The sequence below is a fragment of the Salvelinus namaycush genome, chromosome 26 (genome assembly GCF_016432855.1).
Source record: "Salvelinus namaycush isolate Seneca chromosome 26, SaNama_1.0, whole genome shotgun sequence".
NCBI classification, from domain to species: domain Eukaryota; kingdom Metazoa; phylum Chordata; class Actinopteri; order Salmoniformes; family Salmonidae; genus Salvelinus; species Salvelinus namaycush.
The window spans coordinates 3,213,868-3,285,956 of NC_052332.1; the positions used below are offsets into that span (position 1 = coordinate 3,213,868).

Sequence of the window (72,089 nt, forward strand, 5' to 3'; positions counted from 1 at the left end):
AGCATATGGAACATTTCTTGGATCTTTTATTTCAGCTCATGAAACATGGGACCAACACTTTACATGTTGTGTTTATATTTTTGTTCAGTATATAAACCTGTTAACGGAGTCCATATTGCCAGGATTTTACAGCTCAATGGTCAGGACAGTCTACAACCCTTGTGTCAGTGGTGTAAAGTACTTAAGTAAAAATATTTGAAAGTACTACTTAGTCATTTTTTGGGGCTACTTGACTTTTTATATTTTTGCCAACTTTAACCTCACTACATTCCAAAATAAAATGATGTACTTTTTACTCCATACATTTTCCCTGACACCCAAAAGTACTAGTTACAATTTGAATGCTTAGCAGTACAGGAAAAAGGTCCAATTCACACACTTATCAAGAGACCGTCCCTGGTCATCCGTACTGCCTCTGATCTGGTGGACTCACTAAACATAAATGCTTCGTTTGAGTGTTGGTGTGCACTTGGCTGTCAAAAAAAGTTATAAAAAAGTAAATTGTGCCATTTTGTTTGCTAAATATAAGGAATTTGATGTATAGCATTTACTTTCTACTTTTAACTTAAGTATGAAAATTGAATACTTTTTACACCACTGTACTTAAGCACATTTAGTAGTATTTTACTGGGTTACTTGAGTCATTTTACATTAAGGTATCTTTACTTTTACTCAAGTATGACAATTTAGTACTTTTTCCACCTCTGCCTAGTGTACTCTTCCCAATGCTCAAACACCACGGTTTGTGTATAAATTCCAGTGGTTCCCAAGCTTTATTAAAACATTTTGCTACACAAACTTACTGTATGAGTGGACAATTTCGATTGAAAATATCCCTGAGTCAGCGATTGTGTCATTTACAATTTAAAGTACTTTATTAGTTCAAATGCATCAAAGAGGCAATCACTTCATGACAAATATATAGAGGAAAATAAACAGGTAGATTAGACCAAGGGGAAGAGTAGGGAGAAGTTTGGTGAAGAAGCGTGGGCTGGGGATGTAAGCTTGTGCATTTGTATAAAATACCGTTATTCACATGCCAGGCATTGCCAATGGAAACTGTATCATTTTCCAGTGATATTTTGGTGGGGAAAGTAAGCAAGTTATCACATTTTTTTGTGCAGAGTAATGTACAGTTGCAGAGAGAGGCCTCTAGTGGCCAAAAGGCCATTTTAGCATGGACAGCCAACTTCATTGGCTGATCCCCCCTCCCCCCCCCCATGACCCTGTTGGAAATCATGTCCAACCTGGTAATCAGGAGAGATCAGCCAATCGTGAAGAAAATTGACCACTTCAAAATAGAGATCGCCTCAATGGCAGTGCCTGTGCGCTCACACGCAATAATGGAAAATACCGTATATAGGGATGCTTTCTCTCTGTGTGTAGAGCCCATAAACAAAATAATATTACGATCAATATTATACAGCAGGCAACTACAGTAAAGGCTCAAACGGGACACTGTGTTGCAGTACTGAGACACAGGGCAATTTGTATTATGTACTAAATGCTTATATGGCACATTTTGGTCCATGTCAGTGCTTTCATGTTGCAACAGGTCATATGCACACAGGTTTTGGGAGTTTGTTGTTTGCTTGCTGTAGCGGTCTTGCAGTCTTCTTCCTCCACCACCACCAGGCCAGTGGGTGTTTATAGGAAGTAGTCAGGGGTACGGCGGGTGACATGGGGCTCCCCGCGTCGAGGTGCAGGGTCAAACTGAAGGCTGGAGGAGGACAGTAAATACAACATTAGGATGACTCCAATGAAGACCATTACAGAACTGGCACATTTGAACAATTACAATCGAGGTGATAATGGAACGTATAACTCAATTTATAATGCCAGCACTTTTACAGATCTACCAATAGGTGCCCTTCTTTTGCGAGGCATTGGAAAACCTCCCTGGTCTTTGTGGTAGAATACGTTTTTGAAATTCGCTGCTCGAAAAAGGGACCTTACAGATAATTGTATGTGTGGGGTACAGAGATGAGGTAGTCCTTCGAAAATGATGTTAAACACTATTATTGCACACAGTGAGTCCGTGCAACTTAAGCAACATTTTTTTTACTCTGGAACTTATTTAGGCTTGCCATAACAAAAGGGGTTGAATACTTATTGACTCAAGACATTTCAGCTTTTCATTTGTAATTAAATTTGTACAAATTTCAAATAACCTAATTCCACTTTGACATTACGGGGTATTGTGTGACAATACCAGTGACAAAAAAAACTCAAATAAATCCATTCTAAATTCAAGCTGTAACAACAATATCTGGAAAAAGTCAAGGGGTGTGAATAATTTCTGAAGGCACTGTATATATTTCTTATTTATAATATAATCATTGAGAACTAAAAATTCCCAAAATAAATGCTACACAGCTGGGAAAAAAACTAAGAATTCAGCAGCATTGATAGTTATGTTTGTGCATCGATTGTTATGTGCATTGATAGCAAAAGAACACAGCATTCATGGAAAAATGCAAAGAACTTTGGAAAATTTGCACAAATGTTTCTCAGCCCCATAGCAGAATATGTATAATTGCAGAAAACTAGCTTGAAAACAGCCTAAAAAAACAAATCTTCCCACCAGAGGTGCATTTCAATCAAACAGACTTATTGCAGATACAGGGCTATGCATGTAGACGTACTGCATGTTGTGTCACAAATACTGTTGCATTATACAACAAATGTGCCCACTCTGGTCTTGGCACATGCGCTATAGCCGACAGCTGGCAGATACAGTGCAGGTATCTACTACACAAGATTATTAAGGACAATATTTATTTGTCAAACGGCAGCCATGCATTGATGAAAAAACAACACCAGAATAAGAAAGGTGCATCAAGCTCATTACCATGCATTTTCACCACTCTGTGCAGTTCATTATAACTTATTTCATCTGTAGCCTAATAAACTGCATGCTTTCCCGAGTCGTAGTGGGAGGACCACACAACATATCAAGTTTACTTCAATATGATGGTTATTATACCAATAGTTGCGCATAAAAAGGCATTTCCACCGCCATTTCTCACTTTATACATTTTACAGACACAAAAATGCCGCTCTGACGTTGCTCATCCATAAATGTATATATGCTTATTCCATTCCTTATTTAGATGTGTGCATTAGGTATTTGTTGTGGAATTGTTAGATATTACTGCACTGTCGTTACTAGAAGCACAAGCATTGCACTACACTCGCAATAACATCTGCCATGTGAATGTGACCAATAAAATTTGATTTGAAAAGATCCCACCGTGTCGAACCAACAAATTGTCTGTCGGACAGTTATACAATTGTACCAGCATTTCCTGTTTCCGTCAGTCCGGTCGTGACTTTTTTTTAAATGCATCAGGTAATTCATCTGTATGAAACGGTTGGATGGAAACCTGGTTATAAACACTAATCTGAGTTCCCCTGTCCTTAGATCTTCAGATAACCTCAATGTCACTTACAAAGAGTATTTCAGAGTGTCGTCCAGTTCCATGATGGCAGCTTGGTTGCCACAGCGGTAGCAGTAGTTTGGTGCACTGAAGATGGTGACGACGTTTCGGTCATGACACCAGTTGTAGCCCTGGAAAACAAAAATCCGCATCACTATAAAAAGTAAAGTGAACCTTAAAATTGCTTATTCTAATCATTAGTTGGATCTTTCTGAGGACATATGCCACGTATGTATTTTAGGTACTTAATACAAGAAGTCGTTATATGCGTACAGTACACAGCTTCATTTTCAACTCTACATTCTGGCCCTGGAATTCTGAGCCAGGTGAATTCCCAGGATGCGTCCCAAATCTATTCCCCTCAGTGCAAATTTTAAAAAGAGAGCCCTGTTCAAAAGTAGTGCACTACGTGCGGGATAGGGTGCCATTTTGGACACAAGCTGCCAGCTCCTCCCTCAAAGCCGGAAGTTGATAATACTATAAATAAAAACGGCGTACACAAGACTCCTGTATTATTTATCCACGTTAAACAGCTAACATTCGCACAGCAGCTTCCAGCTGAAACATCTACAGAGACACGGAGGGAGGGCAAGCTAACTCAAGTGTGTGTAGGCTACATCTGCTCTTATATCTGTTCATTTTGACATCTCAAATTCAATTCCCTCGGGGCAGTCTTAACAGACCTTTAGGTTCCATGTACAGAATGGAAGTACAACAATATTTGACTTGAAACATTTGGAAAAATTGTCTTCTCTTCCATGGGGGAATTCAAATTCTAAACCATCTACAGAAGCATTTCACTCCCAGAATCACTGTAATTGCGACATGCTTTGATACTAAAACTACACCAACCAAGTATATAAAAGACACTGAGCATAAACATTAACTGCCTAAACTAAAAGCATAACTGGGGTTTACCTCCATGACAAGTTGGTGGGCACGGGACACAAGGGTAAGACCGTTGGCATGGTTGAAGGTTTCTGAGATGTCCTGCCCAAAGGTGTAGCCAGCACCTCGGGGGGAGATGCCCCAGCCCCCGCGGTCATCTGGGTCTGACCACAGCAGGTCACACATTGGCCCCTGAAACACACACACACACACACACACACACACACACACACACACACACACGAAAAGCAGCCCTCAATAAATTGCCGCATAGGGATTCTGACCTTATTTAGGACAGCTTGAACACAGAGATCATATTAAATATGTAATGGGCAGTAGGATTGCAAAGAAGGGAAACAGTCCTAATATTTGTCATAAGACTGCAGCCATCAATGACATTGATGCATTGGAACCTGAATAGCCTACCCCTCAAAAAGAGACCAGGGTCATGTTCATTATGGTATGACGTAGCAAAACACAGACGGAAAACAAAAAAGGAGCTTTTCTCAGTGGACAAGTCCAGTTAAGGTCTCCCTATTTCACTCCATTTGGTGCCTACTGAACACAACCTGGGGCTTGGCTCTAACGCAGTCGACCTCATACCATCTGACAGCCCCTCTCGGTGCTGACAGCTAGCTAGTATCCTACCCCCACTGTCTGTGTGGTTGACAGGGCTAATTAGGTCCTCTGTCAGGCAACACTGACCTCGTGTGGAACTTCCTGCAGGCGATCCAGGGCCCGGATGTGATCCAGTGTGTCTATGGAGGGGGAGAGGCCACCGTGCAGGCAGAAGATCTACAGCATAGGACGAAAGAATAAACGTGATTTACCTTTACGTCACTTTGGATAAGAGGATTGTTGCCTACATGTAAAATCACAAACATAATTAGGAACGCTTCCTTTGAACTTACGTATAACATTCAATGTATGTCCCAAATTGCACGCTATTATGTACAGTTGAAGTCGGAAGTTTACGTACACCTTAGCCAAATATATTTAAAAACTCAGTTTTTCACAATTGCTGACATTTAATCCTAGTAAAAATTCCCTGTCTTAGGTCAATTAGGATCACCACTTTATTTTAAGAATGTGAAATGTCAGAATAATAGCAGAGAGAACTGTTTATTTCTTTCATCACATTCCCAGTGGGTCAGAAGTTTACATACACTCAATTATTATCTTGGCCAGGACGCTCTTGAAAAAGAGATTTTAAATCTCAATGAGCCCTTCCTGGTTAAATAAAGGTTAAATAAATAAATAAAATTAAAAAAAAATGTATTTGGTAGCGTTGCATTTAAATTGTTTAACATGGGTCAAACATTTTAGGTAGCCTTCCACAAGCTTCCCACAATACGTTGGGTGAATTTTGGCCCATTCCTCCTGATGGAGCTGGTGTAACTGAGTCAGGTTTGTAGGCCTCCTTGCTCACACACGCTTTTACAGTTCTGCCAACAAATTTTCTATAGGATTGAGGTGATGGCCACTCCAATACCTTGAATTTGTTGTCATTTTGCCACAACTTTGGAAGTATGCTTGGGGTCATTGTCTATTTGGAAGACCCATTTGCGACCAAGTTTTAATTTCCTGACTGATGTCTTGAGATGTTGCTTCAATATATCCACATCATTTTCCATCCTCATGATGCCATCAATTTTGCTAAGTGCACCAGTACCTCCTGCAGCAAAGCACCCCCACAACATGATGCTGCCACCCCCATGCTTCACGGTTTGGATGGTGTTCTTTGGCTTGCAAGCTTCCCCCATTTTCCTCCAAACATAACGGTTATTATGGTCAAACATTTTTGTTTCATCAGACCAGAGGACATTTCTCCAAAAAGTACAACCTTTGTCCCCATGTGCAGTTGCAAACCGTAGTCTGGCTTTTTTAATGGCGGTTTTGGAGAAGTGGCTTCTTCCTTGCTGAGCGGCCTTTCAGGTTATATCGATATAGGACTCGTTTTACTGTGGATATAGAAACTTTTGGTGTTGTTCTGGGGTTGATTTGCACTTTTCGCACCAAAGTACATTCATCTCTACGAAGACAGAACACGTCTCCTTCCTGAGCGGTATGATGGCTCCGTGGTCCCATGGTGTTTCGACTTGCGTACTATTATTTGTACAGATTAACGTGGTACATTCAGGCGTTTGGAAATTGCTCCCAAGGATGAACCAGACTTGTGGAGGTCTATTTTTTTTCTGAGGTCTTGGCCGATTTCTTTTGATTTTCCCATGACATCAAGCAAAAAGGCACTGAGTTTGAAGGTAGGCCTTCAAATACATCCACTAGTACACCTCCAATTGACTCAAATGTCAGTTAGCCTATCAGAAGCTTCTAAAGCCATGACATAATTTTCTGGAATTTTCCAAGCTGTTTAAAAGGCACAGTGAACTTAGTGTATGTAAACTTCTGACCCACTGGAATTGTGATACAGTGAATTATAAGTGAAATAATCTGTCTGTAAACAATTGTTGGAAAAATTACTTGTGTCATGCACAAAGTAGATAGTCCTAACTGACTTGCCAAAACTTTAGTTTGTTAACAAGAAATTTGTGGAGTGGTTGAAAAACGAGTTTTAATGACTCCAACCGAAGTGTATGTAAACTTTCGACTACTTTTGACCACAGCCCTATGGACCCTGGTGAAAATCCGGCCCTGGTCAAAAGTATTGCACTATAAAGGAAAAAGGGTGCCATTTGGGATGCACACAATGACATAAAATAACACCACTTTATGCACTTGTGTTACCTGTTCGTCGACAAGGGCCGTCAGGGGGAGATAGTCGAAGAGGTCTGTGAAGTATTTCCACACATTGGCATTGCCGTACTTCCTCAAGCACTCGTCGTAGAAGCCGTACACCTGGGTGATCTGTCTGCTCTCGTGGTTCCCCCGCAGTATCGTGATGCGCTTTGGGTAACGGACCTGTGGAGCGAGAGAGAGTTTAGCTCCAAAAGCTCTAGGCCTAAAAAAACTTGATTAATAAAAAATGTCTTCACAAAGACTGTGACAGCAGCACGGTGCCACCATGTGAAAACTAAACTGCATCGTATTCAAAACCATTTACAAGCATGCACTTTACGCCGCATTTGGAAAAATACACTTTTTTTCAACCAGCAAAAAAAAAGTTCTGAACCAGTTCGAAACCCAAAAAGCAACGGATTATAATCGTTCCTTTTAAAACGTCTGACATGTTCACATTTTGCTCAACATCAACATTATTTCACCAATCAGTGCGGATAGAGTAGCTTGCTATGGAGCGGGCAAGCTATTTACATGCATTGAACAGACAAGTGTGTTGCGCGAGACGGTGGAGACGGAGGCTTGGCTTGAAGTGCCGGGCATCTTATGACAGGCCCACAGAATGATACCTACGGAGGAGCAGAACTTTGAACTATGAAGGAACTTTGAATGTTTGAACTTCAGAGTTGGCTTAATGTTGGACCAGAGCTAGCTAGCTAACATGCTTGTGTGTGCAGAGCGTCACCAGAATAAAAACACGTCTTACCTTTTTGTAGTTAATAAATCCAATGTGAAACATGATAACTATAGTATCCTTAACTGCCATTGAAAAGGTTAATCCATTCTTCTCCAATTAAAAACGTCTCTCCCTAATTTCTGAATCACTTTGTAACATCAGGGGAGGGGCAGGTAGCCTACACGCACTGGCAAAGATTTTTAACTGGCAGATAGCAATTTATTGAGTGACAGAGTGAGGGCTTTGTATAGGCGCTTAGTTGTTGTTTTTTGTGGGACTGAAAAAATGCCTGGAACGTAAAATAACGTTATTAAGTGGTTCCCATGCTTTTAAAATAACTCTTCTGTTCCGGAACAATCACACTTTCGCTCCCGGTTCGGTTTCGGTTCCTCTAAAAATTACGTTATTTTCCGGTTTTCGGTTCTGTTCCCTGAACTGGTTCCAACCCGATGGCAAGACAGACTTTATACCAGAAACTGAAATACTGTGGTTTCAGCCCACTCATCAGGTTCAGAGTTCACTTACCTTTAGTGCGACAAGCAGCGAGACTGTTTCCACCGAGTAGTAGCCTCGGTCTACGTAGTCCCCCATGAACAGGTAGTTGGTGTCGGGCGACTTGCCCCCGATTCTGAAAAGCTCCATGAGGTCATGGAACTGGCCGTGCACATCTCCGCACACTGTGACGGGACAGCGCACCTCCTGCACGTTGGACTCCTTGGTCAGGATCTCTTTAGCCTGGAGAGGGGAACAAAAAGTGGATTACAGAAAACATCAGTGACTGGTGTATACAAATGTAAACATTTATTCAAGAGGGTGAATGAAAGGCTGCAAGACAAGTAGGCCGACAGAGAGGGTTCCCTCGCTTCTTGCTCTTAAGAAACTTTGCAGTATTTAGTTTAATGTATTATTATTTCTTACATTGTTAGCCCATCATTTTTTGGGGTGTTATTACATACAGCCGGGAAGAACTACTGGATAGCAGAGCGGCGGAAACTCACCAGCACTACCAGCATCATGACCAGGAGTACGACTTTTCCGAAGCAGATCCTTTGTTCGCACCCCCCCAGAGCAATTGAACTGATTCCAGAAGCCGACCCAAAACAACACCGGCGAAGGAGAGGTACTCGGAGTGGTCTTCTAGTCCAATTTAGGAGGCGCGCACACCACTCAACGATTCCGAGTATATTACTCGCTAAGGTTCAATCTCTAGATAATAAAGCTGACTAGCTCAGAGAGCTTTCCAGAGAGAGAGATCAGGGATTGTAACATACTCTGCTCCACAGAAACATGGCTCTCTTGGGATATACAGACCGAATCGGTCCAGCCAGCTGGATTCTCAGTCCAACACGCAGACAGGAATAAATATCTCTCTGGGAATAAAAAAGGCAGGGGTGTATGTTTCATGATTAACAACTCATGGTGTAATTGTGATAACATGCAGGAACTCAAGTCCTTTTTTTCACCTGACCTAGAATACCTCAATCAAATGCCGACCGTATTATCTCCCAAAATAATTCTCATCAGTTATAGCCACGGCTGTGTATATCCCCCCTCAAGCTGTTACCAAGACAGCCCTCAAAAGAACTCCACTGGACTTTATGCAAACTAGAAACCACATATCGTGAGGCCACATTTATTGTACAGTAGCTGGGGAATTTAACAAAGCAAATTTGAGAAAAAAGATGCCGAATTTCTATCAACATATCGGCTGTAGTACGTGCTGCCAAAACAGCTCCAACTTCCAGGATGCCTATAAGGCCCTCACCTGCCCTCCTTTCGGCAAATCTGATCACCACTCCATTTTGCTACTCCCTTCCTATAGGCAGAAACTCAAACAGAAAGTACCCGTGCTAAGGACTATTCAACGCTGGTCTGACAAATCGGAATCCACGCATCAAGATTGTTTTGATCACGCGGCTGGGATATGTTCCGGGTAGCTTCCGAGAATAACATTGACAAATGTGATTGAGTTTATCATAAAGTGTATAGGAGATGTTGTACCGACAGTGACTATTATGTATATACTGTATCCTATATCTTATTCTATGCCACTCTGACATTGCTCGTCCATATATTTTTATATTCTTAATTCCACTCCTTTACGTGTGTGTATTGGGTATATGTTGTGTAATTGTTAGATATTAATCCACTGTCGGTGCTAGAAGCACAAGCATTTCTGCTAAACACGTGTATGTGACCAATAAAATTGGATTTGTATGTTGTTGTTTTTTTAACTTTGTACACTAGATAGAAAAGCTGCCCCGCATGCTGCAAGCATGAGTTCTATGGCACTGTGTGCTCTTTTCGAAGGATGGATCCCAGTATCTTCAGGGCTTTGGATCGGGGGGGGGGGGGGGGGGGGGGGGGGGAATGGTCTGCCGGGCATTGGGATGACAACCCAACTCGGGATGAGGAGTGCTTTTAGCGGGTGGAGTAGTGGGGACCAATTGGAGGTTTACTTAGTAGCAATGCAAATATCATGGTACAGCTATATAGAATCTCAATCATCATGTTACTTTTTAATGGTACGTTTACAAACATATATTATGAGAAAGAGAATTGAATAGAGTTGTGTCTCATTATGGTAAGTGGTGAAATAAGTATAGCCAGTTAAAATTGTTATGGCTTAGCAGATAAGAAAAGATGATCAGTATTTACCTGGCTAAAAGAGAAGGAATATAATATCTATTGTTTACAGGAAACTCATTCAACAATTTTAGATGAAGTTTTGTGGAAAAGGACTGGGGGGGAAATATATTTCTCCCATGGGCAAAGAAATTCAAAAGGGGTGATGGTATAAATTAACAGTAATTTTCATCCAAATGTGCAAATTGTCCAAACAGATCATCAAGGTAGATGGTTTATTTTAAATGTTATTGGACAATAAACAAATATGGCTTATTAACCTATACAGTCCAAATAATGATGATCCAAGCTTCTTTGAAAATATATATAAGAATTTATCAACTCTACAAACTAGACTCTATTATTATGGTGGGAGATTTTAATACGGTCTAAAATACCTCTATGGACCGCAAAGGAAATCACACTACAAACTATCACCCTCAGGCACTTAAGGAAATCATGAATGTCATGGATATATTGGAATTTGTGGATATATGGAGGCTTAAATACCCTGACCTAGTGAGATATACATGACGGAGGCTTAATCAAGCTAGTCGTCTTGATTACTTTCTTATGTCATTCTCTCTGGCACCAAAAGTTTAAAAAGTGTTGATAGGGGACAGAATGCGGTCGGATCATCACATAATTGGCATATATATTACTCTTACAGAATTTCCACGTGGGCGAGGATATTGGACATTTAATCAAAGCCTACTAGATAAATTGTTTAGAACTAGGACAGAATAATTTATAACTGAGTTTTTCAGACATAACATAGGTACAGCAGATCCCCTTATTGTATGGGACACTTAAATGTGCCTTTAGAGGCCATGCAATTCAGTACTCATCTATAAAACAAAAGCAATTTAGATCAAAAGAGTCCATATTAACAAAGGAAACTGAAGGACTAACAGTACAGTTAGATAGCAATTAAAACTGTACCATAGAGGCCAGAATAAGTTAGAGGAAAAACAAAAAGAAAATGGAGGAACTTATTCAAGAAAGATCCAGTGTAATATATTATAAAAATAAAGCGAACTGGATGGAATATGGGGGAAAAAAATGCACCAAATTATTTTTCAATCTTCAGTATAGAAATGCTACCAATTTTTTTTTTTTTGAAACTTGTTACAAAATGGAGTCATGCATTATTCACCGAATGATATTTTGAAAGAGGAAGTACAGTACTTTAACCTCTCTTGGGTATGTGAGACGGTAGCGTCCCACCTCTTCAACAGCCAGTGAAACTGTTGGGCGCCAAATTCAAATACAGAAATACTCATTATAAACAAAAGATGCAAAACATATTTTACATCGGTTTAAAGATTAACTTCTTGTGAATCCAACCATGGTGTCAGATTTTTAAAATGCTTTACGGCGAAAGCATACCTTACGATTATTTGAGAACATAGCCCACTAGACAAAACATTACAAACAGTAACCAGCCAAGTAGAACATTTACACAATTTAGAAATAGAGATAAAATTAATCCCTTACCTTTGATGATCTTCATATGGTTGCACTCAGCAGACATTCATTTACTCAATAAATGTTCCTTTTGTTTGATAAAGTCTCTTTATATCCAAAAACCTCCATTTTGTTCGCGCGTTTTCTTCAGTAATCCAGTCAAAACAGGAAGACAAAAAAATCCAAATTGTATCCGTAAAGTTCATAGAAACATGTCAAACGATGTTTATATTCAATCCTCAGGTTGTTTTTAGCCTAAATAATCTATAATATTTAAACCGGACAATAACGGCGTCAATTTAAAAGGTAAACAAGAAACGCACTCTCTCTGTCTCGCGCATGAAAAAACTCTGTGACACTTTAGGGTCCACTCATTCAGACTGCTCTTACTTCCTCATTTTTCAGGATACAAGCCTGAAACAATTTCTAAAGACTGTTGACATCTAGTAGATGACGTATTGACGCCATGAAAAATACAGCGCTACACAGAACAAAAGCAGAAAAATACTAAGCGCACACTTCCAACAACTAAACAAGTTCAAGTCAAGCAGTCATTTGAAAAAAAAATGTGCCCTACCGGAGTTACACATTATTATTGAAAAGCACATCGATGAGCTACTTGCTATGGGCGTCACTGCTATTAGCTTCACGACTGACATTTGGACCAGCGATGTCAGCCCCATGAGCATGCTGAGTATGACAGCAGTGGGTCGACGAGGATTTCTTACTGAGGAAAGCCGTATTGCGTGCTCAAGAATGTGCTGGTTCTCATACCGCTGCTGCCATTTCAATGGCATTTGAGAACATGCTTGAAACATGAACACACTCCTAGCTCCATCCGAACAGCTGACTCGAGAAATAAGCTAATCAACTGCGTCTGCAGCAGACGTGATACCCTGTCATGGCATTGAAATGCCTGCTCAACAAAACTGCCAACACAGACCGTGGGGTTAAAACTTGCAAAAGTACTCTACAAGAGGCTGTGATCAAGCGATTAGGTGGCATTCTCTCTGAGCCTCCACTGTGTCACCACCATGCTTGATGCTAGGTACAAGGACTGCTACTTTGATGCAGACAAGAAAGGGTTTACGTGAAATGTTAGACACAGCTGGACAAGATGGAAACGGACACAGTGACAGTGCGCACGGATGAAGAGAGGCCACGGACAGACAGAGCTGAAACTTCACTGATTGACATGTATGATGAAATCCTGGTTGAGACTGAACAAATTAACAACAAAACAGCACAACCAGTAAGTGAAAGAAATAGGTTTTGATTATGTTTTACTGTTAATGGGGACATACGTAGATGGCAACAAAATAACTTTTTGGTCAGTGTGTGTTTCAACTATTTAACTGTACTATAATACTTAAAAGGCCACACACTTTTAAATATCGGTTATCCGTATTGTTTTTTTGTCAAGGAAAATATTGGATATCGGTATCGGCCAAAAATGACATATCGGTGCATCCCTAGTAAATACGTGTACTTCTTCGATCCAAATTCAGCCAATGTGACAGAGATGACAAAGTCAGGCTTTTTAATCAGAAAACTGCAAGAGAATTTCCCCAAACTACTTCAACTACGATGATAACATTTGACGGTAGGCTACTGTGAAAGCAGTAAATGCCCCAAAAAAGTGGGGGATAAAAATATGGTGTCTGACTCCTTGACTGGCTACTGCCTTGCTTTCAGTGTGTCCACAGATCAGGGGGATGAAGCAACAGAGCTTGGCTTAGCCTTAGTTGTCATGGAGCTCATGCGGGGCTCTCTCTTGTCACATCACCAGGTCTATGATGACATCTTATTTTCACCCATACCTCTGGTGAGAGATCTTCTTGACACGAACACATACTATTGTGGCACAGTAAGGCACAATAGGAAGAATTCCCCCAAGGCCATTATGGAGGGCAAGTTCCACAGAGGTCAGATTCTAAAATGGCCTGTGGCTAATGTTATAGTGTGCTGCTGGAGGGACAAATTAGGTGTACTTTCTATGTTCTAATAGCTCAGAGAATGACACCCTAAAACCAGTATCAAAATACAGGAACAATGTTCCGTTCTGTGTTCCAGAGCTGGTCTTGGATTACAACAAGAAAAAAATGTTTGGGGTTGACCATCGACCAGTTCAGAAGCTACTATAATGCTGGACGCACAGCCAGGAAATAGTGGAAGTATGTGTTTTGGGGGATGCTCAAAATTGCTATCATCGTGGTTACATTGTGTGGGGGACCCTGCAAAGGCCCCTTTCCAGAAACCACAGGCATCCCTGAAGGCATTCAAAATGCAACTTGTGCATTCGCTTTGTGGTGGTTATAGTGGCAGGAAGCGGGAAGCCAAGAATGTGGCACCAGGGGGTGTAGACCGAGTTGTAACTCATCATTTGAAAGGAGGCCACTCCCTGGTGAAGTTTAAACGGCGCAAGAGAGGGTGTGCCGTGTGCATCCGGAATGGAAGCAGGGCCAAAAAGTGGGAGATGTGTAGAAACCTCCTGTGGGTGCTCTACGTGTTCTGGGCCACTTTGCAGGACGGGGCCGTGCTTCCAGAAGTTCCATGACATGTTGTAGGCTAAATGCAAACACTAAAGTGACAGTGTGAAATATGAATTTGTCCTATAAATCGTAGGCAAAAAAAAGTCAACCTAGCCTAACAGGGGAGGCAGGTAGCCTGGCGGGTAGGAGCATTGGGCCAGTAACCGAAAGGCTGCTGGATCAAATCCACGAGCTGACAAGGTAAAAATCTGTTGTTCTGCCCCTGAGCAACACGCTTCAGCAACTTCCATGACATGTTGTTGACTAAATGCAAACACTTGCGTGACATTCATTTTTACTACAAATCGTATCAGCAAATGTGTATGTTTTAAATTAGTCTCTGAACAGTTGTGTTTATCTAATACTTGTTGCATTCTCTAAAGTGTTGTCAAAGTACTATTTCTACATTGTGTCAGGCCTGGTCTCTACTAAACTGTATTGGGAGAGGTTATCTATATTTTGAAATTGTCTGAATAGTAATTTGCATTTTTACATTGTAACAGAAGTAAGAATCTTTGCCAATCCAATAACCTACTTTGTGTGGGTTTTGAAATAATTTCTGAATATTGTCCTCTGGTCAATGTTTTGATACATTTTTGAATATTCACAGTACCAGTCAAAAGTTTGGACACACCTACTCATTCAAGTTTTTTTGTTTAAAAAAAACTAAAATATTTTCTACATTGTTGAATAGTGAAGACATCAAAACTACGAAAATAACATATGGAATCATGCAACCCCCAAAAAGTGTTGAACAAATCAAAATATATTTAATATTCTTCAAAGTAGCCACCCTTTGCCAATACTGTGCAAAGCTGTCAAGGCATTCTCTCAACCAGCTTCATGAGGTAGTCACCTGGAATCCATTTCAATTAACAGGTGTGCCTTGTTAAAAGTTAATTTGTGGAATTTATTTCCTTCTTAATGCATTGGAGTCAATCAGTTATTTTGTGAAAATGTAGTGATGGTATACAGAAAACAGGCCTATTTGGTAAAAGACCAAGTCCATATTATGGCAAGAACAGCTCAAATAAGCAAAGAGAAACAACAGTCCATCATTACTTTAAGACATGCAGGTCAGTCAATGTGGAAAATTTCAAGAACTTGTGCCCCAAAAATGTATTCATGTTGGATACACTGTTCCATGAATGTCCCACAAAATCATCTTGTTATCCCACATTTGGGTATTTTAAATGTGGTCACCCTATTTGTACTGCGTGAGGAGGCACCTCGGGCAACTTGCCATCTTAGCTGCCGCACATCTAGCATTTCACAGCATCTTTGCAGGAACTAGTTGTTTTATGTAACACAGACACGTGTAGAAGTAGACGACAGTGCCACACGGCTCGCCCAAAACAAAGATCTGCACAACATGGAAGATGCATTTCTCACTCGAAACTATACAAAATATGGATTTAATATAGGAGTTATCTGTTTTTTGTAGAATCACCTACAACTGGACACGGACGTTTCTAAGATACATTTTTCCCACAAATCGAGAATATAGACCGATTATTAAACTAACCTGCTCTGGGCGATACTATGTTGGCGTTTTGGATAGCTAAACTAACCTGTAACGCCCAGTGATGGAAACATAGGGTGCGTTCGTAAATTCACTCTGGCTATGTAGGCTGTATCTCGGTCGTGATTGGTCCCATAGGGCGGCACACAATTGGCCCAGTGTCGTCCAGGTTTGGCCGGGGTAAGAATAAGAATTTGTTTTAACGGACTTGCCTAGGAAAATAAAAGGTTCCATAACAAAAAAAAATCAAAAAAATTGTTTTAAGTACTTTGATTTCAGAGCGTTCTCGTCTGAGTGTGCCAGAGCACAGAGTAACTGATGAATTTACAAACGCCCAGAGCGCACTCTGGCACTCCAGATTGAATTTACGAACACACCCGTAGTTTGTCACATGCGCCAAATACAACATGAAAAGGTAAGGTCTACAGAACTTACAAGCCCTTAACTCGTTCTTGAACTGCATTGTTGGTTAACTTCTCTAGGGTAGGGGGCAGTATTTTCACATCCGGATGAAAAGCGTGCCCAGAGTAAACTGCCTGCTACTCAGGCCCAGATGCTAGGATATGTATATTATTAGTAGATTTTGATAGAAAACACTCTGAAGTTTCTAAAACTGTTTGAATGATGTCTGTGAGTATAACAGAACTCATATGGCAGGCAAAAACCTGAGAAAAAATCCAACCAGGAAGTGGGAAATCTGAGGTTTGTAGTTTTTCAACTCTTTGCTTATCCAAGATAGTGGAAATTTGGTCATATTGCACTTCCTAAGGCTTGCACTAGATGTCAACAGTCTTTAGAACCTTGTTTGAGGCTTCTACTGTGAAGTTGGGGGCGAATGAGAGGTGATTGAGTCAGAGGTCTTCCAGAGAGCCACGAGCTGACCATGCCCGTTCACGTGATAGTTAGCTTGCGTTCCATTGCATTTCTGAAGACAAAGGAATTCTCCGGTTGGAACATTATTGAAGATTTATGTTAAAAACATCCTACAGATTGATTCTATACATCGTTTGACATGTTTCTACGGACTGTAACGGAACTTCTTGACTTTGTCTGCACCTAGTAATTGCGCGTCATGAATTTTGATTACTGGGCTAAACGCGCAAACAAAAAGGAGGTATTTGGACATAAATGATGGACTTCATTGAACAAAACAAACATTTATTGTGGAACTGGGATTCCTGGGAGTGCATTCTGATGAAGATCATCAAAGGTAAGTGAATATTTATAATGCTATTTCTGACTTCTGTTGACTACACAACATGGCAGATATCAGTTTGGGTTGTGTTGGTCTCTGAGCACTGTACTCATATTATTGCATAGTGTGCTTTTTCCGTAAAGTTTAAAAAAAAATCTGACACAGCGGTTGCATTAAGGAGAAGTGGATCTAAAATTCCATGCATAACAGTTGTATCTTTTAGCAATGTTTATTATGAGTATTTCTGTAAATTGATGTGGCTCTCTGCAAAATCACCGGATGTTTTGGAACAACTGAACATAACGCGCCAATGTAAACTCAGATTTTTTTATATAAATATGAACTTTACCGAACAAAACATACATGTATTGTGTAACATGAAGTCCTATGAGTGTCATCTGATGAAGATCAAAGGTTAGTGATTAATTTTATCTCTATTTCTGCTTTTTGTGACTCCTCTCTGGCTGGAAAAATGGCCCTGTTTTTCTGTGACTTGGCTCTGACCTAACATAATCGTTTGGTGTGCTTTCGTCGTAAAGCCTTTTTGAAATCGGACACTGTGGCTGGATTTACAACAAGTGTATCTTTAAAATGGTGTAAAATACTTGTATGTTTGAGGAATTTTAATTATGGGATTTCTGTTGTTTTGAATTTGGTGCCCTGCAGTTTCACTGGCTGTTGATGAGGTGAGGTGAGATTCTATGTAACACAAAATAATAATAATAATGAGGCTATATACAGGGGGTACCGGTACCGATTCAATGTGCGGGGGTACAGGTTAGTAGGTTGGGTTAGAGTGACTATGCATATATAAGAAACAGCGAGTAGCAGCAGGGTAAAAAAAAAAAAAGTATGCACTGCCCTCTGTAGCGTCTTAAGGTCGGATACCGAGCAGTTGCCAAACCAGGCGGTGAGTTTGCTCTCGGCGGTGCCACTGTAGAACTTTTTAGGATCTGGGGACCCATGCCAAATCTTTTCAGTCTCCTGAGGGGGGAAAGGTGTTGTCGTGCCCTCTTCACGACTGTCTTGGTGTTTTTGGACCATGATAGTTTGTTGGTGATGTGGACACCAAGGAGCTTGAAACTCTCGACCCGCTCCACTACAGCCCCGTTGATGTTAATGGGGGCGTGTTAAGCCCTCCCTTTCCTGTAGTCCAGCTCCTTTGTCTTGTTCACGTTGAGGGAGAGGTTGTTGTCCTGTCACCACACTGCCAAGTCTTTGACTTCCTCCCTATAGGCTGTCACATCGTTGTCGATGTTCAGGCCTACCTGTGTTGTCAACAAACTTGATGGTGTTCGAGTCGTGCTTGGCCACGTAGTCTTGGGTACAGTACAGGAGGGAACTAAGCACGCACCCCCGCATTGAGGATCAGCGTGGCAGATGTGGTTGCCAACTCTTACCATGTGGGGGCGGCCCGTCAGGAAGTCCAGGATCCAGTTTGCAGAGGGAGGTATATTTAGTCCCAGGGTCCTTAGCTTAGTGATGAGCTTTGTGGGCACTATGGTGTCGAACGCTGAGCTGTAGTCAATGAATCCCTGCACATTGACTCGGTACCGGTACCCCCTGTATATAGCCTCGTTATTGTTATTTTATTGTTACTTTTTACTCTCGTTTATTTGGTAAATATTTTTGGTAACTCTTTCTTGAACTGCGCTGTTGGTTAAGGGCTTGTAAGTAAGCATTTCACAGTAAGGTCTACACATGTTGTATTTGGTGCATGTGACAAAGTTTGGTTTGAACAGCATTCTGGGGGGGGGATATGGAAATTGGAGTGGGTCTAGGGTTTGCGGGATGATGGTGTTGATGTGAGCCATGACCAGCCTTTCAAAGATCTTCTTTGCTAACGACGTGAGTGCTAGGGGCGGAAGTAATTTATTTAAAAAATATATATTTCACCTTTATTTAACCAGGTAGGCTAGTTGAGAACAAGTTATCTTATACAACTGCGACCTGGCCAAGATAAAGCAAAGCAGTGCGACACAACCAAGAGAGAGTTACACATGGAATAAACAAACATATAGTCAATAACACAATAGAAAAAAAGTCTATGTACAGTGTGTGCAAATGAGGTAAGATAAGGGAGGTAAGGCAATAAATAGGCCAAAGTGGCGAAATAATTACAATTTAGCAATGTAAACACTGGAGTGATAGATGTGCAGAAGATGAATGTGCAAGCAGAGATACTGGGGTGCAAAGGAGAAAAAATAAAAATAACAGTATGGGGATGAGGTAGTTGGATGGGCTATTTACAGATGGGCTATGTACAGGTGCAGTGATCTGTGAGCTGCTCTGACAGCTGGTGCTTAAAGTTAGTGAGGGAGATATGAGTCTCCAGCTTCAGTGATTTTTGCAATTCGTTCCAGTCATTGGCAGCAGAGAACTGGAAGGAAAGGCGGCCAAAGGAGGAATTGGCTTTGGGGGTGACCAGTGAAATATACCTGCTAGAGTGTGTGCTACAGGTGGGTGCTGCTATGGTGACCAGTGAGCTGAGATAAGGCGGGGCATTACCTAGCAAAGACTTGTAGATGACCTGGAGCCAGAGGGTTTGGCGACGAATATGAAGCGAGGGCCAGCCAACGAGAGCATACATGTCGCAGTGATGGGTAGTATATGGAGCTTTGGTGACAAAACGGATGGCACTGTGATAGACTGCATCCAATTTGCTGAGTAGAGTGTTGGAGGCTATTTTGTAAATGACATCGCCGAAGTCAAAGATCAGCAGGATAGTCAGTTTTATGAGGGTATGTTTGTCAGCATGAGTGAAGGATGCTTTGTTGCAAAATAGGAAGCCGATTCTAGATTTAATTTTGGATTGGAGATGTTTAATATGAGTCTGGAAGGAGAGTTTACACTCTAACCAGACACCTAGGTATGTGTAGTTGTCCACATATTCTAAGTCAGAACCGTCCAGAGTAGTGATGCTGGACGGGTGGGAAGGTGCGGGCAGTGATCGGTTGAAGAGCATGCATTTAGTTTTACTTGCGTTTAAGAGCAGTTGGAGGCCACGGAAGGAGAGTTGTATGGCATTGAAGCTCGTTTGGAGGTTAGTTAACACAGTGTCCAAAGAAGGGCCAGAAGTATACAGAATGGTGTCGTCTACGTAGAGGTGGATCAGAGAATCACCAGCAGCAAGAGTGACATCATTGATGTTTACAGAGAAAAGAGTCGGCCCGAGAATTGAACCCCGTGGCACCCCCATAGAAACTGCCAGAGGTTCGGACAACAGGCCCTCCGATTTGACACACTGATCTCTATCTGAGAAGTAGTTGGGGAACCAGGCGAGGCAGTCATTTGAGAAACCAAGACTGTTGAGTCTGCCGATAAGAATGTGGTGATTGACAGAGTCAAAAGCCTTGGCCAGGTCGATGAATACAGCTGCACAGTTTTGTCTCTTATCGATGGCGGTTATGATATCGTTTAGGACCTTGAGCGTGGCTGAGGTGCACCCATGACCAGCTCGGAAACAAGATTGCATAGCGGAGAAGGTACGGTGGGATTCGAAATGGTCAGTGATCTGTTTGTTAACGTGGCTTGTGAAGACCTTAGAAAGGCAGGGAAGGATAGATATAGGTCTGTAGCAGTTTGGGTCTAGAGTGTCTCCCCCTTTGAAGAGGGGGATGACCGCGGCAGCTTTCCAATCTTTGGGGATCTCAGACAATACGAAAGACAGGTTGAACAGGCTAGTAATAGGGGTTGCAACAATTTCAGCTGATAATTTTAGAAAGAGAGGGGGGTTAGGCAAGTTACCTTCGCTTTCCTGAACACAGGGACTATTGTGGTCTGCTTGAAACATGTAGATATTACAGACTCGGGCTGCGGTTCAAACTCATAAAAGACATACCCTCGTCCACTTACCCTTGACTTATTCCCTTGGGGGAATCCCCATCACGGTGGGCGGTACAAATGATTAGCCAAGCAAGGGAAATTTGCAACATAAGCTCCACAGCCCTCGTTTTTAGTTGAGTTTGCGAGTGTACAATTATGTTCACTCCGGGGCCTCAAACTCCCCATAATACAATGTAACAATTGCACAACCGCTAAGAACACCCTGACAAAACTTAAAAACAACATCAATGGAGAAGTCTACATACAATTGAAAATAAAAACAAATACAAATAATTAGAAATTGTGCTACTAACGCACATGACGACACAAACACATCTCGTAAAAAGTAAATATGTTTTTTGGGATATCTTTTGGAAATTGTAGAAATAAAACATTTTCCTTCTGAAGTTCCAGCTAGGCAGGCTAACTTTAGTTAGCTAATTAATTTGCTAGCTATCATACAGTAGGCATATATTAATTATATAGTTAATATAAGTAGACATGCAATCATAATTGACTGTAGCGCATATAAAGCACCTACGGTGGCTGAAAACACAATCTTTTTATTTATTTATAATTAATTAACAAACAAACGAGGAATAGTCACATGTAAACAAGCATACATTAACTATTTACATTGCCAGGAATACTAAACAAACAAATCATATTTATTAATAATACAACAAGTTTTAATTGCCTTTTTGTTTTTCATTTTAGTTATAGTAGTGCCATATTGTTTACATTAATTTATAAAGTGAAAAAGTTGTGTTTCAAATTAGACCATTTGCATTTGTGAATATGAAATGTACCTAGTATTATTAGCAGTTGAATTAAATATACTACATCTTTATCTATGTCAGAATTTCTGAAATAAATTATATCAAAACAATTAAATAGTACAATCGGTCCTATTTTTTTTTTTTAAACAAATTTCTGTATGTCAATCCAAAACATTCTATTATAAATACAGGCAAAAATCAAATGCAAAATGGTCTCCTTCTCCATTCCACAGAATTCACAGTTATAGTCAATATTTAGCTTGGATCTTTCCAAAACATGTTTCACAGGATAAATTCTGTGTAACATTTTAAATGAAACTTCCTTTACTTTGTTACTGATACAATATTTGTTAGCAATTTCCCATGCTTTGCCCCGCTGTATATCACCATAGATAATATTTGACCAAAATAATCTTGCTGAGGGAATTGTAGAATCACAAACAATATTCCTAATCTGTTTATTACTACATTTATCTTTGATGTTAATATTGCCAATTAAGATATTTTCATGTAAATCTATGTTACTTACATCAGCCACAGAGGAATTTAAAAGAGATTACAACCCCCCTTGGAATCGCATCAAAAACAATTGCATACTCTTTTGGGGTTATTGGAATTTTAAACTTATCAAGAAATTCCCCATATGAGTAGATATCCATATCCACACAATCATCGCGGGATGAACGAGTGACACATTTCTGGGCAAGGGCGGTGCATTTAAAAATCATTCCTTCCTCCCTCGCCCTGCAAGTGTATATTCGTCAGACGTCATGATACGTCATCAGAAGTGTCCACTTAATTTTAGGGCTGATGGGATAGGGTGTGTCTTTTAGTGTTTGGACTAGGGAGAGATAGCTAGCTATCTGACATACAAATTGTACACGTCCGCTAGTTATCCGTGAGAAGCTAGCGTTGAAGAAACGCACTCAGTTGGATGTGCTTACCTTTTCGCAGAGCGTTCTCACTTGATTCTCCGACAGTTGCTTGCATTCATTCAGTTGCTCGACCCATTGGTCTAATTCCTTTGTAAAGACTTTATCGTCCATTTTGAAAACTGATCAGATAGGCTGTTTTTAGCTAACTGGTGGATATGGTGAAGTAATGAAATAACCGTTAATTCGCCCCAACTTCGACGGAACTATGGATGGCGTTGTAGCTAACTTAGAACGATGCGCAGCTCTCTATCTATCATCAACGAGCTAATCAGTGATTATTATCGGTACCGATATCCTCAATACAAAGTTAGCTAATCTTCCTGGTATTTGTATGTCCCACGTATACACCGTGTGGCGCGGCAGGGACGTCCCTGTTTTCTCGGCACTGTTAGTTCCCTGTCTCCCCCCTACAATGGAAACTCGCTGTATAATGGCCGCTCTGATCGACGTCTTCTTCATTGATGAGGTTTAACGGCAGTTGGCATCCAATAAATGTTGCATTACCGCCATCTACTAGACTGGAGTAGAACTCCCTTATACTTTGCTTAATTAGTTGTAAAAAATTATATAATACAACAAATACCCTACCATATAACACTGCACTCACAATTTTTTTTTATATATAATAATAATAAATACCCTACAACACAATGTAAATGTATTTAGTCCTACTTCAGGCCAACAGCCTGAAAGGATGGGACATCACTGCTAAACACACTGTAACGCTTCCTTCTAATGTCAAGTCTCGCACACCCAAATACCTCTCTGCAGCTGCCAGCACAACCTTTATTTTCTGCGACTTACGTTCCATCCATGGAGTATAGTTAATAATCATTGCTGTTAATGCAAAAAATCCAATCTTACTGAAACATATATCACTTGTTGGCAGTGGTGGATTTAGACATAGGCGACATGGGCAGCCACCCAGGACGGTATCTTGCCAGGGGCGGCATGGGGCGCCCGCACAGCAAAAAATATATATAAATTCCAGAATGGTGACATTTGTGCGATCGGTTTTCTATCGCTCATTTGCATGTCACAGTGTGGGACTGTGGGTCAATTAACCTTTTCGGAGAGAGGGCACCCTGATTCAAAACAAAGTGTATTTGTCACGTGCGCCGAATACAACAGGTGTAGACCTTACAGTGAATTGCTGAATACAGGCTCTAACCAATAGTGCAAAAAAAGGTAAGTAAAGAAATAAAAACAACAGTGAAAAACAGTAGCGAAGCTATAAAAGTAGCGAGGCTACATACAGACACTGGTTAGTCAGGCTGATTGAGGTAGTATGTACATGTAGATATGGTTAAAGTGACTATGCATATATGATGAACAGAGAGTAGCAGTAGCATAAAGAGGGGTTGGCAGGTGGTGGGTGGTGGGACACAATGCAGATAGCCCGGTTAGCCAATGTGTGGGAGCACTGGTTGGTCGGGCCAATTGAGGTAATATGTACATATGTACATGAATGTATAGGTCAAGTAAATGTGCATATAAAAAACTGTTGAGAAGACTTTTTGTCCTAGACTTGGCACTCCTGTAACAGTTGCCATGCGGTAGTAGAAAGAACAGTCTGTGGCTGGGGTCTTTGACAATTTTTAGGTCCTTCCTCTGACATCGCCTGGTGTAGAGGTCCTGGATGGCAGGCAGCTTAGCCCCAGTGATGTACTGGGCCGTAGGCACTACCCTATGTAGTGCCTTGTGGTCGGAGGCCGAGCAATTGCCATACCAGGCAGTGATGCAACCAGTCAGGATGCTCTCGATGTTGCAGCTGTAGAACTTCTTGAGGATCTCAGGACCCATGCCAAATCTTTTTAGTTTCCTGAGGGGGAATAGGCTTTGTCGTGCCCTCTTCACAACTGTCTTGGTGTGTTTGGACCAGTCTAGTTTGTTGTTGATGTGGACACCAAGGAACTTGAAGCTCTCAACCTGCTCCACTACAGCCCCGTCGATGAGAATGGGGCCGTGCTCTGTCCTCCTTTTCCTGTAGTCCACAATCATCTCCTTAGTCTTGGTTACGTTGAGGGATAGGTTGTTATTCTGGCACCACTCGGCCAGGTCTCTGACCTCCTCCCTGTAGGCTGTCTCGTCGTTGTTGGTGATCAGGCCTACCACTGTTGTGTCGTCTGCAAACTTAATGATGGTGTTGGAGTCGTGCCTGGCCATGCAGTTGTGGCTGAACAGGGAGTACAGGAGGGGACTGAGCACGCACCCCTGGAAAGCTCCAGTATTGAGGATCAGCGTGGCATATATGTTGCTACCTACCCTCACCACCTGGGGGCGGCCCGTCAGGAAGTCCAGGATCCAGTTTCAGAGGGAGGTGTTTAGTCCCAGGATCCTAAGCTTAGTGATGAGCTTTGAGTGTACTATGGTGTTGAACGCTGAGCTGTAGTCAATGAATAGCATTCTCACATAAGTGTTCCTTTTGTCCAGGTGGGAAAGGGCAGTGTGGAGTGCAATAAAGATTGCATCATCTGTGGATCTGTTTGGGTGGTATGCAAAATGGAGTGGGTCTAGGGTTTCTGGTCTAATGGTGTTGATGTGAGCCATTACCAGCCTTTCAAAGCACTTCATGGCTATGGACGTGAGTGCTACGGGTCTGTAGTCATTTAGGCAGGTTGCCTTTAAGTTCTTGGACACAGGGACTATGGTTGTCTGCTTGAAACATGTTGGTATTACAGACTCAATCAGGGACATGTTGAAAATGTCAGTGAAAACACCTGCCAGTTGGCCAGCACATGCCCGGAGCACACGTCCTGGTAATCCGTCTGGCCCCGCAGCCTTGTGTATGTTGACCTGTTTAAAGGTCTTACTCACATCGGCTACGGAGAGCGTGATCACACAGTCGTCCGGAACAGCTGATGCTCTCATGCATGCCTCAGTGTTGCTTGCCTCAAAGCAAGCATTGAAGCGATTTCGCTCGTCTTGTAGGCTCGTGTCACTGGGCAGCTCGCGGCTGTGCTTCCCTTTGTAGTCTGTAATAGTTTGCAAGCCCTGCCACATAAGACGAGCGTCGGAGCCGGTGTAGTATGATTCAATCTTAGCCCTGTATTGACGCCCCGCCTGTTTGATGGTTCGTCGCAGTCCATAGCGGATTTCTTATAAGCTTCCAGGTTAGAGTCCCGCTCCTTGAAAGCGGCAGCTCTACCCTTTAGCTCAGTGCGAATGTTGCCTGTAATCTATGGCTTCTGCTTGGGGTATGTACGTACAGTCACTGTAGGGATGACGTCCTCAATGCACTTATTGATATAGCCAGTGACTGATGTGGTGTACTCCTCAATGTCATCGGAAGAATCCCGGAACATGTTCCAGTCTGTGATAGCAAAACAGTCCTGTAGTTTAGCATCCGCTTCATCTGACCACTTTTTTATAGCCCGAGTCACTGGTGCTTCCTGCTTTATTTTTTGCTTGTAAGCAGGAATCAGGAGGATAGAGTTGTGGTCGAATTTACCAAATGGAGGACAAGGGAGAGTTTTGTACGCGTCTCTGTGTGTGGAGTACAGGTGATCTAGATTTTTTTCCCCCTCTGGTTGCACATTTAACATGTTGATAGAAATTTGGTAGAACTGATTTAAGTTTCCCTGCATTAAAGTCTCTGGCCACTAGGAGCGCCGCCTCTGGGTGAGTGGTTTCCTGTTTGCTTATTTCCTTATACAGCTGACTGAGTGCAGTCTTAGTGCCAGCATCTGTCTGTGGTGGTAAATAAACAGCCACGAAAAGTATAGCTGAAAACTCTCTAGTGTGGCCTGCAATTTATCACAATATACTCTACTTCAGGCGAGCAAAATCTAGGGACTACCTTAGATTTCGTGCACCAGCTGTTGTTTACAAATATGCACAGACCCCCCCCCCTCCCCCGTCTTACCGGAGTGTGATGTTCTATCTTGCCGGTGCAGCGTATATCCCGCTAGTTGAACATCCATGTCTTCATTCAGCCACGATTCTGTGAAACATAGGATATTACAGTTTTTGATGTCCCGTTGGTAGGATATTCGTGATCGCACCTCATCTAATTTGTTGTCCAATGATTGCACGTTGGCGAGTAGTATTGATGGTAATGGCAGCTTTCCCACTCGCCTTCTGCGGGTCCTGATGAGGCATCCGGCTCTTTGTCCTCTATACCTGCGTCGCTTCATCTTGCAAATAACGGGGATGTCGGCCCTGCCGGGTGTTTGGAGAATGTCCTGTGCATCTTGCTTGTTGTAGAAAAAATCTTTGTCTAATCCGAGGTGAGTGATCTCTGTCCTGATATCCAGAAGCTCTTTTCTGCCGTAAGATACGGTTGCAGAAACATTATGTACAAAATAAGTTACAAATAACGCAAAAAAACCCACATAATAGCACAATTGGTTGGGCGCCCGTAAAACTGCTGCCATTTTAGATTTGTATTACTATCTCTGAGGGTTTAGAGCTTGAGGTAGTCACCTCATACAAGTACGTGGGAGTATGGCTAGACAGTGCACTGTCCTTCTCTAAGGACATATCAAAGCTGAAGGCTAAAGTTAAATCTAGACTTGGTTTTCTCTATTGTAATCGCTCTTCTTTCACCCCAGCTGCCAAACCAACCCTGATTCAGATGACCATCCTACCCATGCTAGATTACGGAGACATAATTTATAGATCGGCAGGTTCTTTACCGTTCGGCCATAAGATTTGCCACCAATGCTCCTTGTAGGACACATCACTGCACTCTATACTCCTCTGTAAATTGGTCATCTCTGTATACCTGTCGCAAGACCCACTGGTTGATGCTTATTTATAAAACCCTCTTAGGCCTCACTCCCTCCTATCTGAGATATTTATTGCAGCCCTCATCCTCCACATATAACACCCGTTCTGCCAGTCACATTCTGTTAAAGCTCACCAAAGCACACACATCCCTGGGTCGCTCCTCTTTTCAGTTCGCTGCAGCTAGCGACTGGAACGAGCTGCAACAAACACTCAACCTGGACAGTTTTATCTGAATCTCTTCATTCAAAGACTCAATCATGAACACTCTTACTGACAGTTGTGGCTGCTTTGTGTGATGTATTGTTGTTTCTACCTTCTTGACCTTTGTGCTGTTGACTGTGCCCAATAATGTTTGTACCATGTTTTGTGCTGCTACCATGTTGTGTTGCTACCATGCTGTGTTGTCATGTGTTGCTGCCTTGCTATGTTGTTGTCTTAGGTCTCTCTTTATGTAGTGTTGTGTTGTCTCTCTTGTTGTGATGTGTGTTTTGTCCTATATTTATATTGTATTTATTTCTTTATTTTTATCCCAGGCCCCCGTCCCCGCAGGAGGCCTTTTGCCTTTTGGTAGGCCGTCATTGTAAATAATAATTTGTACTTAACTGACTTGCCTAGTTAAATAAAGGTTAAATAAAAATAATAATAAAAGGCACAAACCAGATGGGATGGCTGCAGAATGCTGTGGTATCCATGCTGGTTAAGTGTTCCTTGAATTCTAAATAAATCACTGACAGTGTCACCAGCAAAGCACCCCCACACCAACACCCCTCCTCCTCCATGCTTCATACATTTAACTACTCTACATCTCACAAAGAAATGGCGGTTGGAACCAAAAATCTCAAATTTGGACTCAGACCAAAGGACAGATTTCCACCAGTCTAATGTCCATTGCTTGTGTTTCTTTGCCCAAACGAGTCTCTTCTTATTATTGGTGTCCTTTAGTAGTGGATACTTTGCAGCAATTTGACCATGAAGGCCTGATTCAAGCAGTCTCATCTGAACAGTTGATGTTGAGATGTGTCTGTTACTTTACCTCTGTGAAGCATTTATTTGGGCTGCAATCTGAGGTGCAGTTAGCTCTAATGAACTTATCCTCTGCAGCAGAGGTAACTCTGGGTCTTTCTTTCCTGTGGCAGCACTCATGAGAGCCAGTTTCAACATAGCGCTTGATGGTTTTTGTGACTTTGGAAGAAACTTGAAATATTTCTTGAAATTTTCCGGATTGACTGACCTTCATGTCTTAATGTAATGATCGACTGTCGTTTTTCTTTGCTTATTTGAGCTGTTCTTGCCCTAATATGGACTTGTTCTTTTACCTGGGGGCGGCCCGTCAAAAAGTCCAGGACCCAGTTGCACAGGGAGGGCTTGAGACCCAGGACCTCCAACTTGATGATGAGCTTGGAGGGTACTATGGTGTTGAATGCTGAGCTGTAGTCAATGAACCGCATTCTTACATAGGTATTATTTTTGTCCAGATGGGATAGGGCAGTGTTTAGTGTGATGGCGATTGTGTCATCTGTGGATCTGTTGGGGCAGTATGCAAACTGAAGTGGGTCTAGGGTAACAGGTAAGGTGGCGGTGATATGATCCTTGACTAGCCTCTCAAAGCACTTCATGATGACAGAAGTAATTTAGTTCTGTTTTCTTTGCCTTCTTGGGTACAGGAACAATGGTAGCCATCTTGAAGCATATGGGGAAAACAAACTGGGATAGGGAGCGATTGAAATATGTCCGTAAACACCCCCGCCACCTGGTCTGCTCAGGATGTGGCAAACCTGGTCAAGAACTACAGGAAACGTATGATCTCTGTAATTGCAAACAAAGGTTTCTGTACCAAATATTAAGTTCTGCTTTTCTGATGTATCAAATACTTATGTCATGCAATAAAATGCAAATGAATTACTTAAAAATCATACAATGTAATTTTCTGGATTTTTGTTTTAGATTCCGTCTCTCACAGTTGAAGTGTACCTATGATAAAAATTACAGACCTCCATTTTTTGTAAGTAGGAAAACCTGCAAAATCGGCAGTGTGTCAAATACTTGTTCTCCCCACTGTACAAAGCAAGGAAAGTGAACTTCAAAACGTGATGTAGTTTTAATGGAATTTGCAGTTGGTAATGGTAAGTAATGAATCTGCTAGCTTCTGACATGAAAAGAGAGCAGTTGATGGGTTACTAAAACAACTCGTTCTATTGATTGGTACCAGCTATTCCTAATACTTTTTTAAATCTAAAGTAGATGATTTGTGTCTAAAGTTGCATTGAAAGTGATTGGAAGTTGGAAGTGATTATGTCACAATGGGGAGCTTTAGAATGCTGAGGAAATCCCATAGAAGGGGAAGGAGGACAAAAAGAAGGAAAAAAAGTTGTATATTTTAAAAAGTATAAAACATATTTAAAAAGTTGTATACAAGCAACTCAAGTGAGACAATTCTGCACGTTTTAAAGTTTGAATAGCGTTTCTAGCTTAAGCAGTGTAGGAGGATTAGCGCGCTAAAGAATAACTAGATTGTAACTTTACAAGTAAAGTTGTGGGGCTTGCTAAAGCGCTTTAAAATTATTTTTGTGATAATGGAAGTTTAAGAAGTTGTACTTTATTTATATTATTTGAATAGTGAAATAATTTCAAATGCCCATCCCTTCTCAGTAGTTGTGGTCAGTAGTTGTGTGGTAAGTAGTTGTGGTCAGTAGTTGTTTGGTTGTGGTTAGTAGTTGTGGTCAGTCGTTTTGGTCAGTAGTTCTGTGGTTGTGGTCAATAGTTTTGGTCGGTAGTTGTGTGGTTGTGATCAGTAGTTTTGGTTAGTAGTTGTGATCACTAGTGGTAAGTAGTTTTGTGGTCAGTAGTTGTGGTCAGAGGTTGTGTGGTTATGGTCAGTTGTTGTGTTTGGGTCAGTAGTTGTGTGGCCAGTAGTTGTGTGGTTGTGGTCAGTAGTTATGGTGATTAGATGTGTGGTCAGTAATTCTGTGGTTGTGGTAAGTCGTTGTGGTCAGTAGTTGTGTGGTCGTGGTCAGTAGTTGTGGTCAGAAGTTTTGCTCAGTAGTTGTGTGGTTGTGGTCGTAGTTGTGTGGTCAGTAGTTGTGTTCAGAAGTTGTGGTCAGTAGTTTTGTGTTTGTGGTCAGTATATTTGGTCAGTCGTGGTCAGTCGTTTTAGTAAGTAGGTGTTTGGTTCAGTAGTTGTGCTCAGTAGTTGTGTGGTTGTGGTCAGTAGGTTAGGTCAGTAGTTGTGTTGTCAGTAGTTGGGTGGTTGTGGTCAGTAGGTTAGGTCAGTAGTTGTGTGGTCAGTAGATGGGTGGTTGTGATCAGTAGTTGTGGTCAGTAGTTTTGTTCAGTGGTTGTGGTCAGTAGTTGTGTGGTTATGGTCAGTAATTGTGGTCACTCTTCACCCTCGTCATCATTTTTTGTCCTCTGAGTCTGAGTATCCACAGCATCGGCTCAGTTTGGGCTGCTCAATGATGACATAGAGAGCTGTTAGCTGACGTCAGCGAGCCACTTTTTGTCACCCTATACTCAGACAAACAGCTTTAACTTTTTATTGGTAGAAACTATTGCTAATCCGCTTTATTCAATCAAAGGGGTACAGTCCGCCCTTCTCTTTAGACAATTTAGTTATTTAGAGCACAGAGGATGATCCTGAGTAGGAGGACAAAGCTAGTGATCATTAGAAATCTTCTCTTTATCATTCCAGGTCATCCTATTGATTGGTACAAGCTATTCCTAATCCGTTATTGGAGAGGAAGATTTCATGTCCTTTATGTCCTTGTATGACTTGCTGGGGGAATGTTCAAAACGGCAGTTGTTCGCAAAGTAAGTTACAGAAAATGTTGTTGCGGTTACTAAAACAGCTGTATTGTTTGATATTTCTGTTATTTTTACAGATTTGCGTAACATTTTGTCTAAGTTGTTAGAAAAGTGGTCAATGTACAGTAGCTGATTCGTGTCTGAAGTTGTGTTGTTGAATTGACAGTAAATGGAAGTTGGAAGTGATGATGTCACAATGTTGAGGAAATCCCATACAGGGGGATGGAGGACAAAAATATAAATAGTTAAATATTTTTAAGATGTCAAAAAGTTGTATACAAGCAACTCAAGCGTGACCATCCTAAACGTTTTAAAGTTTGCGTTTCTAGCTGAAACGGTGTTAGAGGAGTAGCGTGCTTAAGAATAAGAAGAAAATAGGAAGTATGTCGAAGATTGAAGCTGGGGCTTTTGCTTCGCAAACCCCACAATAATAATAAGAAGAGGTATGTTGAAGATTTATGTAGGGGCTTTTGCCTTGTAATTCTGTACATGTTTCTATACAGCTGACATATTTGGTTTCGACTGAATCTACAATCAATTGCTCTTTAATAGTTTTCAAATAGTTTGAATAGTTTGCTAATGGTTAGCTTATTGTATAATGAATCATGGAAGGGGTACTGATCGGAGGGATAAAAACCTGCACTGCTGGTATGCTCATTACCACAGCTTTAATGACAAACAACTACAGATGTCTCTTTATAGTGTGACCGGGGCAGCAGGTAGCCTAGTGGTTAGAGTGTTGGGCCAGTAACCGAAAGGTTGCTGGACTGAATCCCTGACCTGACAAGGTAAACATCTGTCGTTCTGCCCCTGAGCAAGGCAGCACTGTTTCCCGGTCGCTGAAGACGTGGATGTCGATTAAGGCAGCCCCTCTCTGATTCAGAGGGTTGAGTTAAATGCAGAAGACACATTTCAGTGTAACGCATTCAGTTGTACAGCTATCCCCCTTTCTGTGTGTTTACATGGTAGTTTATAGGCAGTACCTGTACATATAATTAGTGTGGATAGGTACACATTATGGTGGGTACTAGGTAGACACACCTATGTAAACACATGTATGTCAACAACTGCGGCATCTTCCAATGAGCAGACAGACATGGCAAGCTACCTTTGGCTGCTGCACACTGACTTCTACCGGCACAGAATACCACCGTAGTCCTGCACTGAAGCTGGTACAGAACTGGTCAAGATGGTTAAGCTGGTCAACCTGGATCTTCCAGCAGGGTATGTATTAGGGACACTTATTCTAAAGTGGTACCAAACTTAACATTGAGATAGCGCACAGGAAACTTCACAACTGCATTAATCTGGTCAAACTTTTATTGAAAAATAAAATAAAAAGAATGATGGTTAATACAACTGTAAAACTACCACATTTTCATGTTTACCCCTCAAAGCAATACATCATGTTTACCCTTCAAAGCAATATCTGATCCCATGACAATCCCAAGAGCGCATCACAACCTTTTGAAGACTGCATTATCTTTAGCTTTGCCCTCTCCAACCCGTGCTACATGTAAAAGCTGTTCAAAGACATAAACATTTGAATCAAAAGTATAAACAAATCCATAATTAGATTGTCTATAGATCTTTTGGTGCATAATCACAAAGGGAGCGTAACAGTAAATTGGCATCACTGATGCAATCCCTATTTCCTTTACCGAAAGTATCAGCCACCTTGGGACTGACTGCCTCCAAAGCTGCAGGAGATACAGGTCTCTATCTGTCTCCCGTCTGTCTGTAGGGATGTGTTTTGTTGATAGCAAAACATCATTTGATCAATGCTGTAGTAATGACAGACTCTCCCTGGGGCCAGTGCAAACTGGTGGCCAAGTGTTGGTAGTAAATGTCTTGATAGGTGATGAGGCTTCCATTGACAGTATTTACAGTTACACTATACCATTTGTGTTCTGGGAGGACATCTTGTGAGTCATTTGATGACTGCACAACATGTATAAACATGACATTTCCTATTTGCATGCATGCATCTGGGGTCCATATAAGCACCTTCATATGTTATAGCACCATTTTTTAGTTCATTTTTTACCGTTTTCAGTTTAGGACCCAACTGTTGGCATGCATACACTTGGGTTTTTTTCAGATTGGTTTTCTAAACATTGCAACCTTTTACAAACATTACAAGGCATTGAATGAATAGTCATACAGTACCATACATGTAGAACATGAAATAATACAGTACACATGTTAAAGAAAGTTCTAGAATACAGAACAATTGCTTTCTTGTTTTGAGTCATCTAATATTCTACGGAACTACAGGACACGCTAATGTTTTAACATTACATTTATCCAAAGATACACTAAACTTTTCTGCTTCACCATTTCATTTTTTTTTATATCATTACCATAGACATTTAGTTTTAAATTCTACTGCAAAAATAGCATGATAAACACAAAAATAAACAAAACCAACAAAGCTTCTTCAATACCCATACTTCTCACAGCACACTACATACACCAACTATAAATTAGTAACATATTTAAAAGATGTCCTCACATTTCCAAAGTGAAGCCTGAACTCCTTTTTTTCTTCTTCTTTTAGTTGACACTACTGCAGTTAGGTGGTTAGTAGTGTTTTGTGGCGCTTGAGTGCTAAGTAGCCTATGCTTCGGAAACTATAATCTCCTAAAGATGCTTGAACATCCTTGGTGTTTCATGCAATAGAAATCTGTTGCAATAAACATCTCCCTCGTATTTCTTTCACCAGACTGACAGGTCATCTTTTCCATTTTCCAAACATACCTTTGTTCTAAAAACGAAGAAAAATCATCATCCAAATAAAAACAATAGAATCAAATTGTAAAGAAGTTCCAAGGCTTAAAGGTTAGAAACCTTTTGTTTAGATGATAACAGTCCAAATTCGACCACTAAGCTACATACCACCCCCCAAAAAGCACAAGTTTATTCACTTAAATTGTGAAAAAAAAACTGAATTTAGGGTAGATATCAACTCCATTTGACATTGCTAGCTGCCGTTATTACTACAACAAGTAGATAAAACAATAGCATCGGAAAGCCATAACACTGTAAGATTTTGACCTTATTTCAAAAGTGTCACAGTGGTTCAGGTAAAACAAAACGTAAAGATGAAGGGTAGGCTATTGACTTCAGGGCCACTATCTGGGTCAGCTTATCTCAAGGTGCAGCTCTTTTGAGGTTAAAATGGATGATATCAACATCTAGGCGAAGATTAGCTTCATGGTGTGGCAATTTAAGAGCATGATTGTCACTTCAAAGTTTAAACCAATATGCATGGATCATGTGGTCGCTCCATGTGAATTGAGTAAGAAGCAGCAGAGTAAAGTGCTGTTTTTTAAAGTGCTCTCTTAAAGGAGGCTTGTGTTTCGAAGAGCACATGAGCTGTGCATCCCCCTTCATATTCTCTCTCCATCTCCAAGAGAGGAAAAAAGCCTTTGTTTTTAGAGATATACATGATGCAGGCAAAATTTGCCCCAAAGGTTCTGTGATCATCATTAAAGCCTTAATAATCTCAAACACAAAATCACTGGGCACTCTAAAATATTGATATAAATTAAAGCATGTGGGAACAAACTAATTTTCAAGGAAAGTTGTGCTTTGAATGATTTTTCTATAATGAGTTGTTAAACTTTTCCCGTTAGAATAAATTAAATCAGTCAAATGGAATTTCCATACCACACATTAGATAATTCAAATAAAACACACCTGAATATTCTTGTGCTTTTCATGTACTTCTTTTTTATGCCTCTCCCTAATGTCAATATGCCTTGTCTATTGCTGTTTTGGTTAGTAATTTTTGTCTTAATTCACTGTAGAGCCTCCGGTGACTGCACCTGGCTTAAATGGTGCCTCTAGAGACAAAACTGCTCTCATCATCACTCAATGCCTAGGCTTACCTCCACTGTACTCACATCCTACCATACCCTTGTCTGTACATTATGCCTTGAATCTATTCTTCCGCGCCCAGAAACCTGCTCCTTTTACTCTCTGTTCCAAAATCACTAGACGACCAGTTCTTTTAGCCTGTAGCCGTACTCTTACCCTACTCCTCCTTTGTCCTCTGGTTATGTAGAGGTTAACCCAGGCCCTGCAGCCCCCAGCATCACTCCCGTTCCCCAGGCGCTCTCTTTTGATGACTTCTGTAGCCTACCTGGTTAAATATATATATATTTTTTTTCATAAATAAAAAAGTTTGGATTGACACCTCTAAGAATACAAAATAAAAAAAACAACAGTCTTTAATTAAGATAGAAAAAAAATCATAATCAAGTTTAACCCCTTCTTTTTTTGTCATTGACTCTTTTTTCATCATATACACAGTACCTCATCCCTTGAGATTCGAAATTCAGTCAACTGCATTCATGAGGAAACTACTATATGTCTTTAAGATGTCAAACATCATAATATCAAGTTTGTTTTAGAGGCAATGATTTTTAACCTTGCCTATTTTGTTATTGACCCATCCTTTTTTTTATCATATACACAGTACCTCTTCCCTTGAGATTCAGTCAACTGCATTCTTGTGGAAACTACTATATGTCTTAACACAGAAAGTAGCATGAGTATGATGCATTCTGACTGTTCTAGTTGGTTCATCTCTCCTCAATAGATCTTCCATGCGGAACAAACATATGGCGAGCTAAATGTACAGCAAATTAAATTGGTCAATTTCCGCTCTGCAGAAGAACCGCTGTTTTATAGACCCTGTAACGCAAGGGGCACAGTTGCTAGGGAGTTGTAACCAAAAAGAAAACTAAGAAATATGAACACTCTGTCAGACTATTTCATACATCCTTTGTCAGACATATGAAGAGATGTTTAGACTAATAAGGTGTATGGATTAGGTCATCAGCATAGGACATTTTATGTCACTGAACATATCAGCCCCATCACCTTATCTGGCAATAAGTCTATGGTGCCGTTTCCTGGACACAGCCCCTAAATGATAAAAAATGGTCTAATAAAGCTCCAGGGGTCTAAAATGTGGCGACAAATTAGATGTGAAGGAAGTTTGTAACAGAATATCGCCTGTCTTTTTCAAAGACCTCATTTGGGCATGTGACAAGGGCACATTTTTCAACTGTCTGCTGTCTAACCAGCCTCTACATGTGTTGAGACTATTACAAAGTAGGCAACAAAGCCTATATCAATAAAGATTATCTGTGTTGGGAGCGATGCTCCTTTCTAAAGCACCACAAGTGTCAGCATGACTTGAAACTAAAAATATAGTACGGCAGATAATCAAAAATCCATGTGAGGAGAAATTATGTTTTCACTTAAAGTAATGTGTTAATATGTAGTGCTGAGCCATTAGTGCTTTTTGAGGTCGGTTCGGTTTCGGTTCGATTATTAAAAAATAATCATGGTTTTCGATTTTGATAATATTTTTAGACATTAAATGCACTATGCAATATGTGGGTTGAATGCTGTAACACATAAATCTTTTTTTAAGTCCCCATGATGGTAGTGACTGCCCATTACTGCGTATCACCTATTAACCATAATTTAATCACATTACTTTACTTTAATAAAATATTAGAATGAAATAAAAGTAATCAAATAATACTAAGTCCTCAAATAGAGCTGCTGCCTATGATGTCTGACAAACTCACTACTTTAGTAGTTCTTCAAAGTAAATAAGGCATACTTTTATTACTGCTGAATACCAACTATCAATCACTTAGATCATGTATTTTCAGGCTCACTAAGCAACTGCTTTCTATACCTCTTGAAGGCATGTTCTCTCTTCTCTCAATCTCTGTGTCTTGCTCCGCACAGACCGGACAGGTTTAAGTGGGCGCCCAATGGATTATGGTCATTGTAGTTAATTACCATGTTTCCTGCTCTAAACTATGTAGAATATTGTCCCGTTGGAAATTACAACTCCCTACCACATCGCACAGTTCAGGCTTGATCTGATTTATCTCTACAGAAACGGCACATCAAGCTAAAATTGTCTGTGATGAGATTTGAACTCACAACCTTTGGGTTGCTAGACGTTTGTCTTATTCGCCTACCCATCCACTTCAACCAACCCCCCCCAACTGTTATTTTTGCCTTTAGTAACCATATGCCTTATGTTACCTTTGGTATGGTTACATATCATACTAAATGGAGTGTCTCGGATTTACGTACAGAATAATACAAAATGCTCTGAAACCAGGTTGAGTACAGAAACCTGACAGAAACACTGCTAGCCTAACACAAATGTACTATGGCTAAAACTTGGCTGCGACATGCTTTCAAGGGTGCTCTGCAACACCTGGCTGATACCAATATAGTGGATTAGGGGGTACCCTGACTGGGACTCAAGCCCTGGTCCCTGCGACTGTCATTCCAAAACCATTATACTATCACAATCCTCGCTATATGAGCCCTGATACAATTCTGACTAAGTGTGTTACCCCTATTGGCACAATGCATAGCGTGTTTGGCCTTCAAGCCAGTGACCATAGCTGTGTTCGAATACTCATACTAACCGCACTAACCATACTTGTGATGTAAATTGAGTATGTAGTATGCTTATTTTTCATAGTATGTTCATAGTTAGCATGCCAAAAGTCCCTGGATGTCTTACTAAATTCGCTAAAATATGAATTATACAAGCAGTGGACACTATTTCCGTGCTTTTAGGGCCTATAATGCAATTCTTCAGACAATGGGCGTGGCTTCACAACGTTTTCAGATTTTTTAAAAAATGGCGGAAAATATGCAGCTGAATTCCAACGAGAGCGGATACACCCGTTGAATATGGCCGGTGTCGATAAACGTTGCAAAAAAAAGCTAAACTAAACTGTTGCCAGCAGCACAGTTAGTCACCAACGCTCTGGATAACACGAAAACAGCAAAAAACAGCTCTGCTAGGGCGAGTAAAATGGTCAGAGTGAGATGTTCTCTCATTTGTGTCTGGAAGTAGCTAGCTAGCTAGCCAACATTAGCCAGTTAGCTTGGGTGCTTGACTACCGTTGTGAGGTCAGAACGCTCAGATCAACCCTACTCCTCAGAGCTTCCAGTGTGGCCTCCGAGATTGAAAACACAGAATTTACAAATGAACATGACAAAGCTCTGGATTTACGATCGCCCAGAGCTAACTCTGAGCGCTCTCTGGCACTCCATATTGAATTTACGAACACACCCGAAATCGTAAAATGTCTAGCTAGTCATGTGTTATGCTAACAAGCGAGAAAGAGGTTGCATAGCAACAGCATCAACTTCCAGTAGACAGGCAAAGCGCTAGTACACTCAACTGAAAGGCTACTGTTTGTTTACAGTATACTAAAATGAACTAATAGTATATAATCATTAAGTATGTAGTATACAGTATGTCAGTATGGGTATTCGATCACAGCACCGGTTTTATATCCTTGTCCTGCCGTTTGTTCCTAGGCCATCATTGAAAATAAGAATTTGTTCTTAACTGACTTGCCTAGTTAAATAAAGGTTAAAAAAAATAAAAAATAAAAAAGTTTGCTACATTAGTGTCAAAAGTGGGATGGCGGCTGTGCGATGGCTCAGACATGCTAGGGGGGCGAGTAGTCGAAGTACAGGGATGTGCCTTCGAGTAAGGAGGGGGCAGTGTAGCAAACCTTGCTATATGTGCCACGTTACAATTCCAAGCAAGTGGGTTAACCCTATTGATACGATGCATAGGGTGTTTGTCTGTCACGCCCGGTATTTGAGTTCTATTCCCTGCCCCACTGTTCACTACAATCCCAAAAGGCTCAACTATCATGGTGAGGTCGCTAGGTGTTGTAGCCTACAAAGGTCGTTTAGTATTATTACATGGGGTACAACTTTAATTTTATCTTTCAATTATGTTATTATTTTTATTGCTGGCTCTGTTATACAGTTAATTACATGTGTATGGCCTTAGGGAAAATAAAATGATCCTACCTAAACTAGCCTACAACATCGCAATGCAATTCATATTTGTATTATTATTTTCAGGTAAGTACAAGTAATAATGTAATTTGAATAAATGCTCAAAAGCAGTTAATTGAACGTTTCATTCCATTTGGATAAATTGTGGGTCTACTCTCGGCAGATTATAAAGTCTAGTAAGGCATAGTGCAGGACAGTCAGGCCTGTATTTTAATTTCTGATACTGATGCGCTGTCTGTTGCTGATCATCATTCTCCTGAGTCGTTTTAAATAGTGTAGCCACATAGGCCTATGCTTCTAGCAGGCCCAGTTATTCAGGAAAGCTTACTGTGCGTTTTGCCTCCTTTCTGATCCGAGTGGCGATTCCTCGACCTAGAACCTAACGCTTCAATATAGCCAAAATATTTGTAATTTTACCTTTAAAATGTATTACCTTTTATGTGTGCAATAAACACAACCAGTCACAATGTTTTAATCCGATTATGCTACTTCAAAAGTCTCCTGTAGGCTACCTGCGCACGTTCATCCACTCCACTAACTAATACAATTCCAGCATCCAAACTGCGCATTGGCCATTCCATGAATGGAAAGAAACATCAGTTACAAAATAGCAAAAAGTTAAATGACATTCAGAGATTGTCAAGCCAAGCCATCGATACTGAGTAGGGAAAGATGTATTCCCTGTTTGTTCGGATTGACATACTCTATTTGAATGGGGTGTTGAAAACGCAAACCATGATGATGTGCTCGAAGTCGGTATTCGGGATGCAGTTATGAATTGATTATTGGTTGTGTGTAATGCTTTGGCACATAAAATCGTTGCATATATTTGATATAATTATAAATATAGCATCAAAATATTGAAAATCTGATTTCCCCCTAGCTGATAATTGTCTGCAGCCGGCTCTGATTATAGTGTAATGACATAGGCAGGGAGTCCGTGATGGTCGGCGAACCCTCAACCAAACTGTCCCTTATTCTATAAAACGAAATCATGAAATCATGAAGCGCTACCTACACAAATTATTGTTGCTGTTTAAACAACAATATCATGTATAGCATTCAGCAGTATATCTTACATTAACCCCCTACCAATGTTTGTGGGGGACAGGACGTGTACACTTTCATGTCTCACCTTTTTTTCCTCAATCAGACAATCACATGCGCACACGCACTTTCATTCACACACTCAGTCAACCACAATGAGAAAAAAAGAAGAGATTTGATTCACATAAATTACCTATATCATCATTTAGCCTTTTGAATATCATTTTTCATTTTTCAATAGGCAACACGTCCTGCTGCACCAATTTCAAAACAGATGCCATAATCGAAATGTATGATTGAAACAGGAACGACCACGAACAAAGCAAAAGTGCTAGTTTACAAGAGACATAGGCCTAATAGAGGTACATTAAGAATACTTTTTCATATGTTCTAGGATATTGTCATGTTTAGCTTTTTCCATCCCTGTTTTAACCCACCATCACTAGAAACCTCTTACAGCCATATAATGCCATTGTCAATCCTCTTGTTCTCCAATGTCCTCGCGAGTCTCTGTCCTCTTCTCCTCGTGACAGGTGACAATTCGCTGCATTTCCTCCTCATACCTAATGAAATTATCTCCAAATCTGGCCCAGGCTTTCATGGGAACCGTTATGGTGTTCCTGTATGGCTGTTTTACCTCGCTAATCTTTAAAAAGACACCATACCGATTGGAACCAACGTCGAAATAAAACCTCTTATTGTCCACTCGGAATGATGCTGCTTCGGGAAACTCGGTGGATTCTTCATGGTTCCCATTGCCTCTTCTAAGCTCATCCGTGGCATTATCATCGCCGTAGTCTTCAATCAGCTGCGACAGTGCATCTCTGAATTCGATTAGCCCTTGAGCCGGCAACACTATGGTTTGATCGATGCCCTGGCCGTAGTAACCGATGGCCCCATGCCCTCTGCTGGCAGTCTGTCTGATGCGGAGGAACCTGCCTCGCTGGTTCTCTTTCAGGTCCAGATAGTACTTTCTATTGTCTCTCTCAATGAATTCACTCTTCAGGACGCGATGAGTATGTTCCTCCGACACCGCAGAGCCAGTGGGAGACACTGATGCTGCGTGGTGATCCTGCGGTCTTCTGCGGGAATTGTGCGGGCGGCCCTGACCATTGCTCTGCTCTTCTGGCCGTGATACCAGGCCACCTCTCAACCCAATATGAGCGTAATAATCAATGAAGTCCCCCAGGCAATAACGTAGATCGGGTGCCATTGACATGGACAGCGTTAATTTGCTCTTCCTGATGTTATCATGACGTTCTCTTCCAATCCAAACCTCTGCAATTTTTAGGAATCGGCCCCGTGCACTTTGTTTAACATCCAAATAAAACCGTTTCTTCTGGATGTCGACACGTTTAGAGGCAAGCTCCTGAATGTCTATGCCCTGCTGCTGACTGCCAGGGTGAACATACTGTTGAGGATATGCGCCTCTCGCCATCGAATCTGATGTAATCCTTCCTCTGTCTCTTTCCATCCCTCTTGAATATGTTGTATCAGACATCATTATTTCGTTTCCAACACAGTTAAGCACACGACAAATTGCCTGGCATTACCAGCCAACATGCTGTCTTTCATGTAACCTTATTAGTTTCGCTAGATAGACAGTTTATTGCTATAGTAGGCTACATTTGAAAGATACCTGGATTGACCTGAAATGGCCGCTACCTGACAGGAGTATTCAGCTGATCGAGTTTCTGCGTCCGGATTTAAAGGTCAAGCGTTAGTAACGTTTGGTACCATTTTCATCGTAACCCTTGGCAAGACGGGTTACTTAGCTACCCCCTTTCCTGCATCTGACAATTCTCCCGGACAGTCTCTTTAGAGGGCGCTGCTTCGGTGGTTTCCACTAGTTACTACAGCCACAAAGTCAAAATTGGTTTTATCGTTAAAAAAATAATAATTAAAAAATAGCTTTTGGCTCTTAATTTAAGGTTAGGGTTAGGCATACGGTTATTGGTATGGTTAAGGATTAAAATCGCATTTTAAGAATATAAATGTTAGAAATAGGCGGGGTTTATGATGTTGTGGCTTTGTTAACTAGTAACGACCTGCTTCGTTAGCGGTAGATTGATTAGTCCAATGAACCCATCCAACTCTCTCCCCCTTCCATTTCCAGCAGCGAAATCCCACAGTTTAAAGAGACAACCTAATCCTAGTTTGAGCAGTACAGTTCAATTTGACACAGCAAGCGATTTTACTGCAAAGAACTGCCTTTATAAGGTAGATAGCTGCAATAACGTTGTCGCCGTGGACAAAGATGCGGTCAAGGAAAATATAAAGGCTTACCTGCCAATCTTTTCAACATTAACAAATTAGAGGAAGGCACATGGTAATTGATTGACAAAATATAGAGCAGTGCGCTGACCACCGGTATAGTCCCAGTCGGTATTTGATAAAATGTGGGGAAAACAAATTGTGGTTACCATTGGCTCACAGCAAAAATGTTTTAAAGAATTCAAACGTAATTTTCTTGTTACCTGCTTGTTTTAGTCAATTACAAAACTACATTTAAGAAAAGAAAAGTACAACATGTTTAATGATTACTTTTCAACATTGCCTGCTCCCTAGCATTCTCACGTAATAGAGCTTCCTTCATGCCGCTTTTCATGACGGTGCTAGCAGCCACATGAGTGAGTGGGTGCTAGTTAGCTAGCTACCAACCAACCAACCACAACATTAAAGCTACATTTACGTCATTTAGCAGACGCTCTTATCCAGAGCGACTTACAAGTACATACATTCATACTTTTTTGTACTGGCGGTATAAATCGAACCCACAACCCTGGCGTTGCAAGCGCCATGCTCTACCAACTGAGCCACACGGGAGCTACAATATGTAATTTTTTGGCCAACCCGACCAAATTCACATAGACTTGAGTTGTGAGTTATAGAGTTTTCATTATCATTGAAAGCAAGTCAAAGAAGCGCTAGGTCTGTACTATGTGCACTATTTCTATGCTTCCCGTTCTTTTACATTCGGATTTGTACACCAGCTTCAAACAGCTGAAAATACAATATTTTGTGTTATGGAAAATATATTTCACAGTGGTTTAGATGGTACAATGAATCTCTAAACTATACTTGCTTATTTTGTCACAGAAACTGAAATTAGATTAACTATTAAAATTTTAGCAACCAGGAAATGGCGATGTGATTTTTGCATAGTGCATCTTTAAGCTACCCAATTTTATAAATCCCTCAAACTTGTGAAACTTAAAAAATTTGAAAAATGATTAGAAGTCATGTCTCTGAGGGTCTGTTAATGTCTCACTGTTAATGTCTCATTGCCTTGTCACATATTAATGATGTCCTGAATTATTATTTTGTTTTGGGCGGGGGGGGTCGCCTGGTGTTCTATTATTTTATTTTTTTCACTGTATCCACAGGAATGTCCCTGTATTGATGTGTAATACTGTTATTATTGCAATAAAAAATATATCTTCAAGCTACCCAAGACCAACAACTATACGGCTACAAGTTATGAGTGGAGTTACAAACGCACTATACTAAACAAGTAACATTTCTTACCTGTGACGAAATGTGTTCCACACACATAGCTACGTGTAGCCTACTTGGAGACCGGGTCCCCACATTCCCATGCCGAATACACACCAGCTTTTCAACATGTTTTTTACATTTCTGTTGACTTTTTTACAATGAGGGTCAATTGGAAATAACTTTTTCCCCTCCAATTTGTGTGTGTTGTCGAGGGAAATTCCTTATTATTACGTGAATATCGACTCGGAGTATAGTCATATTGTTTTAGTGCGCTATATGCAAGTTATTCTATAGATTCAATCAACAGTTTTTTGCTCCACTGCTAGGGGGGGAAAAAACACGCTGCATTCAATAACGCAACAGTCTACGGTTTTCAAGGTTTTGAACAGACGATAAAATATTGTACCAACGTCCCGAGTGAATGTATGATATGTGACTCGTTTCAGGAAAGTAGGCGTATGTCGCGGGTCATTACTTCACAGGAGAGCCATTTGAACATAAACTTTCTTATTTATCAAAATGCTTTTTTGGGAGGCAGAAAAGCCATCTGGAACATATGGACTTTCATGTGTCTTCATAACAAACTTGTATGCCATCTGTAAATACGAATACAATTGTTAAATTACGAGCCTACTGTAGTTGGTTTGGTCAAAGAAAAGCCAGCAACCTTCCCGCTAGCCATGATTGGCTGAGATAATGAGTGGGATGGACATACTGAGAGATGAGTTCGGATTGGTCTGCCATGTAGCTCGCTTCTGTCTGTTTGAGCTGGTCATTATGTGTAGGTAATCCTGTCTAATGCGGCCTTTAAAAAAATATATTGTGTAGTAGAACTGCATAAATGTTGCTCTCCACTTTCTGGAAGTTCAAATCTTTAAATCAATGGAATTAGAGTACGATAGCGAAAGAAATGGAGAAAACACCTGTCTCCGGATTACATCTTCAAAGTAAGGGAAACCATGGCATCTGTGACAGGGAGAAAAGTCCATCCATGATGTATACAGGTAAAATAGTCTACATGTTCAGATATTACATGATTCCAATTTTGACAAAGTCGTTTTCATTTAAAGTTAAAGTGTACTGTTAGCTAGCTACCTAACGTTAGCTGGCTGGCTTGCTAGCTAACGTTATGTGTATGATCTTATCATTCGTATCTCAGAGCCATTTTCTTTGCTAGTTATAGCTTAATGTTAGCTAACATTGAACCTGGTTGGTTAGCTACCTGCAGATTCATGCAGGGTAGTAACGTCATGAGTTGGGATTATGGTTAATTGTTTTGCTAGCTAACTAGCCACATGTCTTAACAAAAGACTCCACTATGCAAGTAACAATAGAATGTCACTGCGACAACTGTTGATAGACGTAGCTAGACACAGAATAACTGATGAATTTACGAACGCTCAACACCCGTTGAATATGGCCGGTGTCAGTAAATGTTGGCAAAAAAAGCGTAAATTGTTGCCAGCGGCACAATTGCAGTCACCAACGCTCTGGATAACATAAAAACAGCTTAACCAGCTCTGCTTGGGCGAGTGAAATGGTCAGTGAGCTGTTCTCTCATTTGTGTCTGGAAGTAGCTAGCAAGCTAGCCAACGTTAGCCAGTTAGCTTGGGTGCTTCACTGCTGTTGTTAGGACAGAACCCTCAGATCAACCTTTAAAGAGATGGGTGGGGATAAAGGGTGTGAACGAGGCTGAATGGGTGTAGACAAAGAAGAGCTCTCCAGTAGGTACCAAAACATTTAAACATGAAACTCGCTCAATAAAGCAGTGAATTGGGAGCTTCAACAGAGTGTGGGCCTTCTTGTTTTTAACTGATAAAACTGACAGTTTAGCTTACTAAGGAATAAAAACTGTTTGAAGCTGTATTTGTAAGAAGAACATGTTGGAAGTAAGGATATGGACTCATGTCACTGTGTTCTCTTCTGCTGTAACTATTCTTAGCTAACTCTTTCCCCCTGACAAATTCAAACATGATTTACAGGAATTTACCTGAGCGGATGTTGAAGAGAAACTACTGAAAAATATGAACTTAAACAGGTAATTAAAGACTAAACAGTACTCACATGTATGGTCCAAGATTGTTAACAAAAACATATTTTTTTAACAAATGGTAATATCACAGACACAGTATGTCGACTTCTCCAGTAGTACAGGTCTACGGGCCTCCACATGCTTTCCAATGGCTATCTGAGTTTGGCTATGAAGGTGTGGTTAATTTTCAATTCAGTGAGGCTCTCGAATGTGCTTATGTTTACCTATCCACCTGAGCTGTGCAGGGTCCTAATTAAATAAAACCATCGCACTGTTTCTCTCAACCCATTTCAATATTCAGTGTTATGAGTGCATGCAATATTTATTTTAACCACCACGGTTAACTGTTTGTATTTGTAATATTATCAATACTATCTGAGTTTAATTAAAGCGGTTCATAGGTACACCATGTGTTGCTGTATAGAAGTTTATTAGATGAGTCCTTACATATGGTTCAGACTGTAACTCTTCTATCATTTGCATAGGTGATGTATGTACTGGAAATGTACATTTACGTACAAGCAGCAGGAACAGGTGCACAATGACGGACATTCGTGAATGGTATTTTATTTGCATATTTCCTTCGACACAGTAAACCTGATTATGCCCAGTTCTGTGGAAAAACACAAGGCTGATAATGAAACATTCTCCCATGTGTTGAAAATGGCGGGTAATATAGTCTACCCGCCTATGGGGGTTATAAGTAACTTTTTTTTCTCTCTCAACAGGTTCAAACAGGACTCTAAAATAAATGTTCTAGAGGATGACCTACCTTATCTGGAGTTCACTGGCACAGTCATATTCAGCTAGGAGAAAAATGACTGCTCGTTTCTGTCTGAGGATTTAAGGAAATCAAGACTCTCACTAGTCTACCTGTACATTCAATGTACATGGAATTAACATGTAGTCAATCATTGCAAGTCGTTTGTACAGTGGTAAGCAGGTAGGACTAGCATGTGGATACAAGGGTTTAGCATGCCTTTATTTACATAGAAATAGTAGTTCTACTATTGTGTAGCCACCAATATATTTACCAGCCCTCTAACATACCTGTTTTCAAATATAATTTCCTGTCACTGAAGGAATATCTATAATTTGAAACCGTCTGAATTGTAAACCGTTTTAATGTGGGAGGCAACTGGTGTGCCTAGTGAGACCTTGTGTCACGGCCGATGCTGGAAGAAGCGGACCAAGGTGCAGCGTGGTTAGCGTACATTTTCCATTTATTTAAAATGACGCCAACAAAACAATAAACCATACAAATGACCGTGAAGCTTCAGGGCTATAGTGCCACAAACAAAGACAACTACCCACACCGAAAGGAGGGGAAAAGGGCTACCTAAGTATGGTTCCCAATCAGAGACAACGATAGACAGCTGTCCCTGATTGAGAACCATACCCGGCCAAAACATAGAAACACAAAATCATAGAAAACAAAACATAGAATGCCCACCCCAAATCACACCCTGACCAAACCAAATAGAGACATAAAAAGGCTCTCTAAGGTCAGGGCGTGACACCTTGTTAGCCACTGTAAAAATAAATGTCTGAATCCAACTTTTGGGGCAAACAAATGTGTACCAACTAGGGTTGCATAGGGTCGGAATCTTTCCGGTAAATTTTCCATGGGAAGTTAATCCCGGGAATTTTTGGAATTTTGCTTAAATTTATAAACAAAGTTAGCTTATAACAGAGTACCTTTTAGTGGGATACACAAGGCAATTCTAGGCCTTGTGTCATATTTCAACTATCCCCAATTCAATGGAATTGCAACCCTCTGCATGCACAGTGCATTCTTCCATCACATGTGCAGTGCACTCTTCCATCACATGTGCAACTGATTCACTAATGAGATGCTATTGAGCCCACACTACTAATCAAATTTATTTATAAAGCTCTTCTTACATCAGCTGATGTCACAAAGTGCTGTACAGAAACCCAGCCTAAAACCCTAAACAGCAAGCAATGCAGGTGTAGAAGCACGGTGGCTAAGAAAAACTCCCTAGAAAAGCCAGAACCTAGGAATAAACCTAGAGAGGAACCAGGCTATGAGGGGTGGCCAGTCCTCTTCTGACTGTGCTGGTTGGAGATTATAACAGAACATGGCCAAGATTTTCAAATGTTCATAGATGACCAGCAGGGTCAAGTAATAATAATCCCAGTGGTTGTAGAGGGTGCAACAGGTAAATGTCAAGAGTAAATGTCAGTTGGCTTTTCATAGCCGATCATTCAGAGTATCTCGCGCCTGCTGTCTCTAGAGAGTTGAAAACAACATGCCTGGGACAGGTAGCACGTCCGGTGAACAAGTCAGGGTTCCATAGCCGCAGGCAGAACAGTTGACACTGGAGCAGCAGCACGACCAGGTGGACTGGGGACAGCAAAGAGTCATCAGGCCAGGTAGTCCTGAGGCATGGACCTAGGGCTCAGGTCCTCAGAGAGAGAAAGAAAGAAAGAAAGAAAGAAAGAAAGAAAGAAAGAAAGAAAGAAAGAAAGAAAGAAAGAAAGAAAGAAAGAAAGAAAGAAAGAAAGAAAGAAAGAAAGAGAGAGAGAAAAAAGAGAGAGAGAATTAGAGAGCATACTTAAATTCACACAGGATAAGACAGGAGAAATACTCCAGATAACATACTGACCCTAGCCCCCCGACACAAGCTATTGCAGCATAAATACTGGAGGCTGAGACAGGATGGGTCGGGAAACACTGTCTGAGCCAAGGACTCCATGCTTTCTGGTAAAGTTTGATTACAATACTGGCTGGGGTGAATATATTTTATATGACATACATTATTTTTTGTTAACTAGTAAATAGTAGCTTACAGCAAAGTGTGTGTAAATCATTTCTAACTTGTTAACAATTTCTGCTAGTTAGTTTTTGCTACCATGTGGGTTTTAGCTTGCTTGAGCCTGCTAAGTGAGGAGTGTTAATTCACCTGTTTCCATACATGTTTCATTTTAAAACATGTATCTTACAAAGGAGTTGTTTAATATAACTGCTTAACTATTTATCTGTACATGGAATTGTATGGGTTAAAAAAAAAAAAAAATCCTAATCTTGCAGCTAATGTAGAAGGAAAGGCTGTGTACATTTGCAAATACTGTGCTAATCATATGTGAAGAATGCAACAAAGATGCAGAATCATCTGGCCAAGTGCATAAAGTTCCCTCAGTGCTCACAACAAGCAACCTCTGACAAAAGTCGCTCTACTTCTATTCGAGGTGAAAATGATGAATCAGACACCTTTTCGATAGCAACAGCTCATGGTCCTCCTGGACTCAAAAGTTTTTTTGACTCAATTCTAGGAACGTAGTCAGAGAAATGCTGATGAATGTCTTGCTCGAGCTGTGTATGCAACTGGTTCATCTCTGATGCTCACAGGCAATGTGTATTGGAGGAGATTTCCGAATGTTCTTCGCCCAGCATACACCCCTCCAACCAAAAATCCTTTATCTACTAATTTGCTGGATGCAGAGTTCAAGTGAAGGTCAAGCAAATCATAGAGAAAGCAGACTGTTGCAATCATCTCTGATGAGTGGTCAAATGTTCGTGGGCAAGGAATAATTGTATAAAGAATTATATGCATATCATTTGATACGTTGCTGCTTCCTGCAGATTGTCAGTATAGCGACACATCAGAAACATATGTTTAGACCTATTCTGCACTGGTTTTCTGTATTGCATATCTGACTTCTTGCAGGATTTCAGACTGGCTTGAAGATTTCTCTGGAGGATGAGACCATCCGAAAAGTTGGCGTGGGCATCAAAGGAGACATGAAGGACAGTTTGATTGCTATAAAGCTACAAACAGTAACATTCTCACTGACAAGAATTCCTTGTAATTTGAGTGGAGTCTGGATGGGCTCGTCAAGCTCCTGTTCAAGAAGAGGCTGTTCAAATCAAATGTAATTTGTCACATGCGCAGAATACAACAGGTGTAGACCTTACCGTGAAATGCTTACTTACAAGCCCTAACCAACAATGCAGTTCAAGAAATAGTACAAAATAAAAATAAATAAAATCGAAAGTAAAATTTTAAAAAATCAGAATCTAAAAGTAACACAAGAAATGACATAACAATAAAGAGGCTATATACAGGGGGTACTGGTACTGAGTCAATGTGCGAGGGTACAGGTTAGTCGAGGTAATTTGTGAAGTGACTATGCAGAGATAATAAACAGCGAGTAGCAGCAGTGTAAAAACATAGAGGGGGGGGGGTCAATGTAAATAGTCCGGGTGGCCATTCGATTAATTGTTAAGGTTCCTGAACCCGTGGAAGATGCCAGTAAACCCACAGACTTTCAAAGAGACTATCATGTCCCTGGATATCTCAAGAGTATGAGCTTCAAATGCTGGAGAGGCAAGCCAGGCAGGATGATCTGGAGGAACAGTCCATTCTGGAGTTCCAGGTGCAGATCCCAGACCTGTTTGTGCTGTAAAATGGCACAAACATATCTGGAGCCAGACTATATACATTTGTATTTGTGTGAAGAATTCTCGATTTGATGGCATTGTTTTTTCGTTTAGGGAACAAGCTAAGAATAGAGAGTCCTTTGTTAAACCCCTCTTAATTTTGCATTGTGCCACCATGCAAATGTCATGAAAGTTTGGCAGCAGCCATGTACTATATACAAGTGATATGGGCTAGAACAACTAATATATTTAGCCCTTAATTAACAGTGATGTAAGTTTAAACAACTGGTAGTATTTGTATCATTAGTCTGATTTATAACTGAATAAGTCTGCATATTAATCATATCACCATCAATCAACTTCACTATTGGAGTATTAGATTGTTAATGAATTGCTCATTGCTCTTCTTTCTTTTCGATGTCAAAAAGAATGATGGATTTCCCTTATTTCGATACATTATCCTTACCAATATTATCCATTCCTCTCATCAGTCATACTGCCCTTTCACAATATTCCTGTTTGACACATTCAAGCACCTCTGAGATGTGGATTCATCTCATCTACCTTCTCCTTATAGCAGGCCTTGGTCAAGTATGTCTAATACTTGAGTTTGTTAGCTTGATTTTTTTGTTAGCCCTGTACAATTGAACCAATATATGTATTTATATACTGCCTTTATTTAACCAGGTAAGCTAGTTGAGAACAAGTTCTCATTTACAACTGCGACCTGACCAAGATAAAGCAAAGCAGTGCGACACAAACAACAACACAGAGTTACACATGGAATAAACAAGTGTACAGTCAATAACACAATAGAAAAAAAAGAACGTCTATATACAGTGTGTGCAAATGGCGTGAGGAGGTAAGGCAATAAATAGGCCATAGTAGCGAAGTAATTACAATTTAGCAAATTAACACTGGAGTGATAGATGAGCAGATGGTGATGTGCAAGTAGAAATACTGGTGTGGAAAAGAGCAGAAAAGTAAATAAAAACAATATGTGGATGAGGTAGGTAGATTGGGTGGGCTATTTACAGATGGGCTATGTACAGCTGCAGCGATTGGTTAGCTGCTCGGATAGCTGAAGTTTAAAGTTAGTGAGGGAAATATAAGTCTCCAACTTCAGCGATTTTTGCAATTCGTTCCAGTCATTGGCAGCAGAGAACTGGAAGGAAAGGCAGCCAAAGGAGGTGTTGGCTTTGGGGATGACCAGTGAGATATACCTGCTGGAGCGCGTGCTACGAGTGGGTGTTGTTATCTTGACCATTGCTAGCACCCATATTGCCAGATTAGTAAAATCATGCTCTACTGCAGTGTCACTCACTATTTTTTGTAATAGGGCCACTTTGAGTTGTTGTACTTTTTCTTCCAATATTATCAATTATCAGTAGAAAGAGGAGGAAGGGAAGTGCTACTAAGGTACACAATAGTACATTTTGGTAGACAGAAGGTGCTCTTTGGTAAAAAGGGTAAATTGGTCATCAAAAAGAAAGGAGGACCAAGGCACTCTTCATATAATTAATTACATTGCCTTTATTAGTATGGCATGTTCAATAGAAACAAATCGCGTTTCGTTTCGACGCGTTTCGGCTGCATGGCCTTCGTCAGGGAGTACAAAAAACAGCTTTTCAAATTAGCCCTAATTAGAAGAGGGCGTGGTTACAAAATTGATTGGACACACCTAATAAGCAATACTATACACATTAAAAAATGAAATACTGAAGCTATATTATCATAAAAATACAACTCCAAGCTAGAAGTATCAGGACATTTAGAAAGGTAATTCTAACCTTAAATATGACTGGGAGAAGTGTCAAGAATAAGACAGCAAGATATTCCATAGTACACTAGAACACAGCAAAACATGAACAACAACAGTCTAAACATAGCTGAGGGCAATTGAGCAAAATGTCCACTAGATGACAGCAAATGGACCTATCACAACCCTACAGGAAGGGTGAGAAATCCATATCTTCATTTAAACCAGGGTATTTAGTGGCCTGTAGTTTGTAAATCCAAAAACTTTCCCTTTGGTTTAATTGTTTAAGACGGTCCCCTTTTCCAATAAAGGCTGGAATATGATCAATACCCATAGCTTGTAGGGAGGCAGGGTTGCCATGGTGTAAGGACTTGTAGTGCCTTGCCATGGGGTAGTCTTCATTGCCTACCCGTATGGCGTACTTGTGTTCCCGCTAAACGGTCTTGAAGGCGTCTCTTTGTCCGTCCAATGTAGAACACCTTGGTCTACAAGTGGTCAGACAAGTGGTCTGAATACTTTTGTAAGTTAAAAGCTTATGCATATTAACCCATCATCAATTAGCTACAATATAAGGCATTGACTGTATTACAAAAGAGGTAGGCTAGGACATCTGAGTGTACTGAACATTAGGAACCTTCGTAATATTGAGTTGCACCCCCTTTTGCCCCCAGAACAGCCTGAAGTTGTCGGGGCATGGACTGTATAAGGTGTCGAAAGCGTTCCACAGGGATGCTGGCCCATGTCTCCAATGCTTCCCAGGATTGTTTCAAGTTGGCTAGATGTGCTTTGGGTGGTGGACCATTCTTGATACACATGGGAAACTGTTGAGTGTGAAAAACCCAGCAGCGTTGCACTTCTTGACACACTCAAACCTGTGCGGCTGGCACCTACTGCCATACCCCGTTCAAAAGGCACTTCAATCTTTTTGTCTTGCCCATTCAAACTCTGAATGGCACACATACACAATCCATGTCTTAATGGTTGTCTCGAGGATAAAATATCCTGTCTTCTCCCCTTCATCTACACTGATAAAAGTGGATTTAACAAGTGACATCAAGGGATCATAGCTTTCACCTGGATTCCAGTCTGTCATGTTTTGTCCTGTAAGATTAATATATACATGATCTATTTTGCATGCAATTTAAATGGAATTGATGGAAAGAGAAAGAGAGAACGTGCTCGCGTGCGCACTGATTTATAGCAACAACATTCAAGCTGTTTTAAAACTCTGCAGCTGCATAAAATGATTATATATACACACACACACACATATATACAGTGGCTTGCTTAAGTATTCACCCCCCTGGCATTTTTCCTATTTTGTTGAAGATGATTTTTATTATTATTGTGAAACAGACAAGAAATAAGACAAAAAAACAGAAAACTTGAGCGTGCATAACTATATCACCCCCCAAGTCAATACTTTGTAGAGCCACCTTTTCCAGCAATTACAGCTGCAAGTCTCTTGGGGTGTGTCTCTATAAGCTTGGCACATCTAGCCCCTGGGATTGTTGCACACACTTCAAGGAAAAACTGCTCCAGCTCCTTCAAGTTGGATGGGTTCTGCTGGTGTACAGCAATCTTTAAGTCATAACTCAGATTCTCAATTGGATTGAGGTCTGGGCTTTGACTAGGCCATTCCATAACATTTAAATGTTTCCCCTTAAACCACTCAAGTGTTGCTTTAGCAGTATGCTTAGAGTCATTGTCCTCCTGGAAGGTGAACCTCTATCCCAGTCTCAAATCTCCGGATGACTGAAACAAGTTTCCCTCAAGAATTCCCCTGTATTTAGCGCCATCCATCATTCCTTCAATTCTGACCAGTTTTCCAGTCCCTGCCGATGAAAACCATCCCCACAGCATGATGCTGCCACCACCATGCTTCACTGTGGGGATGGTGTTCTTGGGGTGATGAGGTGTTGAGAGGTGTTGGGTTTGCGCCAGACATAGCGTTTTCCTTGATGGACAAAAAGCTACATTCTAATCTCATCTGACCAGAGTACCTTCTTCCACATGTTTGGGGAGTCTCCCACATGCCTTTTGGCAAACACCAAACATGTTTGCTTATTTTTTCTTTAAGCAATGGCTTTTTTCTGATCACTCTTCTGTAAAGCCCAGCTCTGTGGAGTGTGCGGCTTAAAGTGGTCCTATGGACAGATACTCCAATCTCCGCTGTGGAGCTTTGCAGCTCCTTCAGGGTTAGCTTTGGTCTCTTTGTTGCCTCTCTGATTAATGCCCTCCTTGCCTGGTCCGTGAGTTTTGGTGTGCGGCCCTCTCTTGGCAGGTTTGTTGTGGTGCCATATTCTTTCAATTTTTTAAATGATGGATTTTAAAAATGGTGCTCCGTTCAAAGTTTTTTATATTTTTTTATAACCAAACCCTGATCTGTACTTCTCCACAACTTTGTCTCTGACCTGTTTGGAGAGCTCCTTGGTCTTCATGGTGCCGCTTCCTTGGTGGTGCCCTCTTGCTTAGTGGTGTTGCAGACTCTGGGGCCTTTCAGAATAGGTGTATATATATTGAGATCATGTGACAGATCATGTGACACTTAGATAGCACACAGGTGGACTTTGACTTCTGAAGGTTGCACCAGATCTTATTTAGGGGCTTCATAGCAAAGGGGGTGATTACATATGCACGCACCACTTTTTCATTCCTTTATTTCATTTCACTTCACCAATTTGGACTATTTTGTGTATGTCCATTACATGAAATCCAAGTAAAAATAAATGTAATGATAGGCTGTAATGCAACAAAATAAGAAAAACGCCAAGCGGAATGAATACTTTCGCAAGGCACTCATATATATATATATGCACACACACAATAAAAACATAAGGTGAACCCCGATATCCAAATGGAGATGTGTACATTAGATGTGCTTTCATATATATTAGTCCTAATTTTACTGTAGTATAGGCTATTCTGCAGCAAATGTACTTATCACAAAAAAAAGTTACCAGCTGATGAGATGATACATGCATTGTGAACTGCGCTCCATTTGAGATTTGCTGTCTGTCCCCACCCTGAGTGTTGATAATTGATCATGCATATATCAGAGAATGCCGTAGAAAAGATCTCTCTCTCTCAACATGATGTATTGTTGTTTTGCATTTCTCTGCACTGTCTGTAAAATCGGGTTATGGCACTTTGACCCATGTATTTTTACATAGCCTGATGATGGGTTGTTTGAGTCTGTCTTGAAAGATAGAGGTGTTCCTGGCTTCATCTCATGTAGGTTAATCTCAGATCTTGTATTAACTGTAGTTGCACTCTAGATGGCAGTGTTGCCAGTCCATGAGCGACAACGACGTGAACAAAACCAAGTTTTCCTCTATATAGGCTGCTGCAGCTCTGCTACATAAGTCTTCTGCTACTGTATTCCACAACAATTACTATAGATATCAAACGGCTTATACATTGTCTTCCAATCAGAAAACCTCTGTAGCCTCCTCTCTGCTCGACCTGGACAGATTACAGCCCAGCATTGTGGTTATAAAATAGGCCCTTTGTGTACTCAACAACCAAAACATGACTGATCTGTGGCAGAGGATAGATAGATAAAACCAATGGAACAATATGGCTGCTTCCTAAATGGCACCCTATTACCTATATATCCTAATGCACTAATACAGTTGAAGTCGGAAGTTTACATACACTTAGGTTGGAGTCATTAAAACTTGTTTTTCAACCACTCCACAAATTTCTTGTTAACAAACTATAGTTTTGGCAAGTCAGTTAGGACATCTACTTTGTGCATGACACAAGTCATTTTTCCAACAAGATTATTTCACTGTATCACAATTCCAGTGGGTCAGAAGTTTACATACACTAAGTTGACTGTGCCTTAAAACAGCTTGGACAATTCTAGAAAATGATGACATGGCTTTAGAAGCTTCTGATAGGCTAATTGAAATAATTTGAGTCAATTGGAGGTGTACCAGTGGATGTATTTCAAGGCCTACCTTCAAACTCAGTGCCTCTTTGCTTGACATCATGGGAAAATCAAAAGAAATCAGCCAAGACCTCAGCAAAAAAATTGTAGACCTCCACAAGTCTGGATCATCCTTGGGAGCGATTTCCAAATGCCTGAAGGTACCACGTTGTACAAACAATAGTGCGCTACTATAAACACCATGGGACCGCGCAGCCGTCATACCGCTCAGGAAGGAGACGTGTTCTGTCTACTAGAGATGAACGGACGTTGGTGCGAAAAGTGCAAATCAATCCCAGAACAACAGCACCTTGCGAAGATGCTGGAGGAAACCGGTACAAAAGTATCTATATCCACAGTAAAAGGAATGCTATATTGACATAACCTGAAAGGTCGCTTAGCAAGGAAGAAGCCACTGCTCCAAAACCGCCATAAAAAAGCCAGACTACGGTTTGCAACTGCACATGGGGACAAAGATCATACTTTTTGGAGAAATGTCCTCTGGTCTGATGAAACAAAAATAGAACTGTTTGGCCATAATGACCATCGTTATGTTTGGAGGAAAAAGGGGGAGAATTGCAAGTCGGAGAACACCATCCCAACCGTGAAGCAAGGGGGTGGCAGCATCATGTTGTGGGGGTGCTTTGCTGCAAGAGGGACTGATGCACTTCACAAAATAGATGGCATCAGGAGGCAGGAAAATTATGTAGATATATTGAAGCAACATCTCAAGACATCAGTTAGGAAGTTAAAGCTTGGTTGCAAATGGGTCTTGACCCCAAATGGACAATGACCCCAAGCATACTTCCAAAGTTGTGGCAAAATGGCTTAACGACAACAAAGTCAAGGTATTGGAGTGGCCATCACAAAGGCCTGACCTCAATCCAATTGACAATTTGTGGGCAAAACTGAAAAAGAGTAAGTGAGCAAGGAGGCCTACAAACCTGGCCAAAATTCACCCAACTTATTGTGGGAAGCTTGTGGAAGGCTACCAAATACTAACTGAGTGTATGTCAACTTCTGACCTACTGGGAATGTGATGAAAGAAATGAAAGCTGAAATAAATCATTCTCTCTACTATTATTCTGACATTTCACGTTCTTAAAAATAAAGTGGTGATCCTAACTGACCTAAGACAGGGATTTTTTACTAGGATTAAATGTCAGGAATTGTGAAAACTGAGTTTAAATGTATTTGGCTAAGGTGTATGTAAACTTCTGTTTACCCGTGTGCCGACGCTGTGCCTGTCTTGTTACCTGTTTGTTCCTGATTAAAAGCTCGCTGTACCTGCTTTAAATCTCCAGCTCATTTACTGCCTTTTAATAAAACATATCTGATATGGATGACTTGCTTAAACAAATGTGGTTTCTACTGACAATTGAGATGTACAAACTATGACATAAGGGGACGACAAGTGGATACGAGGCAATCAGTAATTTCGATTAAGACATTAATGAGCGAGCTAGGACGGACATAGTCAATATAACTATTTGTTCAGCACTTGTGAAATGTACAGCGACAGAATATGGGCCAATCTTACAGTGTTCTCCCTGTACACCAAGTCAGAACCATAGGATAAATAAAGGGGTTTAAAGCAGAAAATGAAAGCTCTTACAATATTCAATGATTACATTTATCTAAAACAGGTTATAGGCTACATGTGCACCACCAAGTCAGAACAGTAGGCGAAATTAAGAGGGGAAAATAGACCAAATTAGGGTGAGGCACATGGGCCACTAACAGTTTACTACACAACATATACTGTAAGTAAGAAAGTAATACTAAGTGTACATATCTGTCTGGCATATTATATAATTTATGCAGCAGTGTACATTACATTTTTAACTCACCTTGTTGTGCTGTGCTCACCTGAACAGGATGGTGGCGCGTCCTTCGTGGGGCAAATTTTGTCATCAAAGTCTGGTATTCTCTGGATTTATGGTGCTAGGTCAGGTCGTAACTCTAGAAAGAGGCCAGAGTTCCCGACTTACAATTCCGAGTTGGATGACGGTTCAAAATGTATTTTCCCAGTCGGAGCTCGTTTTTTTCCCAATTGTCTTGAACTCACTGAAGTCAGATTTCTCATTTCCAAGGTAAGTTGTTTTGAGTGTGGCAGAAATCATGCTGGATTGTCAGCATCTGAATTTTGGGCTGCCTTAAGAAAGCAAAAAAAAGAGACCATGTTTGTATGCAGCTTTATTAACTCAATTATTTTTACATTGTTTGCAAACTGATGTAACACGTATTAATGCCAAAATAACATGCAAAACAGACAAGAAAACAAGTGTGTTAGTGAGACCAGAGGGAGGGCTGACATGCTGACTTTTTACCCTGGCTGAAAACCTGAGAAGGCGCCGGGCAAAAAATGTGGGGCTCAGATGACCTGGCCTCCAAAATCCCCCGACCTGAACCAAATTTAAATGGTCTGGGATGAGTCTGACCGCAGAGTGAAGGAAAAGCAGCCAACAAGTACTCAGCATATGTAGGAACTCCTTCAAGAAAAGCATTTCAAGTTAAAGCTAGTTGAGAGAATGGCAAGAGTGTGCAAAGCTGTCATCAAGGCAAAGGGAGGCTACTTTGAAGAATCTCAAATATAAAATATATTTTGATTTGTTTAAGACTTTTTTGATTACTACATGACTCCATATATGTTATTTCATAGTTTTGATGTCTTCACTATTATTCTACAATGTATAAAATAAAGAAAAAACCCTTGAGTTGTTCTGAAACTTTTGACCGGTAGTGTATCTCAGCCCAGACCTACAGTGGCAAGTGGCAGAGAAACGCTGCTGACAGTGGGATTTCTTTTTAATCCCTCGACTCCTGCTGTGTCAAGACATCCCTCCCCAAACAAACCCCCCCCCCCCCCGAATCTCAGAATGAATGAGTGTAAAATTGGTAAATAGTCACTGATATTTCAGTCAGATGTCTAGCCAGCTAGGTAGCTCAAGGGATCTGGCTGTTAGCCAGGTAGCTAGCTATAACTAGCTGGCTAGAAGTATGAAGCTAGAAGCTAACGTTGGACGGAGCCTGACCTCAGCAGAGGCAGTTGACTGAAATTAAGCTAGCTATAAACAAAAGATGGACTACTATAAGTTCTCATGACAAAATACTTTTTCTTTACAGAGAGTAGTGAGACCGACAGTGGTCAGGCTGTAATGATGAGAGAATCTTTAATCTTATCAAACAAATAAATAACTTGTATTCTATACCCATTTGAAGAGAAACAACATTAGAAGTTATTCATGCGTTTGATAATATCTTTAAGGATAGCCCCCTTTTTTCCCAAATTTCACCTAAAATGACATACCCAAATCTAACTGCCTGTAGCTCAGGACCTGAAGCAAGGATATGCATATTCTTGGTACCATTTGAAAGGTAACACTGAATTTGTCGAAATGTGAATAGAATGTAGGAGAATATAACACATTAGATCTGGTAGAAGAAAATACAAATAAAAAATAATTGTTTTCCCTTTTTTTTTCTACCACCATCTTTTAAATGCAACAGAAAGGTCCCACATCTAGCCATCACTCAGGTTGTAATTCAGATGGTGTCCACAAGATGGCAGCAGTGTATGTGCAAAGCTTCAGACGGATAACTTGAAGTATGAGCAAACTACATGGCATTTAGTGTGAAGTCACCCAGGTACATTTGGGCAAATCGTGACGGAGACATTTACATTCACATTACATTTTTCTGCAAGAATATCGTCAAATCTGTATACTTGGACTTTGATTGAGCTTTTCCAGTATTAGTAGCCATATTATAAGTTCAACTTTTGCAAAACACCCAGTTTTCATAACTCTCCATATTCTTATAGTTTTTGTCCAAAAAGAAAAGGCTTGCTGTGGCACAAGGTTAGCAGCTACATTTCCCGATACTCCCGTAAAGCCCAGCTCATTGGCTATCTAGCTAGCTTTGTTTGATCCCGATTGGTGTTTAATTGACAAAGTTACAGTCGATCAAGTGAAGACGGCCCGCGTCATTGGCGTGCCATGAAGGCGTCGCTCTCTGACCAAATTTGGTGTCCTATAGGATATACTACACCCCTTATAATATAGTGAAGTCTGGTTACGTTCTAGGATCTCTGAGGAATACATACGAACGTGATCTGACTGCTTGAAACAACATTTAGGGTTACATTTTCACAGATTCCTTTCTTTGCAAATTGAATGAGTGGCAATATAAAATCGATCGTGCATGCTATATGGACCTTTTTAGGATATGAAAAGGGATTTTATCTAACAAAACAACACTTCATGTTATCTCTGGGACCATTTGGATAATAAATTAGAGCAAGATTTCAGAATGTAAGTACACATTTCACCTTCAGAGGTGAATTTATCAAACCTACTGCGGTGAAAAAAGTGTTTTGTTTTTAGGATCTCTCCTCAAACAATAGCATGGCATTTTTGCAGTAATAGCTACTGTAAATTGGATAGTGCAGTTACATTAACAAGAATGTAAGCTTTCAGCCGATATAAGACACATATGTACCGACATTTGTTGTTTCTCTAAAATCTGCAATCTTGACACAAGGCGCTGGGGAATTTACAACTGTCCTGTTGACAGGACGCCTATCCCTAAGAAGATTTATTAACCTATGTTCACCCTTTGTGTTAGCTAGCCAACCCTCTGCCTTCACGGCACTGTTTCGCTTGTGCATTTTCTCTGAAAGCTAACTCACTTAGTTTCCTTCAGCCAGCACTGAACTAGCCATGGCACACCTTCACCACAAGGTAGCTGCTAGCTAGCTAACACCCCACTAGACTCGTGGCTATAGCTTTATATTGTGCTTAATATTGATAGCTGTTAGCCACAGGTCTCCTAACTAGCTAGCTTGGTGAGTCGTTTACACAAGCTTCTCTTTTGCTAGCCACCAGCCGCAGGGCTTCTAACTAGCTAGCTTACGCCATCTGTATGCTGTTCTTACAACAGGCGTTTCTCGGTCCCCTTAGTAAGCCATGTACCTCGCAATGTCCACTGCTATCCCATCCTAGGACAAAACTAGCCCAGCACTCGAACCCCCACGTTCTTTCCCACTCTCTATTAATTGCTTGGGTAGGGAACATGTCCAGGAGGAGCTCGAGGACCCAGGGTTCTGTGAACACTGCGTACTAGAACAGGTCTGAAGAGGCCAAAATTTGCCAAAATCTCGCTAGCCCCCCTTGCGGAGGATCAGCTCACCGCGAACGAGCCGAGTTGGGGCGAGGTCATGTATAGCCTCGACTCCCTTCCCTCACTGTCGTCAGGCGAATTTGGGGATGACGATGGATCGAGAGGACTTACGACCCCATTCTCCCATCCTCTCAGGTCCGCAGAGTTCTGGCTCCTTCATGTCTGCAAGTGGGCCACTGCCAGACTTGATGTCGAGTGGCTGTCTTCTGTAGGGGATCAGGGCCAGTCAAGGGACCTGTATGACAGGAAAAGACTCCAGTCCCACACAACCTTGTTTAAGGAACTGCTCCCCAGATTTTTTCTAAGGGTACCCCAAGCCTGGACATGCACAATATGATGGAATCCGGGTTTGGCAACCCTCCCATGGTGGAGCTGTCACTGGCTCACCACCTCAGCCCCTCGCGCCATGTCACTAACAACACCAGCGCTTAACTCCATTGAAAGGCAGAACGCTTTACTGCTTCCATTTTTCTGAAAACGGTACAAAGCCTCACTCAGCAATTAGAGCCCTCAACCTGACCTCTTTATTGTTGGCTTATCAGGCTGACTTACTGGTTACTGGAGGAGGTGGGGAAGCAACTGGACTCGGAGGCCCCAGACGCTTGGTAGGAGATCTGTATGATTACAGACCTGAGTCCCCGTTCCTCCGGTAGTGCCATCCAAGGCTGTGGTAAATAACAGAATGGGCATCAACACTGTCACATGACCCGAGTGGCTGGATGAGTGAGGTCAAATGACCTGATCTTGATCTCATTGCAGGAAGTCTTCCTCCAATTTCCCATCCACCCTGTCAGAGGAGCGATTCTGACACAGCGTTTTCCACTACCTGAACATCCTGTCGTTGTACACTTTCTCTGGGAGACGCCGCAGGGCCTCTTTCACGTCGCTATCACGTCGCTATCCTGTTTTGGCTGGAGACATTGCTAAATCAAGAATATTGGTTTAGAGAACAAGGAGTAGCTAGCAAATGTTGGCTAACTAGTTTAGCTACTTTCCAGAGTTAGCTAGTTGGATTGCTAGACAATATGCTTTGGTAGTGTCTTAAGACAGCCTTACCGGAAGAGTAGCTGATTTGGTTCTGTGTGCCTAGAATAAGTTTGGAGTATTGGTTTGGAGGAAGGGCACTCTGGCTGAGCTTATCCAGCTTAACAGACAAAGAGAAAGTGGACCTTCTGGATGCCCCTGTGACACCCAAGAAGTTGTTTGCTCTCATTGTCACTGCCATGCGGCAGAAGTGTGACATGCGCAAAAATGAAGTTGAAGCCTTTAACTTCTGCCTGCCCCGCAGACCCGGGCCCCATGGCAGCCCGTTGGTTCCTGCATCTAGCCACAGCTTCACAGTTGGGAGGGAGCAACAAGCTCCATTTTAACGGTGAGCTCAGTCCTCTAAGACTCAGGCTCCTGAACCAGGCCAAACCTGTAGGGAAGCAGTCTTACACTATAGCCGCAGCAAGGATCCACCCTTCTATCCCTCCTAAGAGTGGTAAGAAGCGTTGGCTAACCTAAGGCACAGCCCTGGAGGCTGAGGAGGATAGTGTGCAAGGCCTATGGCTCTCTCTTCGGATTCAACAGTTGCTACTGCTTCCCCTGTCCAAAATTTTGCAGCAGTGGAAAGGCAGGGCTGTGTTAAGACAAACCCTATTATCTGTGCAGCATCTCACTGCATGACCATGCTTACATGAGAAAATGGAGGAGACCAGGGGTGAAAGTATAATTCATTTGTACCCGGTACGCAACCTCCTATATGTGCACGTGCTTGCACCAAACACTTTTATGGAACTAATCAAATAATTACAAATAGAATCCCTATTAATTCAATTAGATCTCTGTGGGTCTAGTCGTAAAGTTTGTCATTTAACTTTTGAAATGTATTTCATTTTATTGTGGCATAAACACAACCAGTCGTGATGTTTTCATCTGATTGTCAAACAATCAAAGGGCTCCTTTACCAGGCTATCTGTATACGTTCATCCACTCACAACATATTCCCAGCCTCCAAACAGTGGTGAATGGAAAGAGACATCTGTAAAAAAAAAACACCAATAAAATGTAAGGACATTTGGTGATTGTCATTAGGCTAGAATTTATGCGTCCACTGCTATCTGCGCTCGTTTCGGTGTCGGCCACTCATCTCTGCCATGGCAAAATATCAGTGTTTTTCTTGAACCACATCTTGTTTTCAAGTGATAAGTCATTTTTAATGATAAAAAGTGGTCTAATTGTCAAGAAAACTGTAGGCCTTTTTTAAATTATTGTGATAGGCTCATGTTTTACAGGTACGGCGTACTCCCACTATTTAATTTGCTGGGTCGTACCGGACCACGTTACTTTCACCCTTTATTCCCCCCCGAATGCCTCCCTCACTCGACTCTCCTGCCAACGCCTTCTCTGGTTTTCAGCCAGGGGCAAAAGTCAGCATGTCAGCCCTCCTTCTGGTCTCACCAACACACTTTTTTTTGTTTCCTGTTTTGCATTAATACGTGTCACATATTAGTTTGCAAACAATGTAAAAAAAAATATATATTCGAGTTTATAAAGCCGCATACAAACATGGTCTCTTTTTAGCTTTCTTGAGTTCGGCAGCTCGAAAAATGCAGGTATTGCAGTGCTTTCTGTGGTGGTGCGGCAGCCTGCGCAAAATACAGAGTGTAAGGGTTGCTAATGTTCTCTAATTGCGCTGCGATTGGCTCAGTGTTCTGTCACTCATGGGGACACTACGTCACTGCCAAATCTACAGGGAGACCTTGAAAATTCAAGCCCCTTGGGTGCTGACAGATTTACATTAGAATTACCCATCCAAGAAGGCTCAAGGTCATTGGCCACAGATAAAATGACGTCAAAACACGTTATATCTACCATAGCTTTGATTGGACTGATCATGTCAACATCATACTTTCAAAATCTCAGCTAGCAAGCAGTCATCTTCATGAATGAAGTCAACAATCTACTGGCAAATCCTTTTCAATCCTTGTCATATGAAGAGAACGTAAAGATTAAATTTATCGGTGCTCATCGGCCATCAACATAATACAAGTTAGAAATCGCAAATTCAACAATAAGTGGTTTGGAAGGAATCAGTGGCTAACTGCAAGCGTTGCAAAGCAAATCACTAGCCTTCTAGTTAGTGGAGAGGGTGTGGTTTAAGGGTCTATTTTCCAAGCTTAAAAGGATAAACATTCACATGCAACACCATGGACCAGAAAAGGTTGAATACCATGCTGTCAATCCAGTTGAATGGTAATCCAACACGGAATTCCAAAAATCACTGACGTCATGACTTTATTTTTCAGAGTTCCCAGTTGTCTTGAAAGCACCATAAATCCAGAGAATACCAGACTTTGATGACAAAGTTGGATGACAGAATTCACCCACAAGAACGACCGCCGCGCCACTTTCCTGTTCAGGTGAGCACAGCACACCAAAGTGAGTCCAAAAATATATTGTATGCTGCTGCATAAATTATGTAATATGCCAGGGAGATATGTATACTGCAGCTAAGAAAGTAATACTAAGTGTATGTTGTGTACTAAGCTATTAGTAGCCCATATGCCTCACCCTAATAATTTGGTCCCTTTCCCCCCTCATCATTTAGCCTACTGTTCTGACTTGGTGGTGCACATGTAGCCTATAGCCTGTTTTAGAGGAATGCCATCATCAAAAGTTAAGAACTTTTATTGTCTGCTTGCTTATATGTGCCCTTTATTTATCCTACTGTTCTGACTTGGTGGTGCGCATGTAACCTATAGCCTGTTTTAGAGAAATGTCATCATCAAAAGTTTTAAGAGCTTTTATTGTCTGCTTATACGGTGCATTCGAAAAGTATTCAGACCCCTTGACTTTTTCCACATTTTGTTTCTTTACAACCTTATTCTAAAATGGATGACATTTTTTCCCCCCTCATCAAGCATCACACAATACCCCATAATGACAAAGCAAAAAACAGGTTTAAAAATTGTTGCAAATGTATCACAAAAAAAGACTCTAGGCTTCAAGCTCTGTTGGGGAATGATGAACCTCTGAAAGCTTGCATGAAGTGGCATGATGACCTTGGTCTCATTTTTTGAGGATGAGAAATGGGGAAAGCTCTTTTTAGATGCTCAGCGTCTTTCATTTAACACAAGGCACAAGTTGATGCGATTCAATATTTTACATAGGGTCTACTTTACACCAGAGAGACTGTACAAGATCAATTCTAAATATTCAAAATTTTGCCCAAGGTGTAAAACGGGAGTGGGTGCACTTATGCATTTGTTTTTGTTCTGCCCTGAACTAAGCAATTATTGGAAAGACATTTTTCAGAGTTTTTCACAGGTCACTAATATGACGGTACCACTAGATCCTTCTTGGAGATGATTCTGTTCTACCAGTTAATATTTGTAGCAAAACCAGATTCATTAAATTGGCAGTCATTGCAGCCAATAAATGCACAGCTATTATATGGAAGAGTGACACTCCGACAAGCAAGCAGATGTTGCTAAAAGAACTTCCTATATTCCATCTGAAAGAATAACATACAATTTACGTAATAAACCCTTTGAATTTACTGATGTCTGGGGGGACTTTCAGCAGTTTCTAGAGACGCCTCATTACTACTTTCTTCATTAATGTATTATTATTATTTGTTTTTGTGTTGAATCATTTATTTTCTAGCATGGAATGTGAAGGTCATTCTGTTTATTTGTTGTTGTAATTCAGAGAAGCTAATACCGGTAGAGGGGAGGGGGGGGGGGGTGTTCCTGTGTTGGGGAGGGAAGGGTTTTGCACGATGTGCCCCCATGTAGCACAGTATAGGTGTAGGTAGAAGAAATAACGGGGCATTATCTGTGTCATATTTTGATGATTGTTAAATTGTAAAAAAAATTAAAAAAAATGGCAATAAATATTATACATTTTTTTTTTATTACAAATAAAAAACAAATACCTTTTTAACATGAGTATTCAGACCATTTGCTATGAGACTCGAAATTGAGCTCAGGTGCATGCTGTTCCATTGATCATCCTTGAGATGTTTCTACAACATGCTGTGGGGATGTATTTCAGCAGCAGGAATGAGGGAGACTCGTCAGGAATGAGGGAGAGATGAACGGAGCAAAGTACAGAGAGATCCTGCTCCAGAGCGCTCAGGGACCACAGACAGGGCCGAAGGTTCACCTTCCAACAGGACAACGACCCTAAGCACACAACTAAGACAATGCAGGAGTGACTTCGGGACAAGTCTCTGAATGTCCTTGAGTGGCCTAGCCAGAGCCTGGACTTGAACCCGATCGAACATCTCTGGAGAGACCTGAAAATAGCTGTGCAGTGAAGCTCCCCTTCAAACCTTACGTAGCTTGAGAGGATCTGGAGAGAAGAATGTGAGAAACTCCCAAAATACAGGTGTGCCAAGCTTGTAGCGTCATACACAAGAAGACTTGAGGCTGTAATCTCAGCCAAAGGTGCGTTAACAAAGTACTGAGTCAATGGTATGAATACTTATGTAAATGTGATTTCAGTTTTGAAAAATAAACCTGTTTTTGTTTTGTCATTATGGGGTAGTGTGTGTAGGTTGATAAGGGGGAAAAAACAATTTAATCAAATTTAGAGTAAGGCTGTAACGTAACAAAATGTGGAAGGAGTAAAGGTGTCTGAATACTTTTCAGAATTAACTGTGTCATTTGACATAGTGGATTGTCACATTTGACATTGGTGGTTATTACAGTTATGCCACATTTATGAACTCATGAAGCATGACATACGGTTATTTAGAACACATTCATGTAGTGTTTATGAAGCCTTTATAAGCTGCATGTCATTTAAAGCAGGACCGAATACAGTCATAAATGAGATTTAAAATTTCATTTTCAATACATTTGCAAAAATGTCAAACATTTTCACTTTGTCATTATGGGTTAGTGTGTAGATGGGTGAGAAAAAATATATTTAATTAATGTTGAATTCAGGTTGTACAAAATGAAATACTAAAGTAAACCTTCAATAGTGAACATACTAGCAATATACTGGCTACTGTTGAAAGTCTGCAAAAAGAAAGCTACAAAATGTCTTGATTAGCCTAGTATAGCCATGCTGATATCTCTTTTGGAACGTTTGTCTTAAAGGGGCAGCGTCCTATTTTCAAATCGTCTGAAAATGACATACTTCAGAAAACAAATGAATGCAATTGATACAATGCAATTCTAAAGAATAGAGTAATGACTTGCATTGCTAAATTATATTACACCGATTTTTAAATACATATCATAACCAAATGTAGCCTATTAATAGCTGAATATAGAGAGAAAGCATTTTTTATTTTATTTAACTAGGCAAGTCAGTTAAGAACAAATTCTTATGTACATTGACTGCCTACCCCGGCCAAACTCGGACGATGCTGGGCCAATTGTGTACCGTCCTATGGGACTCCCAATCACGACCAGATGTGATGCAGCCTGGGTTCGACCCAGGGACTGCAATGACGCCTCTTGCACTGAGATGCAGTGTCTTACATGCTGACCAGACCGAACACGTCGCGTGCGCGAGCGTCGCAAAATACATTTAGAAATCCTTGTTATTCAATTATTGCGCGCGCGCCAACGAGCGTCTGCGACACCAAGGGCTAAAATAGAACTCATTCCTATTTCGGACGCAGATCGCGGTGCAAATTCTGCCTCTCCCATCTCCTCATTGGTTTATAGAAGCAGGTACCCACGTGTCATCTCCTCATTGGTTATACCCACGTGGGTGAATGAAAGACGAACTGTTTTGCCGGTAGTCGTGGTAATACAATGAAAGTTTAGATGCGATCACCATATAAGTTAAACGATGAAAAAGCCTGGAAGGAGGAGAGATGACTAGAAACGATTCGGTTGGGCGTTTTATGTGTGGATTAATTGTCGGAGTAGAGGTCCTTGTGCATTTCAGGTAAAATAACTCAATGTTTATATCCCAGGACAAATTAGCTAGCAACAGCAAGCTAGCTAAATAGGACAAGTTAACGTTAGCTAGCAGGTGCAAGCTAACTAGCTAAACTGCCATACATGTTTAATGCTTTTCGACCTGTCCCCAAATTAATGTCATTGGTTCAGAGTTTGTTTTGATATTTTAACCTGCATGTCGTGATCGCGTTTGGTGTGGGGGGGCAAAATAAATTTATGCACGATAGCGCACGATGGCGCACGCGCGCAGCCGGTTTGGGTTCCGTGTTAGACCGCTGTGCCACTCGGGAGCGCTCTGTAACATATGGTCCCCAGATAGGGGACGTATCAGATATATCAGATATTAAACTAATAAGAACAGATACTACACATGCCAACCTGCATGACCCCAATGCATTTAAGAACTACACCATGTCCGGGCCAATAGAAATTCTTAAGGTAATGCTGGACGCTGGCATGTTTCAAATGCAGCCACGAATGTGGCAAATAGGTTATTTTACCTGCTGGAGGTCATTTTGCAGGGCTCTGGCAGTGCTCCTCCTTGCACAAAGGCGGAGGTAGCGGTCCTTCTGCTGGGTTGTTGCCCTCCTACGGCCTCCTCCACGTCTCCTGATGTACTGGCCTGTTTCCTGGTAGCGCCTCCATGCTCTGGACACTACGCTGACAGACACAGCAAACCTTCTTGCCACAGCTCGCATTGATGTGCCATCCTGGATGAGCTGCACTACCTGAGCCACTTGTGTGGGTTGTAGACTCCGTCTCATGCTACCACTAGAGTGAGAGCACCGCCAGCATTCAAAAGTGACCAAAACATCAGCCAGGAAGCATAGGAACTGAGAAGTGGTCTGTGGTCACCACCTGCAGAATCACTCCTTTATTGGGGGTGTCTTGCTAATTGCCTATAATTTCCACCTTTTGTCTATTCCATTTGCACAACAGCATGTGACATTTATTGTCAATCAGTGTTGCTTCCTAAGTGGACAGTTTGATTTCACAGAAGTGTGATTGACTTGGAGTTACATTGTGTTGTTTAAGTGTTCCCTTTATTTTTTTGAGCAGTGTATGTTTACAACAAGCAAGGGGAAGATATCAGAATAGAGGCATTGGGGAATAATAACATTGTGTACGGAATACATTTGTACCGTAGTGAAGCCGTCTCTAGAGTGATGAAAGGTCTCTATTGATAATGTGAAACGTAAATTGCTATGGAAATGCTGGGATGTGTTTTTCAATGATGTTAAAGGTAATTATGATGCAACTATGACCATGATACGATATGGATTCCAATTATCATCATGAATATTAAGGCTATACGCACTACATGTTACACACAGACACTCAACCATGCAAATTGGCGGACTTATTATTTATTTGGACATCACACATTATAGTCTTACTCTTAGACAGACATCGTACACACTCTCACTAAATCACATTCAATATCATACACATCAACCTACTCAGATTTACTGTACACATAATATCTTGTCTCAATTGTCTAACATCTGTGGCATTGGCTCAAAGGCAAACAGGCAAGGGAATACAACAAACATTGCTAGAACCTATTTCTTGAATTCAACATATCAGACATTTTAAAGCTCTAATTTTGACCATCATATGGCAGTAACTTTACAAGCACAAAATTATGGTCAATTTAGACTGAGAATAGTATCTACAGTGCCTTGCAAAAGTATTCACCCCCCTTGGCGTTTTTCCTATTTTGTTGCATAACAACCTGTAATTTAAATAGATTTTTATTTGGATTTCATGTAATGGACATACACAAAATAGTCCAAATTGGTGAAGTGAAATGAAAAAAAATAACTTGTTTAAAACAATTCTAAAAAATTAAAAACAGAAAAGTGGTGCGTGCATATGTATTCACCTCCTTTGCTATGAAGCCCCTAAATAAGATCTGGTGCAACCAATTACCTTCAGAAGTCACATAATTAGTTAAATAATGTCCACCTGTGTGCAATCTAAGTGTCACATGATCGGTCATTTGCTGAACCTGTGTTATACTGGAAAAATTCAGTTATAGATAATTTTGTCTTAGTTAAAAATAAGTTGTCCTCCAGTAAACTTTGATAAAATGTTCAATATCCCCGTCCACGTGGAAAATCTATAAGAGTTATGTGAAGGCCAATTAGATGATGATCCGATCGCATTCTGTCTCCTATTAAAACTTTTTTAACCTTTGATGCAAGAGAGAAAGAGACAAGGAAGTAGTCAAGACGACTAGCTTGATTAAGTCTTCTCCATGTATATCTCACTAGGTCGGGGTTTTTTAGTCTCCAAATATCCACTATTTCTAATGTGTCCATAATATTTGTGATTTCCTTAAGGGCACGGTGATGATCGGTTGTAGAGTGACACTGTGTTTTCGTCTCCTACCATAATGATTTGATCATTGTTGCAATAAATTGGTATACATGTTCAAAGAAGTATGGATCATCCTGATTTGGACCATATAGATTAATGAGCCAAATCTCTTTTTCGTCCACTTTCATACTCAAAAAGATCATCCTTCCTTGTGAATCATTCCTGACTATTTACACATTCAGATCAAAAATTTTGTTAATTAACATCATCACACCTTTTGCGTTCCTTTGTCCATGACAGAAAATGATTTCACCACCCCATTCCCTTTTCCAAACAACTTCATCTAAGGATGTAGAGTGAATTTCCTGTAAACAGTATATGTTATATTCCTTTTCTTTTAGTCATGTAAAGACTGATCTTTTTTTATAATCTGCTAAACCGCTACAATTATAACTGGCTATACTTACTTCACCCCTTACCATAACTACAGTGGCTTGCGAAAGTATTCACCCCCCTTGGCATTTTTCTTATTTTGTTGCCTTACAACCTGGAATTAAAATAGATTTTTTTGGGGGGGTTTGTATCATTTGATTTACACAACATGCCTACCACTTTGAAGATGCAAAATGTTTTTTCTTGTGACACAAACAATAAATAAGACAAAAAACTGAACTTGAGCGTGCATAACTATTCACCCCCCCCAAAGTCAATACTTTGTAGAGTCACCTTTTGCAGAAATTACAGCTGAAAGTCTTTTAGGGTATGTCTCTATAAGCTTGGCACATCTAGCTACTGGGATTTTTGCCCATTCTTCAAGACAAAACTGCTCCAGCTCCTTCAAGTTGGATGGGTTCCGCTGGTGTACAGCAATCTTTAAGTCATACCACAGATACTCAATTGGATTGAGGTCTGGGCTTTGACTAGGCCATTCCAAAACATTTAAATGTTTCCCCTTAAACCACTCAAGTGTTGCTTTATCAGTATGCTTAGGGTCATTGTTCTGCTGGAAGGTGAACCTCCATCCCAGTCTCAAATATCCGGATGACTGAAACAGGTTTCCCACAAGAATTTCCCTGTATTTAGTACCATCCATCATTCCTTCAATTCTGACCAGTTTCCCAGTCCCTGCCGATGAAAACCATCCCCACAGCATGATGGTGTTGGTGGGATGGTGTTCTCAGGGTGATGGGAGGTGTTGGGTTTGCGCCAGACATAGCATTTTCCTTGATGGCCAAAAAGCTAAATTTTTGTCTCGTCTGACCAGAGTACCTTCTTCCATATGCTTGGGGAGTCTCCCACATGCCTTTTGGTGAACACCAAACGTGTTTGCTTATTGTTTTCTTTAAGCAATGGATTTTTTTCTGGACACTCTTCCGTAAAGCCCAGCTCTGTGAAGTGTGTGGCTTAAAGTGGTCCTATGGACAGATACTTCAATCTCCACTGTGGAGCTTTGCAGCTCCTTCAGGGTTAGCTTTGGTCTCCTAGTTGACTCTCTGATTAATGCCCTCCTTGCCTGGTCTGTGAGTTTTGGTGAGCGGCCCTCTCTTGGCAGGTTTGTTGTGGTGCCATATTCTTTCCATTTTTACTGGGTGACTTTTACTTCAGTCATTTTCTATTAAGGTATCATTACATCTGGACACTTTTTGTTTACCTGGAATTTTTCCTTATTGTTGTAACGGCCATTGTTGCATGAAGACGTGGACCAAAGCGCAGCGTGGTAAGTGTTCATGATTTATTCATAAAACTGAACACTGAATAACAAAAACAACAAAGAGAACGAACGAAACCGAAACAGTTCTGTCTGGTGCAGACACAAAACAGAAAACACCTACCCACAAAACACAGGTGGGAAAAGGCTACCTAAGTATGGTTCTCAATCAGAGACAACGATAGACAGCTGCCTCTGATTGA

The 72,089-nt window shown here is 40.9% G+C and overlaps 2 protein-coding genes across 2 annotated transcripts; both read right to left on the reverse strand.

Moving 5' to 3' along the window:
• Nucleotides 1-851: 851 nt before the first annotated feature.
• On the reverse strand, nucleotides 852-23,122 carry LOC120021292 (serine/threonine-protein phosphatase 2A catalytic subunit beta isoform). Its single transcript, XM_038964989.1, has 7 exons — nucleotides 22,689-23,122; nucleotides 8,326-8,535; nucleotides 7,074-7,247; nucleotides 5,034-5,123; nucleotides 4,359-4,520; nucleotides 3,453-3,571; nucleotides 852-1,720 (listed from the first exon to the last, which is right to left on the reverse strand). The coding sequence occupies exons 1-7, from the start codon at nucleotides 22,788-22,790 to the stop codon at nucleotides 1,648-1,650; spliced, it is 930 nt and encodes a 309-aa protein (XP_038820917.1). The 5' UTR covers nucleotides 22,791-23,122; the 3' UTR covers nucleotides 852-1,647.
• A 17,489-nt stretch (nucleotides 23,123-40,611) lies between these two features.
• Nucleotides 40,612-41,574, reverse strand: LOC120021841 (purine-rich element-binding protein gamma-like). Its single transcript, XM_038965687.1, has one exon. The coding sequence runs from the start codon at nucleotides 41,572-41,574 to the stop codon at nucleotides 40,612-40,614; it is 963 nt and encodes a 320-aa protein (XP_038821615.1).
• Between the last annotated feature and the right edge of the window lie 30,515 nt (nucleotides 41,575-72,089).

Coding starts and splice junctions, on each gene's coding strand:
- LOC120021841 (XM_038965687.1), bottom strand. CDS start 41,574: ATGGCGAGAGGCGCATATCCTCAACAGTATGTTCACCCTGGCAGTCAG.
- LOC120021292 (XM_038964989.1), bottom strand. CDS start 22,790: ATGGACGATAAAGTCTTTACAAAGGAATTAGACCAATGGGTCGAGCAA. Junction 8,536..22,688: donor TGAGAACGCTCTGCGAAAAG/GTAAGCACATCC, acceptor TCCCCTCTCCAG/GCTAAAGAGATCCTGACCAA. Junction 3,572..4,358: donor CCCACCAACTTGTCATGGAG/GTAAACCCCAGT, acceptor TTTGTTTTCCAG/GGCTACAACTGGTGTCATGA.